The following is a 63,833-nucleotide window of genomic DNA, read 5'->3' as shown; positions in this document are numbered from 1 at the left end:
ATTCTTTTCCTTAAGAGGAGCACTGTGCTTTTTCTCGAACAAAGCTTCTGGCAAAAAGAAACAGTCAGGACATGCACACCCAGACCTTGTGACATGTGTCTGTTCTCCTTGAATATCAATCTTCGGCTGAAGGGTGGAAAAATGGGAGGTTATAGTGCTTTCGGCACACTGGTTCCTCTCGTGTGTGTGTGTGTGTGTGTGTCAGGCACACGGAGCCCTGTTCTGGTGGGGTGGGAGCAGATGCAGGACTGTATGGAGAGCAGGTGCACTCCGCTCTGCAACAGTGGCCACCAGAGAAACCCAGCGGCTGTTGCTGTTGCTGCTGCAGTAAAAAAGGCAGCCCCAGGAGGAGAGCTTTTTATAGCAGATATCCAGCCTGAGATCAGAGAAAACTCAGAAGATACTAACGTGGGGATGGGAACCATAAGGAATGTAATCATTATGTCTCTGATTATGATTCAACGTAATGATTCATTGTCCTTTATGATTCTATAACAAATCACTTCTAATTTTTAAGGGAGAAAAATCTGCATTTACTTATTTCCTTTGTTGCCAAATGAGATCATTTCAGATTTCAACAGTTAGTTATAAGAAATCAGAAATAAACTCACAATTCTTGCAAAAAACGTCCTGAACGTTATTTACTGAAATACAGCTCTGATTAAGCCTTGTTTGATACTGTGGAGTTTTGACATTGAGTGTGATAATAGTAATGATGTGTAATGGTACTAAAAGACTGGATAAGCCTTGTTACACCAAATCTTGCAGCCAATTAACTTGTATAATTAAATTATACGATTAAAGAAAAAAATAGATTGGCGATGAAACCTGAAAAATATACTGATTTGGTATGTTTTGTCAAATTAATGAATGAATGATTTAATTAATTAATTAATTAATAAACAAACAATTAAATACATTCTGTACACAACCATTAATTTTTAAATGTTTTTTTAAAACAATTTTCTTATGCTCACAAAGGCTGCATTTATTTGAGCAAAAAGAGAGCAAACCCAGTAATATCATGATATATTATTAATGTAACTGTTTTCTATTTGAATATGTTTTAATAAATGTCATTTATTCCTGTGAGGACAAAACTGAAATTTCAGCATCATTACTCCAGTCTTCAGTGTCACATGATCCTTCAGAAATCATTCCAATATGCTGATTTGGTGCTCATTAAACATTTCTTATTATCAGTGTAATTCCCTTTTCTTAACCTCATTCTCTATTCTTTTCCCCCTACATTTCCTTTTGAAACAGAAGATAGGGGCAGGAGAGCCAATTGGCTTTAATTATAGTCAAAAACCGTGATTTGCAAGTTATTTTTAGGGGGTATGCGGAAGGGCATTGTCCTTCTAGAGATCATTCGACTGGACAACAATATGCGAATGGGTGCAATATGAGTCATCAATAGGCCTATTCTGTAGTTTCCTTGGAATAAAAAGACAGTCCATTTAGTTACGTTAGAGGACAGAGTATAATTTATGCTACAATTTATATCCATGCTCAAGAGTGTCAGAAGCCTACAGTCCATCTATATCAGGTTCTATACCAGCAGAATGAGAAACAAGGTAAATATTGGCTCAGTAGTGGTTTGCGGTCCAATAATTTGTGTCTCAGCGGTACTCTGCTTGAACTGCACATGTTCGTACTGTGTGTTCAGGAATACTGTATCATTTTCCCTACAGGCTATGAAACTGTAGCCTAAAACGAGATTTGCTGACCCAGTAAAATAAAAGCAACATATATGGGGGAAAAAAAGAGTCATTCTTACTGCCTCACACTTCAGGTTTTAATTCACAATGAATTTTTCTCTACTAAATGGACCAGTGCAACCTTGCCACGGCACTCAACCGATATTTGAATGGAAAAATGGTTCCATTATTGCCATCGATTAGGGATCCACTCAAGTTCATTGGCCCTGAAGTGTCGTCTCCTGAAAGAGCTTGGTTTGACATCCGGACTATCATCAGAAACAGTATGGTTGCGATAAATGCTTGGCTTTTCGAGACTGTCGGCATCATTCACTTGAAGTGGCCTTGAGTTTGTGTGTCTAAAGTGCTCGTGGGAAAATTAATTTGCATATTTAGAATTCTGGAACATCAAGAATGTTCGTGTTTGCGTGGTTATGAATAAACATGACCAATGCTCTTGCCTATCTGTTTTGGCAAAAGTACTCAATGGAGATGTGAGAAGTCAATCTTAATCAAAGGGTTGTAGACAGAATGGGTTGGCGGTCGACTGGCGACCCTTCACAGTAATAAAAATAAAAAGACTGACATTTTAGAATATACTCAGCTACAGAGTTGGTAACCAGAGATATATTTTTTATAGACTCACACTCACACATATATAATTTGTGGCTGTAAACTAGCCCGAAGCTATTCACAAACTGTCTCAAATAATTTGACCTATATTTATACCCAAAAGTCCAAGGGGCCAAAGGCATTTTTGAGTTCTCGTTTTTGACATAATCTAGAGCTGATTCTGATTCTGGAAGAGCCTTTAACCCTCTTAATTTGTGGAGTTGCGGAATATATAGGCTATATATAGCACACAATTACATGCTTTGACTTTTACTGATGGATGAATGCACTCGGAGAGAAATGTAGAGGGCAAAAAACTCTGCCTAAAAAATATACTTCTTGGAGGGATAGTAATTGAGTCTTTGGGGGGAAACAGTGGATACATTTTGCTATAACAATGTCTTGTTTATTTTTGCCAGTATAAGCTAATCGTCAAATAGAAATTTGAGGTGTGGAAAGCACAGGTTATGAGTGTGCAAATATTAGGATAATGGACACGTTGCTGTGGCAACTTTTATACTGTATTACAATAATATTCCTCTTGTTACATTCTCACCTCAGTTCTGAGGATTCAGAATATTATTGCAAAAATGTTTATATTAAATATAATATACATAATATATATAATATAATATATATAATATAAGTACAACCTTATAGTATACTCTACCGTTCAAAAGTATGTCTGTAAGATGTTTTTTGTTTGTTTTTCAATAAAGTCTCTTATGCTAACCATGCAGGTTGCATTTATTTGATCAAAAATAAAGATAAATTGTGAAAATTTATAACAATTTAAAGTAACTGTTTTCTATTTGAATATATTTTTGAATGTCATTTATTCCAGTGAAGGCAAAGCTGAATTTTCAGCATCATTACTCCAGTCTTCAATATCAAATGATCCTTCATAAATCATTTTAATATGCTGATTTGTTGCAGAAACATTTCTTATTATTATCAATGTTGAAAACAGTTGCAGTTACTGCTTAATAGTTTTATATGATTCCCCCAGAATTATTTGATGTATACAACATTCAAAAGAACATCATTTATTTTATTTTTATTTTTTTGATCAAAATAATGTGTTAAATAAAGGTATCAATTTCTTTAAAAAAAAAAAAAATCATAGTGACCCCAAACTTTTGTTATTAACCTTTATTACAAAAATGACTGCGGTATTACCACCGTACACTGATCGTATCCCATGATAATGTCAAGTCACTTTGATACTGAAATTTTTGTATCATATGGTATTTATATGGTACTCCTACGTATTCTCAAGTACATGTCCAAAAAACATGATAGTGCCATAGTATTTTTGATGTCATAAGTCATATATGATGTCATACAAACCACTTTTGACACTTTTACTATTTCTGGCATCTGACAAAAAAAATCTGTGTACACTGTCATACCAACAAATGGTCATTCTGAAAGAAAGAAAAAAAGTGCATGTCTTGGATGTTAGTTTTGGAATGACATGGCAGATTTTTCTTGGGTCCCAAAAAGGCTTTAGGTGAAAATTCAGTTTCACTTTATTTGGATGGCCCCTTTAACACGTTCTGTTGTCTATAAGTAACATTGCACCAACATCTACTAACTCTTATTAAAGTGTTGGTAGAGTATTAGTAGACTGGTAGGGTTAAGGTTAGAATAAGTTGACATGTAGATGCAAAATTGCTTATAGTCAGTAAATGTCTGTTGGGGGAGCATCACAATAAAGAGTTAGCCGATATTAAGCAGACAGTCTAATACTCTGATGAGAGTTAGTTGACAGGTAGTTGCAATGTCACTTATACTCAACATAGGAACCGTCAAAATAAAGTGTTACCAAATATTCATCCAAAATTAGGCCTAGTTGAATATTGCACAAGAGTTACATTTAAGTGACACTGGACAAAAGTTGAGAGGTGTGTATTAGAAGGTGTCTCCTTGGCTTCACATGTCCAGGTGTGTGTCCTTCTGTGGCTTGATTCTGCGGTTGTTCTCCTGTCCTTCCTCACACTGACAGAGCTGATAAATGGCAGGTGCAGCTGGATTATCTGTGAATGTGCTGAAACCCATCAGGGAGACAAGAGGGCTTCATTTCTGAGCATAGCTTGAGGGTCCCCGCATGAGTCCTCACCTTTTACAACCCGATGCACAATGAATTCAGTTTATTGCCCCTATACAGTAGATACGCTTTTTGTAAGTTAAGAGAAATGTTCAAAGTAGTAGGCCTACACTATTCACGCAGAGCAGTGTAAACATGGCCAAACTAAAATTTTGGATGAAATTTTGGATGTAATGTATTGTATTCAGTACCATATGTTTTTATAGCATGGTTGTTTGGTAGTAACATGGTATAGCCAACTTAAAGGACAAGTTCGGTATTTTACACTTAAAGCCCTGTTTACAGACCGTATCTGATGAAATAGAACGGTTAAGATTAAAATTTGGACACATGCTCCTGTCCCGAGAATTTTAGGTTTATTTAGCTTTTGTGGACCTATTTTGCCAAACGCGTCACACCCAGATTCTTCCGTTGAGAGCTTGAATAATAGACACCAGTTGGTGGCGATAATGCACCTTTGCCAATTGCAAGCAAACCGCTGGCATTTCATTGAATACACAGAAGAAGCAATGGAGTCAATGGAGGTGGACAAACACTACGATAAAACCTGTTGGAATGCATCTTTTTCAGCGATTTTTTTTGGGATCATATCAGTGAACACCCCTGACCACTCGGTGAGTTTCACGTCTTTGTAAACGAAAGTTTAATGTGTTTTAGGAAGGAATCTGCCAGTGCACATAGACAACCATTGTGGGGGTGGGGGGGGGGGGGGGGAAGCTAAATAAACCTTAAATTCTCTGGACAGGAGCATGTGTCCAAAGTTTAATCTTAACCGTTCTATTTCATCAGATACGATCTGTAAACAGGGCTTTAAGTGTAAAATACCGAACTTGTCCTTTAAAAAAAAAAAAAAAAAATTCAGAGCCAAATACCATTCTGCTGAAGCATTGTGCTGCCTCAGTACTTGTTTGTAAGGGTAATAATGGATCTTTTCAGGAACTGTTGCAGTTTGGTGTGCATGGGGAAAAGGAGAAAGGGAGAGTTTGAGGTTCATGTCAAATGAAAACTTGTATTTTAATTGAATAGTTCTGGAGACTCTAATGCACCAGAGCTTGTAAAGATGCATCTTCCAAGATGAAGCCTTTGAAAAGTTAATGCCAAAGCTAAATAATTTTAGCTGGATGACAGCATGTTTATTTTTGACGATGACTGAACAGCACTACCAGACGGTGAGGTGGGTTTTCCGGGAAAACCCATGATCCTCTGATGATTATTTTCAGACACACTCTTCCTCTTACATGATGCATAAGAATGCAAGTGACCCAAACATTATCTCATCAGCTCATCTACCTTGAGTACAGAATGTTTTACTGTTTGTGTTGCCATTAAGGCTAAATGTTAGGAACTTTTAATTTGATAGAGACTTTTATTTTGATATTATGTAGACCCGTAGTTTGGGGTTAGAGGTTATTTCCTGTACAGAAGTAAGGAAGCTGACAGTATGTGAGCACATGTAATTCATCTGATGTTAGCGCTAGAAGCAATGTCGTAAGTACGAAATTCATTGTTATTGTAATAAGTTAATGATACAATACTGTTTAAAAAGAAAAGACTACACACAGTTACATTATTTATTTACATGTATATTTCATTAGACAAGATTTATGTTAAAACAGTCAAACTTTATTTCTTTGTTACAGTTTTCACTCTGTCATGTAAGATGATGTTAAAGCCACAGTAAACAGCAAGAAATCGCTCACTACGACTTGTCGTCATTTTGCATCAGAGTTAGCTGGTTGTATAGCTACAGTTGCTACACTGCAGTGAGGACAACACAGTGAAAAGACATTGAAAGTTAGTGTTGAACATCGTGGCAAGATGGAAGGAAAACGTACTAAGTCTTCTGTGGCAAGTGGAAGTTCTTCTCACTCATCTGCTTCAGCAAGGAGTGCAGTAATCCGTGCACGGGCTAAAGCAGCAGCTGCTAAAGTACGTGCTGAATATGCAGAAAAAGAGGCTAAAGCTAAAATAGAAAAGGCAGCTAAGGAAGCTGAATCACAGTTGGAGAAAGTAAAAAGAGAGACTGAGCTTGAAACACTCGCCATGTGTCGTGAAGCAGCGGCTGCTGAAGCTGAAGCTGCCGTATGGGAATCGGCTGACTCAATTGCAAAGTGTATTCTGTTGGATGAAACTGGCTCATCAGGAGAAGATAAAATGGAGCGCACAAGCGAATACGTCCAAACTCATTTTGGCCCAACTAGCTCCCCAAAGCGAGAAGCTACGAATACTAGCCCTCAGGCTTTTCAGCTTGCTACAGATGGCACTGTCATTTTCAGTCCGAACAATCCCTTCTCTTCATACCAGCAGGTTCCTGTTTCTTCAAATGAGCCACGACAGGCTAATAGCATGGGAAATGTAAATTTATCAGAGGATGGTCTAGACGATGCTTATGTTCCACCGCCAGTCAAACTCTCATATGGTCAGACTTTATATGACAGAGAGGATGCTCAAGTCGATTCAAAGAAGTTTCAAACTGACTTGAATATTTCTGCTCCGTGCTATTACCCCCAGCTAAAAACTGAACAGGGCGTGTCTGCAACTGAACATCTTGCGCAATATTTAGCGCGACGGGACCTGGTGAGTGCAAGCTTGTATGAGTTCGATGATAAACCAGAAAATTATCGTGCTTGGCATTCTTCATATAAAAATGCAACACAAGGGCTGGGTCTCACTGCTACTGAGGAGTTAGACTTAATGACTCGATGGCTTGGCAAAGAATCCAGCAACCAAGTGAAACGCTTGCGTTCAGTGCACGTAACAAGGCCAGACATAGCACTCAGGAAAGCCTGGGAACGTCTTCAGGAATGTTACGCAGCACCAGAGGTAGTTGAAAAGGCCCTCTTCACTCGACTTGACATGTTCCCCAAGGTTTCGGTTAAAGAAAATCTGAAGCTAAGGGAGCTAGCAGATTTGCTGATGGAAGTGCAGTGTGCTAAGGAAGACGGCTACCTTCCAGGTTTGTCCTACCTGGATAATGCACGAGGTATTGAACCTATAATAGCCAAGCTGCCTTATGGACTTCAAGAAAAATGGATTTCTGCGGGTTCAAAGTACAAAGAGGAAAATGGAGGACGATTTCCACCATTTGAGTTCTTTACAAGATTCATTTGCTATGAAGCAAAGAAAAGGAATGATCCCAGTTTTGCCCTTTTAAATGCTAGCGGATCTGCTGTAAAGTCTGAAAGTCCCCAATTTAAAAGCACCAAGTACCCCATTGCAGTTCATAATACCAATGTCTCCCCAGCAGAGTCAAGCACTTCCAGTGATCCAAATAAGAGCTGCCCAATACATGCAAAGCCACATCCACTGAAGAAGTGCAAAGCCTTTAGAGCCAAAGATCTTCAAGATAGGAAAGCCTTTCTGAGGGAGAGAGGATTCTGCTTTAAATGCTGTGGCTCAGATAGTCATGTGGCAAAGGACTGCACTGCAGTAGTGAAATGTTCTGAGTGTGACAGCACCAAACATGTCTCAGCTATGCATCCGGGCCCTACACCACAGACTATGGCTCCTGGTATCTCGTCACAGAATGGCAGGGAGGGAGAAGAGGGTAACGACAACAGCGAAGTCGTTAGCTCAAGCTGTACTGAAGTATGCGGTGCAGGACAAGTTGGGAGGTCGTGTTCCAAGATATGCCTAGGAAAGGTGTATCACAAGGGCTGTCCAGAAAAAGCCATCAAGGCATATATTGTTTTAGATGACCAAAGCAACCGTTCATTGGCGAGGTCCAGTTTCTTTGATCTTTTTAACATTCAGAGTAAGCCATATCCTTACCTACTGAGAACGTGCTCCGGCACAGAGGAAACGTTTGGCAGAAGGGCCGAAGATTTTATGGTCAAGGCTCTTGATGGGAAAGTGACAATACCTCTCCCCCCGCTTATTGAATGTAACGACTTACCTGACAACCGGGATGAAATTCCCACGCCGAACGCCGCTCTTCATCAACCTCACCTCGTCAAGGTAGCAGAACACATTCCCGAGTTGGACCCTACTGCGGAGATCCTCCTGCTGCTTGGTAGAGACACAATTAGAGTGCACAAAGTAAGGGAACAAGTAAATGGCCCTCCCAATGCCCCCTTTGCTCAACGTCTTGACCTAGGTTGGGTGGTGGTTGGAGAGGTCTGCCTAGGGAAGACGCACAAGCCAAATGTCAGCACTTACAGGACAACAGTGCTTGATTGTCAACGGCCCTCGCTTCTCCAACCGTGCACAAGTTTTATGCATGTCAGGGATAAACTTCATGGCAAAGAGCCCAGGAAGAGTGTCTTAGTGCCCAGCATGGCTAAAGAAGACAGGCTGGGTAAAAATGTATTTGATCGCACCGAACAGGACAACAAGCTGGCACCATCAATTGAAGATGAGACTTTCTTGAACATAATGGACAAAGAAGTCTACAGAAATGATTCACATAGTTGGGTTGCTCCACTACCGTTCCGACAGCCTAGAGAACATTTGCCTAATAACCGCAACCAAGCACTCAAACGTTTTGAATCACTTCGACGCAACTTGAGGAGAAAGCCAGAGATGGAACAGCAATATGTGGCATTCATGGGCAAACTGCTGGAAAATGATCACGCTGAGGTGGCACCAGAACTAAGGGACGATGAAGAGTGTTGGTACTTACCAAGCTTCGCAGTGTTTCACCCACAAAAACCAGGTCAAATCAGGGTGGTGTTTGATTCGAGCGCCCAACACTCCGGAATCTCCTTAAATAATGTGCTATTGACTGGCCCTGATCTTAACAACTCCCTTCTGGGAGTACTCATGCGGTTCCGAAAGGAAAAGGTGGCTGTTATGGCAGACATACAGCAGATGTTTTACTGCTTCCTTGTAGACGAAAAACATAGGAACTATTTGAGATTCTTATGGTTCAAGAACAATGATGTGGCAAGTGAACTCATAGACTACAGGATGAAGGTCCATGTGTTTGGGAACAGCCCGTCTCCAGCAGTGGCAACTTATGGGCTTAGGAAAGCTGTCAGGAAGGGTGCCCAAAGATATGGACAAGACACTGTCAACTTTGTCGAGCGTCACTTTTATGTTGATGACGGTCTTTGTTCTGTCCCTACTGAGGCTGAAGCCATTGACTTGCTGCGTAGGACTCAGGCTTCTCTGGCTGAGTCCAACCTTAGGCTCCACAAGTTTGCATCGAATAGTCCGACTGTCTTGGCAGCCTTTCCAAGTGAGGACTGTGTGGCAGCTGTAAAAGAGGTAGACCTCTGTGGGAAGGAGTCGCCCATCCAACGCAGCCTAGGCCTATTGTGGGAGGTAGCTAGGGACACATTCACCTTCTCTGTGTCAACTGACATAAAACCATTTACCCGCCGTGGAGTTCTCTCAATAGTGAACAGTGTTTTTGATCCCTTGGGTTTTTTGGCTCCTGTCGTAATCAAAGGAAGAGCCTTTCTCAGAGAACTGAATTCTGAGCCTTCAGAATGGGACACTCCATTACCTGAAGATAAACTAGGCAAGTGGGAGGCTTGGCGAAACTCACTGCAAGAGTTGAAGCACTTCCATATATCAAGGAGGTACACAGGCTTCTCTTTAACCAAGGCCAAACAGGTGGAACTCTGTGTGTTCTGTGATGCTTCGACTATGGCCATTGGGGCTGTAGCCTATTTAAGGACCATTCAAGAAGACAGTGTTGACATTGGATTTGTCATGGGGAAGTCTAAACTTGCTCCTCAATCAGAGCCAACCATACCGAGACTTGAGCTATGTGCTGCGGTTTTGGCTGTGGAAATGGCCGAATTGATTCAGGAAGAATTGGACTTAAAGCTAGATTCCACTAAGTTCTACACGGATAGCAGAGTGGTCCTTGGATACATTCAAAACCAATCCAGACGGTTTTATGTATATGTCCACAATCGAGTCCAGCGTATTCGTCAGACCACAAATCCTGAACAGTGGCACTATGTACGCACAGAGGACAATCCGGCTGATATTGCGTCAAGGTCTGTTCCAGCATCATGTCTCACACAAACAATGTGGTTCAGCGGACCTACCTTTTTGCGCAAGCCTTCCTTTCAACCGGAGCCTATCCAGTCATTCAGCTTAGTTTCACCAGAGTTGGATGCAGAAATTCGTCCAGATGTGAAGAGTTATGCCACCCAGCTACACGAGAAAAGTCTCCGCATAGAGCGTTTTGAGAGGTTCTCTACCTTTGACACACTCCAGCGAGCTGTGGCACTCTTAATTCACATTGCAAGATCTTTCAAGTCCCCTAACATCATGGACAAGTGTAGAGGATGGCATAAATGTGAGTTGCCTCGCTCTCCAGATGAGCTTTCCCAAGCCAGAGATGTCATCATTAGAGCCGTTCAGAGGAAAGCATTTGGGAAGGAATTTGAAGCTCTAGAAAGAGACAAGCCAATTCCTCTAAACAGCTGTCTTCGTCGTCTCAACCCTTTCTTGCAGAATGACCTCGTCTGCATCGGTGGCCGCCTGAAAAACGCAGACATAGAGATTGAGCAAAAGAACCCTGTAGTTCTCCCAAAAGACGATCATGTTTCCTTGCTGCTCATCAGACATCATCATACTCAAGTAAAACATCAGGGCCGCCATTTAACAGAAGGCGCTGTGAGAGCTGCAGGACTCTGGATCCTGGGAGGTAAAAGGCTCATTAACTCAACTCTTCACAAATGTGTGACCTGTCGTAGACTCAGAGGGCGGATGCAGGAGCAACTAATGGCGGATTTGCCACCCGAGCGTCTCAAGGCCTGCCCTCCCTTCACGTATGTGGGGCTAGATGTCTTTGGACCATGGCACATCACCACCAGACGCACAAGAGGAGTTCAGCCTGATAGCAAGCGGTGGGCCATATTATTCTGTTGTATGAGCTCCAGGGCGGTTCACATTGAGGTGATTGCCTCAATGGACACTTCAAGCTGTGTCAATGCCTTAAGGCGTTTCTTCGCCATAAGAGGACCAGCTAAACAACTACGGTCAGATTGTGGCACGAATTTCATTGGGGCCTGCAGAGAACTTGGGATGAGCGCAGAACAACCAGACACCACTGTGCAGAAGTACCTACACCAGCAAGGATGTTCCTGGGTGTTTAACCCACCACATGCTTCGCACATGGGTGGTTCATGGGAGCGCCTCATTGGAGTGGCTCGAAGGATCCTGGAATCAATGCTTCTTGAACATGGCACTCGACTCACTCATGAAGTCTTGTGCACTCTAATGGCAGAGGTGACAGCAATTATGAATGCAAGGCCTCTGGTTCCCCTTTCAAATGATCCAGAGGATCCATTCATTCTCACACCATCTATGCTGTTAACTCAGAAAATCGACACCCCACCTCCTCCAGGAGACTTTACGGACAGAGACCTACTAACCAAACAGTGGAGACAAGTACAAGCCCTGTCCAACATGTTCTGGCGCCGTTGGAGACAAGTGTACTTGTCAACTTTGCAAGGCCGGAAGAAATGGACCAAGTCTCACCAAAATCTGCAAGAAGGAGATGTCGTCCTCCTCAAGGACAACCAAGTTGTACGCAACAACTGGCCTAGGGCGATAGTCACAAAGGCTATCCCTGGAGAAGACGGGAAAGTCCGTAAGGTGGAATTGAAGACCACAGATCAAGGACATTCAAAAAAGTTCCTTAGACCAGTGACAGAACTTGTTTTGCTTCTGAGTAAAGAGTGATGTTTTTATGTTAGTAAAAACTTGATGAGTAGTGACCTCACAGATGTCAGGCGGGGAGTGTGTTGCCATTAAGGCTAAATGTTAGGAACTTTTAATTTGATAGAGACTTTTATTTTGATATTATGTAGACCCGTAGTTTGGGGTTAGAGGTTATTTCCTGTACAGAAGTAAGGAAGCTGACAGTATGTGAGCACATGTAATTCATCTGATGTTAGCGCTAGAAGCAATGTCGTAAGTACGAAATTCATTGTTATTGTAATAAGTTAATGATACAATACTGTTTAAAAAGAAAAGACTACACACAGTTACATTATTTATTTACATGTATATTTCATTAGACAAGATTTATGTTAAAACAGTCAAACTTTATTTCTTTGTTACAGTTTTCACTCTGTCATGTAAGATGATGTTAAAGCCACAGTAAACAGCAAGAAATCGCTCACTACGACTTGTCGTCATTTTGCATCAGAGTTAGCTGGTTGTATAGCTACAGTTGCTACACTGCAGTGAGGACAACACACTGTTTCTTTTTAGCTGTCAGGGTAAAGGCAATAAGTTTTACTGCCAGTATACACTCATATAAATAAAGGTCTATAGATTTTACAGTCTAAACAAGAAGAACATCAAAAACTGTTTAATCTTCAAAGACTTAAGGAACCTCATTCAGTGAAAATATGTCTTGATCAGAGCCCAAGATACTGCAAAGGACAACTGAAGATTTATTTTTAAAAGTGAAATATTGGCCAACTTAAATGAATTATCATTTAAACAGTATTTTACGGAGTTACTCAAGTTTTTGTATAAATAAATTAAAAAAAGATACAATATCAAAGGAAACGGGGCTCTGAGCAACTGAATGCAAACAACCATCTGCTTATCTCAAGAAATTTGAGCTCACTGATGTCTTCAACCAAACTATGAGTTATTTAATTTATTTCAATCCTTTGTAGTGTTTTGATGTCTTTTGAGGTTGATTTAAAATGTGAGATGTTAATTGTTTTGTTTAAATAAGATTATTTAACTTATTTCAAGTTGAAAGTTCAGAAAAAATAAAAGAGAAACTAAACCGAGAAAAAAGAATACAATCGTAAAAATGTTAATTAATTTGTGACCATTATTCATCCTTGAAAATTAAACTACTGAGATATATATTAAAAAACAATGATAGCATACTTCTAAACATATCATGTTACACAAAATGTGTGTGTTGCATCAGTGCTCTGCTTCAGTCTTAAAGGGATAGTCCACCGAAAAATCAGTTATTAACACTCATGTTGTTCCAAACCTGACTTTCTCTATTCTTTAAAAGATAAAAAGAAACTGAGAGACATTGATAAATGTCGCATTTTTCTCCCATTCCATAGAAGTCAATGGTAACCAAACAGTTTACAGAATTAAACATTTTTGGTGAACTATCACTTTAGGAAAAGGCTTCACTGGTGCTGAGACTCAGCAAACAAAATATGTTGCGTTAAGTTTTAGGAGTTTGTTCATTAAGTAAAAAAACAAACAAAACAAAAAAATTAAATGTTGATTAATACAAGAGTGTATGAAGTAAACAGGTAAACATATTCTAATGAGGAAATTATCCATAGATCACTTTACAAACAAAATGATTGTTAAAGAATACAAACACATGTGCAACAACACATTTGTTCACATAACAGGCACATGCATTTATCTTGGTCCGCCTCCTTCACACTCACACACACACACACACACACACACACAGACACACACAGACACACACACACACACACACACACACACACACACACACACACACACACACACACACACACACACACACACACACGCAACGAGCACGTGCGCGCACACATACACACACAAATGGTGGTGTGTTCTGGGTGGCAGTTGGCTGCAGTGAAGGGTGAACACACAGATAATGGGAGCACACAAGGCCATAAATAATGCAACAGCGACAGCATTCAGTGAAAACTCTGCCCTCTCAGCACACCTCCCGTACCTCCACAGGGACGGTAAAAAAAAACTGTTTTAATCTCCTTCCCTCTGCACCTTCATCCCTCACTCACATCACAAAAAAGGGAGGGAGAGGGAAAAGGAGAAATCATCTTCAGAGGGAATAAATAAGTCACACTTTCACCACAGCTCCCACAAAGGACACATCCGACTGAATTAGTGTTAGACTTTTCCTCACAGCGCATTTGTGCATGCTGGTGTGATTCTGTATCCGTGTGAAGGTGTGTCTGGCCCATAATTCATTTCTGCAATACAGGCAGAATAAAACAATCGCTTATAGATGAGATCGCAAGACAGGGGAGGTGCAATGCTGAAAAGTTAAGAGAAGATAAGCAGTTTTTACAGTTAATGGCAATCTTTTAAAGTTAGCAATCAAGTGTCATATAAAGAACGGTTCGATCAAAAAACTTTTAACTTTAGGCCAGCATAGTCTGAAGATGAACCAAGACATCAGAAGAACGCTCAAAGTGTTTTAAAACAGGAAAGTTCCATTCAAAAAATTGGGATCAGGAAGATTTCTTTGAAAGAAATGAATACTGTACTTTTATTCAGCAATGATGCGTTAAATTGATCAAAAGTGACCGTAAAGATACTGTCAAAATATTTATATTTCAAATAAATGTTGCTCTGCAGTTTCTATTCATCAAATAATTCTAAAAAAAATTAACAGTGTGGTTTCCAGAAAACAATCAAGCAGCACATTGATAATAATAATAATGTTTCTTGAGCACCAAGCTTTGTCATTACATGAATAAATTATACATTTTAAAATAGAAAAAAAGCTATTTTCAATTGTAATAATATTTTACAATATTACTGTTTTTACAGTATTTTTGAAAATACAGCCTGGGTGAGCATAGATAATTTTGTCAAAGAATCTTACCAACCTCAAACCTTTGAACAGGTTGTTTTAAAAAAGATTAAAATGACAGAAAATTACCTCTAGCCTAAATTCCAGATAAAATCAAGTGCTGTTTTGAATATCATTTCAGTTAGGAAATATCTAGAATATTAATTAGGTAAGATAATAGGCACTAATCATAGGAGTACTTGCACGTTTGTTTCAAGAAGTTTAGTCAACTGGATGCTGGAAGTGTCTTGTAGTTGTTGTTTTATGTGGCCAGCTAACATTTTTGATCCACAAATTTCAATGACTATCTCCCACAAAGTGTGGGATGAACCTTCTAAAGGTAGATGGACAGATGCTACACCAACCCTAGCAGATTGTATCCTATTAAAACCATATCATTAGAGCAAGGCAAAGCTGTGATAAACCTTTCAACAGTGTTTGTTTGTGCATAACATAAACCCCAATTTCCTAAGCGAATGCAACCCAGAAAAAGAAAAAAACTTTTTGAAATAGTTTCCCTGCAGCACTAAATAACATAACAAATATGCGTGTAAACTTCTAACATTTGCCTCGTGATGCATGCCTGAGAGCAATGGGTCCTTTGCGTTATGCTTACGAAGCAATAACGCGGCTTGCAATTTCATTCAGCACAGGGTAAAGGTGAGAGTCACCAATCCCTGCTCTTTCTCTCCTTCAGTCTGACCCGACTATAGAGACCGAGTTATGCCGGCCACAGTTGCCTGTTTCTCTTGATAAGCCACTCACTCAAACACCTTTCACACAGCCTGGGTTCCAGAGAGCAGGGGAAGAGAAAGAACTCAGTGCCAGATTAATCTGCAGAGATATATTTAGAGATGCAAACCTTTGACAGCCAAGCTTCACTTTCACGTGTGTTCAATAGATTTCTGTAGAATGGCTGCACATTCAGCATCGTGGAAAAAGGCCAAGAAAGACACGATTTTCTTGGGGGAGTTTTCAGAGGCCTGGGCTTCGTGCTGCCTCATTTATCTTTCTCATCTAACTTTGATCAAATCACACCACGCCTTTTCATCACGTCTGTACTTATTCTGCAATTTTATGCACCAATTCATCTTCCAAAGAGGGAACTGGACCCCATTCATAATTATTTTTGTTGAAAAATGTTACAGTGCTGAATTGCACTACAATCCTTTTAAAGCGTATTTACGCTTGTTCCATTGACGATAAAGAGGCCGGAAAGCCAAACTAAAGACGACGAATGCCCTGAAAGGATCACGTATTTGTGATTCAGGATATTTTCGAAAACTAAAAGCAAATTATTCATTCACTCACAAGAAGTAGAGTATTTCCTGCCCGACAGGAAGGCAATTACTGCAAAACTGCTGGTCTCTGCATATAAAGAACGACTGGAAGTACAGGGCCTCTAATGCAATCTTTAAGACGCCATGGACCAATAATGATCAATGACCCAATTTATAAAAAATATTATTTGGAAAATGTTTATGTTATATTACACTTTTTTATTTTATTTTTTACCTGTAGTTCTCTAATATTAAATGTAGCCTATTATTTATATAAAAAAATATTTTTTATTTTGGACAGAAAGTATTGTCTGTAATAGGGAATAAATATTGGAATAGAAGACAAAGCTCTACTTATCACACTTTTAAAGATCATTTTTAAAAATAGGCTTATGATTTGAAATAATGTGTTGGGGCATTTCGTCTTTTATGTAGGCTATATTTATTTGATATGTATGTTTATCTGCCTGGACTGCAGATGTAAATGAACAATGTTGCTATAACCCGGCTTGTTTACGTTTTCTATTTTAATGTTCATTAACATGCATTGACCCTATCAAATAAATAAACAAATACAGAAATGCATGGATGAGTTACGTCAAGGCAGGGATGAGGTGAGGTGAGAGAATCCAGTTGCAGCAATATTTATTGAAACAATGATAATCCAAACAGGGGGTTAAAGGTCCCGTTTTTCCTGTGTTTTGAAGCTTTGATTGTGTTTACAGTGTGCAATATAACATGTGTTCATGTTTCGTGTGTAAAAAAAAACAGTATTTTTCACAAAATGTTCTTATCTGTACACCGCTGTTTTCACTGTCCTAAAAACGGGCTGATGACTTCCTTGTTCTATGAAGTCCCTCCTTCAGAAATACGTAATGAGTTCTGATTGTGCTTGCGGTTCCTGTATTGTGATTCGACAGCAGCTTAGCGCACGTTGCCCGGAAAGGTCACGCCTCTTACTAAAACGTGGAGATGCATGCGCTGCGCTCAGTGTTATTGTAAGGTGATTTGACTCCGGGATGAAAATAACAGCGTCTCGACGACATGGCGACAAATACACTCTACAAACGCAACTCTTCCTCTTTTCTGTAGGAGCGCAACAAGACCACGCCCCCTTTTTTGGTGTATTCCTGTGTGCGGAGGTTAGTCAAAAAACTGTTCTAGTGATGTCATTAAAGCAGGAAGCAGAGGGATGTAGTCCAAACCAGCCGTTCGGTTTAGGCTTTGAAAGGGGACTTCTGTTAAATAAAATATCTTGCTTGGCATTGAACTTTATTTTACAGGTATTATTTACGCTCTAACAGCAACATTACACACTAGCTAAAGTTAAAAAAATGGGATCACGAAGAACAGGACCTTTAAAACCAAGAACATGAGCAAAACAAGAGCATAATCCAAAGTGCAGGCATGTGACATGACAACATGCAAAGACAACAACTGACAAACCAAGACTGAAACACTGGGGAACACAGGATAACAAGAGGTTAAGGCACACCTGAAACTGATTAATCACTATGGTAACAAATAAGACAAAGGCAAACAGGAACTAAACAGGAAAGGGCTGTTATGATATAAGGATAATTGAAAATACATTTCAAAATAAGAGTCCACAACAAGGAATCATGATACAGGGTTTGTGACAGAATGAATGAAAAAATAAACAAAGTATTGCTATTTGTGAAACAAAGCTATCATATGACGACAGAAGACTTGAAATAAAAGTTGTATAGAGTCTGAAGTACTTCTCCAAAAAATCTTCCTTTAGGTTTCATGGGTAGAAATAATAGAAATCCCAAATGCAGAAAGAATGTTAATTTTGGGGGGGAAACTTCATTTGAAAATTCATTTCAATTGACAGTTTATGACAATATCAGAAGGCTGGTATGTTAAAGGTTGGCGAAAAATGTTTGTTTACTACCAGTTTTATTCCATTTTCAGTCAAATGAAAGACAATAATGTCTAACAGGGCCATTTGCATAGCCTTGGGGGGGGGAGAGCATTTTCCTTAAGAACACACAAAAATTGTGCCAAAAAATGATAAATACATTGTTCATTCTTATGTATGAGAATCACGGAGGAATGTGGTTTCACAAAATAGCAAAAAGAGACCTTCTTCATCATTCAGTCAAATGGAGTTGTTGCGTTGTAATAAAGAGGAACGACTGCAGAGGAATACGAGTTAAATCATGAATTCAAAATGAGAAACAGCAAATCAGAGTTTTCTGTCAGCCAAATGTTTTATCTGACAATGACCTTCAATATTTGTTAGTTTTGTGGCTTGCAGTTATAATAAAGGGGGAGGTGACGTGTTTTTTGGAGATGTTTTGATGAAGTATGGACATCAGTGATGTTTCCTTGTGTAATTAAATGTCGCTGCCACTTTTACTGTCTCTCATCATTCACAAGAGCTGAAATGAGCAGACGGGTTCAGAGCGCAATTCATCATGGTTAATCATTCAGGCCAGGCTGCACGGAAATCACTGCTGCATACTTGTTCAACAGATTAATTAAAAACAGCACAAAGTCTGGTCAAGTGGGGACTACTTCAGTTGTTTAGAAATATAATTTGATTTCAGCATTGTCATTAACTAATTACAATCAGCATAAAATATGCAAATTCGCAATCTATTGTGATGATTCAAAGTGAGAGTTTCTTGACCTTATACTCTGGCCTGGCTGCTCAAATTATACAGACTATACAGAAAATACTTTTCACGGCCCTTGAAAAAAGGGATGATGGTTATTGTGGTCATCGTGATATGTTAGTGCTGGAACACTGAGCTAGAGCGCACAATGACCCAACAAACAATCCTCAAGAGGCCTTTGTCAAAATTTCAAAATAAAACAATGAGCACACAAACACTCTATGAGAGTTCAGGCATATTTACATTTGCAAACACCTTCATTCAGCAGACTAAATCAATCCGACCTTCTCCATCAGAGAAAAATAAAGCAATAAACTATTTATGAGTTATGATTTTAACATAAGTTCTAGGTATTCTACAAGGCACATCATACAGTGAGTAAAATAACAATAATATCTACATTTATACAGAGAGTGAAATAGCATAGGGGATGTCTAATGCTATTTCATGCATTCTGAAACACTGTTAAAGCGTTGTATTCTCATGCTTAACATGGCCACAGTTTCAAAAAATTAGTTTTACGTATGTGCCAAATATACACTCTTTCAGGATTCGTTTAAGTTTTTTTTCGAGTATGGCCCTGTATGATGTCATAAAGGGCGAAATTGGGAAGTTCGGATAATTTTACTGACTCTTGATCGATCTCATTCATCAAAATGAACAAATCTTTTTTCGAGTCGTTTAGTTCAAGGGGCTTTAAATGTTATACTTGTAACAGGCAAATTCCCCGATTACATCCACCTACGCAACCTTGATCATATTCTGAATTAAGACATCATTATAATGCAGTCGAAAATAATTTACAGGGAACATAAATAATGACTTTACCTTTCGAGTCTTTCGTTCATTTGTCACGTGACAGACGCGATGAACGGATCCTTCATGAACGACTCATTTCCGGGGCAGCAGCGGAGTGTGTTTGTTTGTTCACAGCATTTTGGTGACGAATGTTTTATAAACAAGGCCCAGTTCGACGCTGGTTTTGCAGATAGTTTGAAACTGAAAAATGGGCCGGTCCCAGCGCTAAAAGAGTCGGAATTGCAGGCAGTAAGTAACATCAAATGTCTTTGTTTTGTTGGCAATTGGCACATAAAAGTTAAGTGCTAATGTAAACAACACAAACGTATAGTTTGTTTTTACTTGAATACTATTATGATGTTATCATATTTATATAGGCCTACACTGAATATATTGATATTATTGCATTCTGTTTTTATAATCTGTAGATTGCCACTTAAATAGCATCTATTTGTACTTAGTGGTGCCACCAATAAAAACAGTTTGAAGACAGTCATTATGTTTGCAATTCTTTTTGATGATTGAAGTGGGTGGAGATATGACCCATGCACTTCAGCTGTTTTTTTTTCTTTCTCTGTGCATTCTTCACAAAGCAGACAGCAGAAAATAAACCCTTAAAAAATTGCAATCTAAGCCACAGTTCAGAGCAACTTTTTAGCCCTCAGGGAAACCGTATACACAAAATATATATAGCACCCCTTGAGAACAGCATGCTTATATTACCACCTTGCTATCACATTTATTAATGTGAAGAGAGCAGGCCTGATGCTTGGCATCATAAAGATTAGAGTTTCCACCCTCTATGCATCCCAGAGTAACCAGGCTACATTAATAATTAAAGCCAAAACAGACCAGTGTTATTAGCTTTTTTAAACACTGAAGGGAATCACAAGAACATCCAGAAACAAAGGACAGAAGAAATTTCCCCAGTGCAAAACAAAAGGCAACAAAAGCTCAATAGTCAAGTATTGCAATCGCATTCTGCAATTTAAGATATTGATTTGCTTTATTAAGACAGCCTGCAAAAATAAATTCAATTCCCATGTAATTATCATGAAAAATGCAAACCAGAAACGCATCAACATTTAATCCCATTTCAAATTGCACTCTGCTTTATTGCAGTGGCTCATTTCGAACACGACATTGTCATGAAGCTGATAAGCATTCCCCTGCCGAAGTCCTTGTGCAAACACCAGAAAAAACAAATCATCACGCAAATATATTTTAAAATATTTTATTTTTTATATCTACAACAGCCATCATTTATCCAGCTTGCATCTGCAATGTATTTTCCTGATGGCATGGCTAACAATTAGAGCCAGTCCACTTTTCCTTTGTTTTGTACAGAAAGGTGGATTAGTTCTATAGGCGATCGGCTCACTGGTCTGCCCGGCACAGTGGTGACAGTGCGCTGATTGCTTTCTGAGTTCATCTGTTTCAAACGTTCCCTCCACTGCCCGACATGCGCCATCCGATTGGAAAGGTGGGAGCGATCAATCTGAAAAGCCTGTGAGATGTGCTGGACAGCTTCCTTCTTAAATCTGTTTGTGCTGGCCACGAGCACATGGGGGAATGCTGTTTTATAAGGCCCCTTTCCTTCTCATGTTAAAGTGGGCAGTTTGATGTTGTGGCGATGGAAAGGTGGTATTACCAGTAGAAACAGTTTGCGACTACGCCACCCGGGGAATTTCGCCCCGGGAGATATGGACAACACTCAAATTATTATCATTAGGTCACTCAGGTTCACTTTCTCTAAATAAGGTAGGCAGAGACGTGGATATAGACAAAATGTACAAAAATTTTATTACAAATTTGATTTAAAACGGTAAGATACTCACATAAAAAGACTAACAACCAGGAGCCACACTGGCAAGGGGTTTGGGTTACCACACCACACTCAAATAGACAAAACACACATTTAACTAACCAAACACACACTTTTCTGTATCAATACACCTAATCACAAAAACACAGTAAAAAGACACAGACACAGCAAAGAAAAAAACACAACTAACAGGGCTGAGGTTAACCACGGGAGGAGGGATCACTAAATTAATTCACAGAAAAACACTCACACCATCAAACAGCCTCATAGGTGTCACAGCAAACGTTCAAAGAAAACCCCACCACCAAAAGAGATCCTCCCTCCGTGGACCCCAGCACCTGAAAGAAACAAATCACAAAAAGAATAATTAATCACAAATAGTATACAATTGTATGCAAAAAGGTAAACACTAACACATAAATAACTCGATCCCTACAATGGGCTCACTGGCAGATGGTTTGATGCTCTGGCTTTAACTGCTAACAAACGTGAGCCTCAGAAAGTCAATCACACGTAACATTAAATTGTCAATAAAACCAGACAGCAACGATCTTCATGCGTGGAGTGACACGATATTCTCAAACGGCAACAGGTTGTCTGGTAAACTGGAGCACCGCAGAGAAATAGGCTCTCTTAATCTTGCAGCAAGAGGTTTCAGGGCTATAACAGCTGTTTATAGCACCAGCCGGACAAACAATTTGCCTGGACGAGAGGGAGAATCCTAAATCAGATACACAAAGACACTACTAAGATGCATGGCTCAACTGCTACATTTTCAGCTCGTAGTTAAAATTAAATACATCACAACGCTTACCGGAAAGGGACGATGGATCCACACAATGTGTTCGTTCACACACAAACTATTTGTGTGTTGGTCAGGCACTGATACTTAAAATCATGAAATCGGCGGTTCAGCTGGACTTCAGGAACACTGCACATAACTCAAAGCAATCAGCCGATCCCAAAACCCCCCTGAATAAAAACAACCAATACGCCTTCCACCAACAGTTAACACATACCTGAAAGTGAGCGCACAGACCAAGACGAGCCGAGGGAAACCAGAGAAGACAGGCTAAACACAACACCATACATTAGTCCCGTACGCACAAGAAACCAGAAAAACAACATTGCTATATGCTAACGCACCCTTACAGTCGCTGTAAACACGGAAGGAGGCGGAGTCGGACGTGACACATCCCAAGCTACAGCCAACCAGCTCTTAAATAGGGAGGGCTCCCTGCTGATAGGTGCTCACTGATGTCACTCATCTCATTCACTCGGTTACAATGTCATTAAGATTTCACAATAGGCTACATATGGAAAGCAGTATTCTGTTATCAGCCAGAGTTCACTCCCCCCCCTGAACAATATGCAAAAAGTTTGCTTACGAGACCGTTGTACCATATGCTCATATTATTATGTCCAAAATGTGCTCGATAAGCTGGGTAGAGACTGGTGACAGAAAGCCCATTAATTAAGGATTTATAAAAACATCCATTCCTTGTGATCTGCACTATAGCAGATTACACAGATGAAAGTACATGTGGTGAGAAAACACGAGACCTTCATGCTTCGGCTTACTGGGAACATTAAACATGATGACAGCAGCAGAGCGTTTCTGAAGAGGCGGTCTGCTTTTATTAATAGCATTTCACATCCAGAATAAAGCAATCTGAGGAGATACATCGACAAATGTCAAACATGGATAAATGGATTAATAATATCCTTAACTATCCCCTCTTAATGCCTCCTTTCTTCTTCTTTTTTTTTCCCACCTCCACTCCCTCTCTTTCTTATATTCTCTCCTCGTAACGTCGGAGCAGAGCTGGGTGATAAGAACCAATCTCCCGGACAAAAAAACTCTCCGTAGAATTTAATCTCTTTCTGATTTTTCTGTCTTCTCAGACAGCCTGCTGCCGCTGCAGTGGCGGAGGCCTTCATTACTGCAGTCTCAGAACACAATCAGCACAAAATTATGGACTATATTGGTTTTCTGTATCCTCAGACTGCCGTACAGTGAGATGGCTTAAATGCTAACGATTCTCTGGCAGGTTTTTTCATTAGGCTATCTCTTGCGATTTTTCATGAAAACGTTCCTTATTTGTGAAGTCTGAGATCACACTGAAAATCTGGGATAATTTTTTACTTAAATCTGGAAATAAACCGAATCATTAAATTAAGTATTATGATTTAATTAAAACGTCTTAAGTAATGGAGTGATGAGTGACTGGAGGGTAAATTTCTTAATAAAAGTATTAGGATTTAGTTTTATTAACAAATTTACCCTCCAGTCACTCATCTCTCCATTACTTAAGACGTTTTAATAAAATAAATGTGGTGAAAAGTCTAGTGAAGGCTTCAGAGTTATTATTTTGTTTAATTAGTAGCCTACCAGGTATGGTTTAAACGTGGTTATATTTGTGTATAAAGAGCGAGAGATGTGACAGTGCAACTATCATAATTTCACGGCAATTCGTACGAATTTTACGAGGTGGCTAATTCGTACCAATTCATACGACCTCACTCGTACGAATTTGTACGTTTTTTGCTAAATCGTACATATTTTACGATTTGCCAAAATCGTATGAATTCATACGAATGACCTACCCCTGACCCCGCCCCTAAACCCAACCGTCACGTGGGTTTAGACAAATCGTACAAATTCGTACGAGTGAGGTCGTACAAATTCGTACGAATTAGCCACCTTTTAATCACTCGTACAAATTCGTACGAATTGGTCGTGAGATAGCGTTGCAACAATAAGATAAAAAAGCCACATCTATATAACCAAGTTATTTTTATTATAAACATCGCAACAGACACTTGTTATAAGTAATTATATTGACAAATTATGAAATAAAGATTATTGGGGTACATTTTACAGGAAAATATATTTTAGTTTTTCTACTTAAAATTTCATGTTTAATTGAATGTGTTACTCTCTGTTTTGGAGAAAAACATACCAGAATTTTTCTCCATCTAATGCAAGTGAATGGTGCCCAACGTAGACCATTTCTGACGATCCAAAATCCATATTAGGGCAGCTTCAAAGGGCATCGCATGACCCCAGGCGTTGAATATGGGGCTTGTATTGGAAAATATTCAGATATTTTCTGGAAAAAAATAATAATAATTTACCTAAGCCCCTTGTTGACTGGGGTCTTGTTGAGCCATTTGAAGCTGCCTAAATGGGTGTGCAAATAATCAGGATTTTTATTTATTTATTATATTTACTTAAGTAGCCTATATCATTATACCTCAAAATCCTCTAATATGCACAATTCAAGAGTCATCTGTGTTTAATGATGTTGCAGGGTGATCCGAATGAACACATTTTGTCAGGTTATTTATGCTTTTTTTTAATAGAAATTTTGTCTAAAAAAAAATTCAAGTCAAATGAACTTCAACTGATTTATATCATGTACTCAGTGTCAGTGAATAGAGAGAGACCCAATTAGATTACAACTCAAATTAATATTTTATATCCACATATTTTTAGTTGGTGATTAGCCGTGTAATAAGCGAGAACATGTACAGTGAGTTGGTCATTATCCATTGCATACTATATTTTGTAATGAAAATGTTTTTGATTAGATTAATTAGAAAAATGTAAAATGCAGACTTTTTGAACACACTGTTTGTCAACAGTGGGTTTCAAGCTGTCCAGCAATGCCGAATTTGAGACATAAATCAAATAAGTGGTAAATCTGCATATTGTGCCAGTAGCGCTGAAGAAAAAGATTCCTTCTCCCATGTGTGCTCAGAGAAAGATTTAATTGTGCCCACTGGTGGATCTAATTAAATTAATACTACCATATACAGTGTGACAGTTCGGTCATTGCCAAGAGGGTCTTACCCGAAGGGGAAAATGTAGAGAGGAAAAAGCCGGGATTGTACAATGTCATGCAGCTGTATCTTTATTAGCTGGAGCCTGCTTACTCATGTTAACCATTTCAAGTTGAAAAACTCTGGAGGCAGTGAGTCTTCCAATGAGTAACATCTTAAATGCATTTTGTGCTTTTAGACAATCCAAAAAAGGGTCTGCTCAAGGATGTAGAAAATATACTTGTGAATATTTCTTTGAATATCCTTAACCACATACTATAACCAAGTATAAAGAGGCATTTACCTCCAAAGGTCACAGTTCCCTCTTTATTTCCTGGTGAAAACATAAATAAATGGGGCTTTGTCTCTTAAGATTTTATGGTCCGGTTTAACAGACAGGGCTTAGATTAAGCCAGGATTAGGCCTTTTAAGGCCTGCATTTTAAGATGTGTCATTGCAAGTTACTTTCAGTTAAAACAGCTCAAACATGCATGTTTAGGCAGGGACTAGGCTTAAACCAGGGATTAGGCTTAATTCTGGGACTAGATTTAAGCCTGGTGTGTGAAACTGGGGGTATAACCAAAAAATAGGCTATATACCGAAGTCTGATTTTGCAACATATGATTTAATACAAACTTTGCAAGGCTGAATCAACTTATTCATGAAACTATCCATTCTCTCTTTCTCTCTCACTCTCTGTAAATGTATGATTGAAGTGTGCCTTTGTATTCTTGCCATTCCCACCTTTTTTTGTGGGCAGTCAGAGCCTTCCGGCAACATGTGAGAAGTCCCGAACTTCGAGCACTGCTGATACTGCAGAACTGACAAAGACAGAATTCAACAGCGCTTGACTCTTGTTTGTCTTATTATGTTTGAGGGCTCAAATATACCTAAGGGGGCATGTGGTTCAATGTTATTGTTTGCTTTCTCTTGTTAGGCATGGCTAATGAAGAAAGATGGTTGTGCTTGTCTAGTAATGGTAGTTGTTACCCGACCGTTATTGTTGTCTGAATTGGACTCATCTAATGAGAATAAATGGCCACTGAGCCCACCAGGTGTAGTTAAACCTTATGAAGGAGAGACAAGAAATTCACTTTCACTTTTTTAAAAGTTTCAAACCAGGACATGCAGGGGGTGAAGTGTATCCCTGTGAAATTTCATTGGAGGTGCGACCACCCTAGCCTGGTAATACCAGACTCTGCTACTTCACTTTGCTTCGTAGACAGAGTCTGGAATGGCATAATAGAGAAGTGTTTTCTCTCTCGCTAGGGGGCGCTTGTCTGAAGTTTAAAATCATTGGTTACCCGTAAGCCAATCAGATAAGTTTAGTTAGGACGTATGTTATGCGCCTGTGCAGCCGCATCGAACCACAGACATCATGCATCGAACTCAAATCTATGATCGAACTTACACTGTAAACACATGATGATGCGAGCGAAATACCGGAGTGAACATGGCTGTAAACGACTTTTGCAGATTATGCGTCGTTAATCTACGCATCTACGGTACAATCACGGCCTCTAAACTTATGTGAAACAAGAAAATATTTGTAGCCAACTCTCAAATTTAGGATTAGATATTTTAAACACAGCCAGTGCCGCTGCTAGCCAATTCGGTGCCCTAAGCATAATTCCTTTATGATGCCCTCTACCCCGAGAAGCTTCATGAGGCACACACGCCTCTCTTGCTCTCTCTCCCTCTATGCCGTGCACGCACTACGCGGTTTGGAGCACAGTCTCTGTCTCGCGGGCGCGCTCGCTCTAGATTCCGGAGATTTTAACTAATTCGCGGGCATCAGTGAGCCGCTATCAATATGCGGGAGACTCCTGGAACGCTATTTTTTTGGTGCCTCCTCAGCTCTTGTTCCCTACGCACAGCGCGTGGTGGGAGCGGCGGCACTGGTTCTCCATAACAGAGCGAATTGCATCCCGTGTCTCGTTTCGGTTTTCGATTTCTCTGACCTACAATGTGCTTAGCATCTACGTCACGGCTCTCAGCCCGCCCTCTGTTCGTTGATTGGCCCGGCCGTCCGAAGGTCGGTGGAAAACTGAAAGATAGACCGCTATCTCAGACTGAATACAGGAGCGAAATGAAATTAGCGGAAGTAGGAAGTCTGACGTATAGGCTCATAGACATGTATAGAAAGGCTAGATGGCTCAAGGCGGAGTCAGTGTCGTCACTTGGCGGCCATCTTAGGTCAGGAGACTGCGCTGCTGCTCCCTGCTGCTGTGGATGGAAGGTGAGTGACATACGCCAACTAAAATGCTCGTAACTTGCTGAATTCTTGACGGATTTACAAACGGTTTGGTTTATTACAAACCTTATTAACGTGGCTAGGATTTGTACTGATGCCGATGTTTAATAAACTCCGTGGCTATAATTTTTCACAAGTATGCAGTTAAATAGCCGCATCCCTGACGTTTATGACACACCAAGCCGTTTGAAAATCGGTTGAAAATTGAGCAAAATATAGTTATTTCAGCACTACATGCACAATAGACTTTAATGTTATAACTGGACGAGCGGTCCTGTCCTAAGATGGCCGCCGTGTGACGTCGTCGGGTCCCATTGGCTCTCAGCGCCGGTAAGCCATCTAGCCTTTCTATACATGTCTATGGTCAGGCTACCACCACCCACCCTTTACTAAAATAATTATATAAATACCGGTTCCAAAAGTTTGTCAAATTATCATATTTCATCAAAACAAGAGAAAATGTTTTGTTTTTTTACAGTATGGTGCATATCACATTTTTTTTTTTTTTTACTTCAGGTCACTTTTGAATCATCTTATAACAAATGTATAAATAATGTGTTATATTATTCTACTTCTATTTATTCTACTTAAAGAATAAAAAAAAATCTATAAAAAAAATAAATATATATATATATATATATATATATATATGACATCTACGTTACTTCTATTTATTCTACTTAAAGAACCCGGTGTATAAATAAATAAATATATATATATATAAATTAGAATTTATTACATGTACAATTATTACAATTAGTATTGAATTTGTGACACTTTCAAGAATATATACAACTTAAATAAAAATTATTATTTTTTTTTTTTACATATATAAACCGTTGTGTGTTTTTACAGCCTAACTTGTGCCATATTTGACGACCTCCTTGTGGCCTTTGACCTTTTGACTTGTGGTCGTTGACCATGTTTCTTAAAAAATAGGAAAAAGTAAAAACTGTTCCCTGCAAAGTGTGCTTCACTAAACCTCTCAGAAACCCATTGAAGCAGCATTACACCTCTGACTTCACTTTATATCTCTTTATCAGTATGTAGCTATCAGCTGAGTTTGCTGAACGTGATATGCAATGTCCGATTTAGTTCTGTGGCTTATGAAAAATGCATTTACAGTGACAGCACATTTTCACATATTGTGAAAAAAAAAAAAGGAATTATCTTGTTTAGCTTGTGGTTGAAATGGCATTTTAGTTATCTAGCTTACTTGACAAGCTGCTTGCACAGACAGAATGCAGACAACAGCAAGTGTACGAAGTTGTATTGGCAATTACATTACAGGCCACCGAACAACACCGTTATAGAAATATGAAAACACGTGGTGCAGTTTAACCTTGATGCTTGAATTTTCTCTCAAACAAGACGATAAATACCCAAGAGCGTCCATAAGCATCTGCTTACCGCGGCTCTCGATAGAATTCCAGGTTAAAACTAAGTGGGATTAAGTGGGAGGAGGTCACACGAGTGTAAAGAGATCATAAACTGGCGAAGATATTCAAATGGGTACTAAACGCTATAATTGGCTTGAATTACAGCCACTGGAAATAATGAGGAGTATAGTCTCAAGGTCAGATAAAGCGCGCAAACTGGGCTACACTTTTTCAAAGAGCCATATGACTCTTGGAGTGAGAGTTATGTAAATGCTACCCTGTTTAAACCCTCCCCTTTCAAAGGTCAGCGCATTCCCCTCCGGGTGAGCTGATTTCTGGAGATCAGTCTTGGAACAGGCAACACGGTGCACTTGCTGGAGTTCAGATTTCCCCTGCCAAGGTCACCATGGTAACCGAAGGGGGAAAGTGACAATTAAAAGAGTGAGAAAAACATAAAAGGTTAACAGTTTCTGTATGCCAAGTGGTCGTAAGAGCATCATTAACTGCGACAAACTGCTTGACCCGGTCAGGTCTAACCTTAGACTAATGACTTGGAGGCACCTGATAATGCAACATACAACCTTCCAATTAGATATGCATAAGGTTTAGACCAGCACGTCTGCTTTTTATGCTGTCATGTCTTGAGCATTAAAAATGCACATAGCGTGAAGCAAAGTTGGAAATGTCAATTTAATCCAGATACACGCGGTGCAATGGTATCGGTCACAATTACATAAACCTATTTGGTTTGTATGCGGCCCATGCCAGTGGAGCATCAATATTCTATCACCGCGCTCACCCTTCTCTGCAGGCTCAGATGTACAAGATGGAGTTTGTCAGCGGCTTGCAGCTGCAGATATGCCTCCTTGAAAGTTAAAGTTTTAAAATTCTGAGCCATGTGTTGTTTGGAGCACATATTTGCAGTGCTCTGCACAAAGAAAGAGAGAACAGATGACGTTTAAAGAGATAGTTCACATAATTTTTTTTAAATTTGTCATGCTCATTCTCATGTCATTGCAGACTGACTTTCTGGTCACTGTTTTTCCATATTGTTACAATGAATGGGGATTGAAGCAAGCGTAAAAGAAGGACACAATCTATAAAAAAAATAAAAATAAAGTTAATTAGATGTTGAAATCAATTCCACCATATCTAACATAATTTTACTGAAAATTTAGACAATATGAACATTGCCTTATGACAATGGAAAAATTGCTGTGTTGCCATTATGGCAACTGTGTACTACAAAGCAATTACACTAAAGCATTGTCTCATGGTGAATGTTATATGGAATTGTTATATTATTACATTTATGTTGAATCATTTTTTAGTAACATTAGGGAAAACAAAAGCAATTAGCAAAACAGCTTGTGACTGGGACAGTAGCCTCAAAAGGACATCTCTGTTCCTTATAGCCTAAAAGTTTCATAGCACCATAAGGGTCCATTTGACCATAAGGCTGTTTCCCAACCCTTGTCTCTCTTATCTGGTCTACACACCCATCTGAGGTCTTGAAGCAGAGATGGGCTTATTATTGGGAGATACGAGGGTCCGTTGGAGAATCGCTTTACAGCCTTGACGTCATTAAATTTTGTTCAGAGTTGTGCAACAGTCAATCACTGTTTTTGGGTACAATAGAAATTAAAAGTGCTGTGAACTGTTGTACAATTGCCCGTGACTTCTCTTTTAAAAAAAGGAAGACACCTGTTGAAGTGCTCCAGAAAGTGCTCTATTAAACTAATTTCTAAAAACCTCTTCTTAAAGGGGATTTTTTTGCAGCATCTTTGTAAATTGATAAGTAAATTAGATATTTTTATTCACAAATCAACTTTGTCTATCATAGTTTTACTGTAAAATGAGAAAATATCAATGTTGCCGTAAGGCAACGCTGTACCACTATGGAAAAATGTTGCTGTGATTTCAGTAATATATTTCCAGTTAGCTCTTCCATGTGATTAGAGTGAGGACGAGTTAGTCAAATGATTGGGGATGATAAGGATTTAATAATAGGGATCTACTTTTTTTTAGTTTGCTTGAGTTTCAAGTATATAAATCTATCAATTTCTAAAATTAATGTGCAATTAAATTAAAAATAAAATATATATATATTTTTATAGAAAAGCTACTTTTTTTGACAATTTTCCATTGTGGTAGTTTCCCTATTTGCATGATTGAAGCTATTTCATGTAATAACTTATTTGAAAAAAATATTTCATGGTTACGAATATAATGCATAGAGAGTTAAACATAAAAATGACACACATCACTTTAAAAATAACAAAATAGGCTGCAAACATTGGTGCATTACTTATTTATTTGGAAAATACCTGGTCAAATTGTGGTAGAACATTGTAGAAACTGTATGCCACAAGCTTGAAACATGTTTTTTCACCTGTCAAACACACAGTGTGACATTGACAGGAGCAGAAATGTTATTTCATTCAGAGTTGTCAGAGTCATTTCAGCGTCAGGAACGAGCTACAGCAGAAGTGTGAACCCCTGCAGATGGTCTATACAGAACACTTATTGACATGGAGCGTATTGGCTGCTGAAGATGTTTATTTTCTCCTCTTGTTAATGTTCACCTTGATCAAGCAGGCTGAAAGTCAAAGGCCACAATTCGGCGAATGCAACTCTACCGGCTGAATGACAGTAATTGAGGTACTTCTCAGCTCGCTGTGGTGACAGTCAGAATTGGGAGTGTTCTTCTTTTTTTCAGCAGTTCCTGTGATTCATGGGAGGTAATTTCACATCTCATAGCCACACCAGTACCAACACAGCAGGTGAAAAACAAACGTGATAAGAGCATTAATTAAATTTCATCATGTTTGCCTCTCCTCCTCCGCACTCCACCCCTCCTGCTTACCTCACAAGTAATAAATCAGATAGTTCATTTCTCTTTGCTCGAAGTGCATCAAAGTTGGAGTGCGCAGCAATTCCCTCCAGAGTTCAATGACAAGCACAAAACAAAAGACCTAAATGAAATCTACCTCCTTTTCTTTGCAGCAGATACCTCCATGATGAAAAGAAATGACTCCTGGAGCTCGTTCTACACCCCCCACCCATCAACATTCTCTTTTATTATTTCTGCCTGAGTCTCTCTCTCCAGTGTTACAATGCTTTATTGGTTATAACCTCCATCCATTAAATTGGTTGTTGGCACATAATTATTATTTTTTTCCCACCTGGATGTTTCTTTCCAATCCAAGGTGGTGAGAATTATATTGCTTTCTCAGGTTCCTCATGCAACCTCCATCAAGAAAGCTCTTAGTCGCCATCCTCGCATCTGGCGAAGCTGGATTTAGTGGACCGATGCCTGGCCGACAGAAAAGAGCTGCTTTTCTGGCATCTTCTTTGTTACTTCTTCAGTGAGCATTGAGTATTCCACACACAGATGGCAATAATAGTTTTTTTTATCCAGATTACAAAAAGAAGGGAATACAACTAAAACTGAAAATGTAAAAATAAAAGCTAATTTAAAATACTAATAATAATATTAACTGTTCATATATATATATATATATCATTTGTGTCATTTGAATCGGTCTACACTGTCCTGCTGTGACTGCAGATGTTCAAGAACTAAATCAAACATTATGAAAATAATTCACTTCCAGTATTTCCTAATGAGCCGGTTCTCGATTCTCAAACTAATGACTAGCTTGTTATTTCATCAGCTGAAAAAGATAACCTTAAACAAACTAGACTCCTAGACTCCTAGACTCATCCTGTCTGACACGGCCAATCTATCCGAAATCTCGCCTTTTTTATGGTGTGAAAGGCATCAGCTGGAAGCCAACTTTAAAACAATGTTCATTACCATAATCCTAATTACAGCGACGACGAAAAGAGCAATCGTATGCGGCGAGATTTAAAATTTAATGCAGAGTGAAGCCGTTTAGCAGACAGCGACACTTGTCTCCCGCCCGATCGGGCAGGGCATAAACGATCCATTTCCCAAATCAGGCAATAATTTTGATGAATAATAAAAGAGGAGAGGCTATTTAAAGCACGCACATCTCACAATCACCCCGAGGCCTCAGCAGAGACGAAGATAGAGCCAGTGATTATTGAAGAGCGGATCATATAAGGCTGGAACCAAAAGCCCTGTCATTCCTTCAAAACAGCCGCTGTGGTTGTTCTCGGCTCACAGCTCGTCCTTGCACTACAGCATGTGATGTTATCCTCAAAGGAACTCTTTTTTTTGTTCTAATTGGGCTACATTTCCCCAAACAACTTCTACTATTTGCACTCTGTGAAACTCTCCAATTCTGTCTTTTGTTATGGAGCCCAAATCCCAATTATTCTTTCAGAGGATCGTTCTTAATGACAACCCATAGAGAAGCCCAGGTCCCCTCCTGCACCCCCCCCCCCCTCTCCCGCATTACTCACACCCAAATCTCCCCTCACCCTCCGAGATAAAATGATAGTGAAAGTATTATCTCACCCGCTCCACTGACTGTGATTGGTTTTGGCAGTTCACAGGGTATTAATATGGGCTTCTCTTTTGGAAGGCAGAGGAAGCTCTGGAAACTAATGAGGGAAGAGGAGTTTAGGGATTCAATAGGTGAAGAGATGTGGGCAATCAAAGCTGACAACACCCCTTCAGCAGAATGAAGACGAGATCCGAGACGAGGGCCGTGGCGGAGGTGCCAGAACAGTTAAACGAGACAGCACTGGATTTTGAGGTGCTTCATGTGGACGAATCCTTTATTATTCGGGGCATGTGTGCGCTGGCTCGGATTTTACACTGTATACTTTGCAATGCCTTTGGATGTGCACTAGGACTGAACTACAAGCTATCAGATTGCTCAATCATTCTTAGCATCAGCATTTCCTAATGTGAATCAGGGTATCAGCCTGTCAATTTAGTGTGATTAATTATTTACAAACAATGAGACAATAGAAAATTCCTTGCAATTAAATTGACACATTACAAAACAATGACACAGCGGACAAAGATATCTGTTTGCATAGACTAGACAGTTAACAGATATTGCAGATGGAATACTAAAACTCTTCCTGCGTGAACTGTCTACCTCATTACTCGATTGCTAATTGGATTGCAGTGGGCTGTAACCCAATGATAGGCTCATGTTCAATTAGATGGATATATAAAAAAAACAATATATTGGATACCAAAGACAATTTTTGTGACTTCAATTCATTGGTTTTGTCTGCCATAATAATGTCATTATCTTCATTCGGAGGAAAACTTGGAAAAACTGGTTTGTTTTGGAGCAGTGGCACAGACGGTAGTGTTCATGCTCACGAGACCCGGGGTTTAACCTGGCTTGGGTCATGTCATGAACCAAAACATAGGCTCATTGGAAAAGCATTTTGCCAAACTCCAAAAACGTTGAGTATTAAACATTAAACCACCAACAACTAATGCACCAACCACTTTTATTCCTCTCACACAAATTATGATTAAGGGACAGATTATTGATAAAAAAATGACTTGTTTTCACAAAGTTCCCTGCCCAATATATGTTATGACTAGTGCATGATTTATAAACTAGTATATTTTTATGTTTGCATCACATAACCAGCTCCATATATATGGCTTTTCTGATGTAGTAAACTCGGTCGGTCGCTCTGGTACAGCATTGTACGCTAAAAGTGTTCAAAGACTTGTAGAAACAAGCTAAAATGGCATGAGCAAATGTGTTTTTATCTTGCGATTGCTTTTGTTAACATTAACGGCTAGGTCATGTTACATTCAAACGTGAATTAACCATTTGGCGCCTCTCACCAGACATTTCTTTTCCAAACTGCTGTGATATGTACCAACGTAATAAAACAATGCCAGATTCACTTTCATCTGTTTTGGATAAAACTGAACTGAAATTTGACTTTGAAAGTTTCGCAAGAAGGATTGTAATATTTTGAAATAAAACACTCACCACAGGCACAGTTTTTTTTTTTTGCATGAACCAGTCCCCCCTTCTCTCCATCTGCTTTCCTGTCAAAGTCGTACATGTTGTTCTTTGCAGGTTTGTTTCAATAAATGCTATTTTTTGGGTTCAGAAGAAGCATTATTATGTTTCCACAGAACATTTAGCTTGTTTATCTAAAAAGATAAATATTTAAAAGGGTCTTGAAGGAATGACCATCCATATCTAGATATAACTATTTTATTTAAAATATTTTTTTGAGCCCTTTACATGGTGCTATATTTTATTTGGTGCAATGCTGGTAGGAACATTTATTAGCAGCACTGACAAACAAAGGTTGAGTTGAATCATTTGGCCATTATTAAATGTCTGATAAACAGTAATCTGAATGTTATTGCTGTGTTTTTGAATGTAAAGTGTAAGAGTCGTTTCCAGTGGTTCTCGCTGAGAGAGGGAAGGCACAGCGGGGAGGCTTGATTCTTCACCCTTCCTGTAATTGCAGTCCTCTCTAACTTTCATCAAGGAGAACAAGCCCCTTTATTTTTAGCTTTGGCCAGCAGTTGGGGGTGAAAGGATGGAGGGCCGTGAGTTTAGTGGCCTTCTGAGTAAACTCAAGGGTGAGCTAATTAGCACCATCTACACGTGGAGGAAACCGAGTGCCTTTTCAACTGGTGATGAAAAGACAGCTAGAGTTTCATTTTCTTGCCGCCTCACTGGCAAATTGCCTGCTAAATGAAAGCAGGGAGCGCAATGCCGCTGCCTATCCAAGCCTTCCTTGAACCCTGATACTCTAAAGCGCACAGCAAGACGACACAAAAAATCTCAAACAAAGCGCTTTTTGAAAAGTTTTTTACTCTTCAGTAGTGTTCACCTCATTCTAGGGCACATTTCATAACAAAAAGAGAAGGGAGCTTTGAAAAGGAAAGCTTTGAAAAGTCAGGGCAAGGTGATTTATACTATAAAAAGTGCAATAAGACTGACCATATATGAGGGAAAATGAAAGAAATTATTAAATGGGAAGAAAATAGAAAAGCATAAAGCATCGAATTTTGACCTGTAGCATAAAGTTCACAGCATATTAACCAAGTACGACGCACTTAGACAAGAGACTTTAACATGTAAAGTGACCAGCCGGGGGGACACTATAAATGATAAAACTATGAGGATTTATATAAAAACAGAAGACATTTTTTTATCCAAACACGATCAGCATGATCTCACAAATCCGAGAAAAAAGTCAGAATTGCAAGATATAAACATGCAATCCTGAGAAAAAAAAGGTCTGAATTGTGTGGTATGAACCTGCAATTTCAAGGAAAATTGGCAGAATTGTGAGATAAAAGTTTGCGATCACCATTTTTATTTCATGATGGAATTTTTTTTTTTGCAAGATGTAAACTCAGAATTCTGAGGAAAAAAAAGCCAGAAATGCGAGATATGAATTCATAATTCGGAGATGTAAGCTATTATCAAAACACAACCTTAAATAACCTTTAAATGACAAAAAAAAAAAAAAAAAATTGATAACTCCAGATTAAAATGAAATATAGATGACAAGGTTGTCTCAAAGGGCATTTTAATGCAACCGCTACACAAATAAACTCACTCAAGAGAGCCGGTCTCCGTCTTTAATTGCTCCATATTGTAATTTTCATTTGTTGAGAATGATGTCATTGATTGTTGGGAGTGCTGATGTCACACCAGGGAGAATTTAGATGAGTTACTGAACAATATCACAGACTTGGGACCTTTATAATGATACCAATTTCAGTGAACCAATTCATGGCCACTCTTAATGGTTTAATAAGACCCCAGATTTAATGATTTCACTCGATAAGAGAAAGACCATGAGATATTATATTATATTATATTATATTATATTATATTATATTATATTATATTATATTATATTATATATATTAGTCAAATTGATTCCTTAACTTGTGTAAGTTTCACAATAGAAACGTGAGAAAACAGGTGTTTATGTCCTGGGGTGTAAAACAACACTTTGATTCACATTATAATGGAACTGTGTGCATCGAATGCTGCATTTATATTTTAGATGCATAGTGTATATTCTCATACATATAAGCTTTACAGTTTTGAATCAGATCACACCTTTACATTTCAAGCAACATATGTGAAAAACAACAGCAACAATGACTTATGTGTTCAAGAGAGGAGAGTGAAAAGCTGCCGTGTGTAATTGAACAGTTATGGTGTCTCCCGCTGCAGAGGCAAATTTCATTTCTCTCTCTAAATGTGATTACAGGGTGTCAGTGAGCAGAAGAAAAGCCTCTGCCCTTGTCTTTCACCCACACAAGATGTCTCCTATTATTCCAGTTACAGATGAGCAGCAGACAGCATTCATGCAGAGGCTAAAAGCTAACCGTATCTTTTTGGCCAACAGCACTTGCACAGAAAACAATAACATCAGCCAACATAATGAGGGAAAAGAATGATAAAAAAAGACAATCCCTTCCTCTCAGACAGCGTTTTCTTGGAATTGCTCAGTTACCAGTGCCCTGTGAGACAAACAAACTCAAAGCACATTAGCAGATAAGCTTAAGTAATCTGTGCTCAACACATGTTTTATTTATGTGCTGTCATCAAAACCTTTGACAAGGAGAAGTGTAAAAGGAGAGAATCTAGTAAGGAATGGCAGGATATTTTAAGTGTGAACTGTGGTGTCGTGGAGGTGCATATTTTACTGCCGTCTCCGCATAACAGGACAACAACCTGGCATTGGTTGGTCAGACAAAACAAAGGGAAGAAGGAGGCGGGAACCAGCAAAGGATCAACGTAACTTTAATATTAATAATCATAAACGACAAAACGAACGTAAAGTGGAAGCCCCTTACAGACGACTTCCGCATTAAAACAAGTCCAGGCCTGTTCATCTGGTCATCACTCCTGATTCAGAGTTTCAACTACTTTTTTTATTCTTACATGCTCTCAATCTTTTTTGAAATCTCTCAAAGAGATTTTCAGCACCAATAAAATGATAGATAGAATAATTTGGCACCAATGTTTCTTCTGAGTTGCACACATACATGGCAAAAGAAAAAGAAAAAAAATGCAGAAACCAGACTCAAAAATGTGTGAGGGAAAAAAAGATTTCTTGAATAACTAAACTTGAATTTCAACTGGAGTCCATCCACATTTCCACTGATTTTCAGAATGGAACGAAAGCTGTGTGCAATCTTGTGCAAACATACACAGCATGGAGGCAGCATTGGTCTAACAAATTCTTATTGTCCTTTCATCAGTTTCATGTAATTAAGAGGAATGATCTGACTATGATGTGAGCAAAAAATTATAAAGTGAACATGGCAGTTAACTAACCACAAAATTCAACCTGTATCTCTTGAGAATGAGGCAAGAGAGATGATGTTTTTATAATTACCTTAATGACCCTGAACTTTATTTAAAAGACTGTAATAATTATGATCTTAAAATCAGAGTGTTTTCCCTTTTGCTAATGAAAACCAAATCTAAATGCATGACTAATGTTAGTGTGCAATGCTCAAAAATCATTTATTTTCTGATTTAGGCTTATTTGTCAATTCTTCTTCGGCCACATTTTTTATAATATGATCCTATAATGGATGCATTGACAGATTCCAGAGAGACCTTTTAGCTAAGCTTAAAAAAAGTTTCTAAACAGTGTCTGTGTTTTGTCCGCCTAACAAGTATGCACTATTAATAGAAATCATGAGGTGACGGTAATAACAATGTACTAGTCTCTTCTGAGGAAGGAGAACATGAAAGTCAGGGGGGGGGCAAATGTGTATCACTGTCCCATCCATGAATAATTCATCTCCTGTCTAAAGAATGACTTGTGTGGATAAGTTGAGCCTGTTTGAAACGATACCACACAAAGTGTAGATAGAAAAGGCCCCTTTCCTTGTCTGATATGAAATATTGATGGGGAATTATTGATCCATGGAACACACTTGGAATGCAGGGAAAGAGCAGCTTCTGAGAGCAGCCGAACTGCATCTTGAACATACAAACTGTTTTTCAGAGACAGTATGGCACTGTATGAAACATTCAGAGAGAACAGATGTGTTCAGCATTGCACACTATTGCTGCAGTATATAGTACAGTAGCCTAGTATTCAATATATAGTATGAACAGTGCACATTTGACTGGTTAGTAAACAAGTTGGCTCTTGTTAGTAAATCAAACACATATAGCATAACCAGTGTCTGATTTAAAAATATATATATATATATTTAGTATATAATAGTAGATACTTCGTAGTATTCTATTCCAAACATACCCATGGAGAATTTAACAAAAACAGGTAAAGACATTACAAGACAAGTGTGAAAAACGCATTTTGGAGGACTCCGTGGTCTTGTCCATCATTGTGGGCATTGTGGGTAAAATTCCTGCAGTCTGTTTACTGGCTTGTCACAACTCCAAAAGCAAACAAATCTTCCTTCATTTATAGACAAGAGGCAGCATCTCTGAGTGAGCAGTGTGAGTAAACAAAGCCAGAAAAAGGGCAGGGAGGACACAAAAGCACTGCAGACAGAAAGCAACAGAGAAGGAGATGAAAAAAGCCTGACAGACTAAACCACACAAACCATCATGGAGCACTTAAAGAATGCCAGTCTCTCCAGTGCCTCTTAGAGGGGGGGAAGTACAGGGTAGGGGTGAGCAGGAGAGGGGAGGTGGGGCATGAGATAAAAGAGAAAAGATTTGCTCGGGGAGACGTGCAAGGCCATGTTTGTGGCTTGGGAATGTGCGTTGCATGTACACCAGATCTTCCTGGGTGCCGCTGTGAGGGTCAGTGCTACTGTGATCTGAATGGGGCCATCAATATTTCAGGATGGTGGCCGGTGGGAGGAGATGTGAATGATTTATAGGAGCTCTGCAGCTCCCAGGCTGAAACAATACCCACAGCCTAATCTCCCACCACACTTGGCTCTTTCTCTCCCTTTGCTATTTTTTCTTGCTAGAATCCAGCGCTGCAGTGCCCTCCCTCCGCTATGTCCCTGCTGTCATCTCTCTGTCTCTTGCTGCTTTCAAAGCAATATTTTCTTCATTTTCTACCACTCTTCTATATCTTTCTCTCTCCATGCTATAATTCAAGCCACATGATGTTGACTTAGAGTGCATATTGGTGTTTATCTAGCTTTATTTACAATACTTATGCACCGTTAAAGCTGCAGTCCGTAACTTTTTGGGGTTAAAAATTATCCTAAATATATTGCGTGCGAGGATGTTGGAGGTGGAGATTTATAGCCTTTTCTCACAGCACTTGATAATTAAACTTATCAATTTGATGGCGGATCCAGAAAGGTTCAAATGACAATCACCAGTGACAACTAGAGATAACTCGTTGTAAAATGCAAAAGACTTCGTTCGGACTTCGGAGTGACGACAGAAAAAAAGAGACTGCAATCGGGCCCATGTGAAAACAAGGATAAATATCGGGGCATTAAATGTAGTCACGCAATGCTGATGTTGTTAATATTAACAATTTGAGAACAAAGAATAATTTGCATGGTTTGACGTGATATGATAAGCAATTGTTATTTTTAATCAGCGTGATTTACTGCAATGCTTTTCCCGTTATTAAAAGTGGATGTTACTTGTTCAGATGATATTTTCCGGTGAAAATTCTTATGTTGGTCATACTTCCAAAAAGTAGAATCTGTGATTCCAAATGACAGTATCCACTCCGCGAGGTGACCGAGGCACGTAAAGTTGATAATAGCGTAAATAACTGCAATTGCAGATTTCGAACAGAGATGGCGACAAAGATGAAAAACTACGGACTGCAGCTTTAAATTGTTAAAATTAGTGCTGTCAAATTTATTAATTGCAATTAACCGCACCTAACATAAACGTTTTTGTTTACATAATATATGTGTGTGCATATATATTATATTATATTTATATATATTATACACGTGTCTACACACACACACACACACACACACACACACACACACACACACACACACACACACACACACACACACACACACACACACACACACCATCTACCATTTACTAACATAAAAAAAGAAGTACTATGTACTTATTGTGTTTATATGATGATACGGGTAAATTTAGGGACAGGTTTGGTTGTATGGTTCAGTTTAAGGGTGGGTAAAGGGTTAAGGAAAAGTCAACAGTGTAATTGTAATTACAGAAATTACCTATGTAATTATATGCAGGTATTTTTTTTAAATAAAAGTACAATGTAAAAACATATGTATATTGTTTTGTTTATGAGAAGAATCGTACATTGTTGATTACTATTTTTAAATTGAATGACTTAATGTTTGTGAGAACAGAAGTGAAATAGTAAAAAAGATGGATGAACTTCACTATGTCTCGTGTTTCTTTGCTTACTAACTCCTGACAGACACCACATATAATAGTAGCATTGTATCAAATGATTAACTTAAATGTTATAGTTAAGGACACCTAAAATAAATGAGACCCTTTCAATATATTCCTCTGTTTTTTGAGTCTCTCAAACAGCAAAAAAATTACGAATTGTCTTGTCTTTAGTGCATATTTTCATATGTCAATAATAATTTGAAGCGTATTGTATATTTTATACAGCTAAAATAGCCTGTATTTGACCAAAATTCCAAAATCTAAACAGCACGGTGTGTATATGAAAGTCAATGAATGGCACGCTAAATATAATTTTGGAAAATGAATAAACATATTTTGGAAAGTATAATTCTGCAAAGTTCATCTTCAAACCTGATCAAACACAACTGAGCCAGCTAATTAAGATCTATAGACACAGACAGGTGTGTTGGATCAGAACAGGATTTAGAACATTGGTTCCCAACCCTGGACCTGGAATACCCCCAGCACTGCACATTTTAGATGTCTCCCTAATCAAACACACATGATTCAACTCATCAGCTTGTTTTAAAGACTCCAACACATCATATGTGTGTCAGATAAGAGAGACATCAACAATAGCTGCGTCCCAATTCAGAGGCTGCATCATTTGAACGGCGCATTCGAAAGGCCGATTGCGCCATCGCGGCGAGACGAAGGCTGTCCCAATTTAAATGCAGCCTCCAATGCATCCTTCATTAACTTTTGCGGCCTTGCCTACCCCAGAATTCAATGTGCGCCAGTGACAACAGGATTTTTTGAGAGAAATTACCAAATTACACTTTTTTTGAACGCAAGTATTGGGTTTTAACTTTGGGTAAAAAAAACAACCTTTAAAGCAATCCAAATCTTAAGCTGAGTGCACACTGTACAATTTATAATAGTAATTTACGACTGTTGCTTGTCAGATTGTACGAACATGATCCTCACTGTTGTTTTTAACAAGATGCGATAAAAACGTACGCATTTTTACATCATCAATCACTTCGTTTAGTCACAGTGAGCAGCATTACACGCGGGACTGAAATTAACTTACAAAGAAATCACTAACATTAATTTTGGTCATGGCTTGTCTTGAAAAATTACATTCAAGATGTCGGTGAACATGTCAAACTAACGATCAAAGACTTCAGAGATTTGCCTAGAAATCTTTTAGTATTTGCAAAATTTGTCTCAAACGGCCAAGTCGTGGCCAAAATCGTACAGTGTGCACCCTGGCTTTACTAATATGTGATTATATATAGTTTATACTCTTTATTATATACAGAAATGAACCATGGTGAACATATTTAGACAGTTTGTGAACACTGCTTTGTTTTCAGACAGTTTAATATAACTTAAGAAAAAAAAAAGTCCAGTACAAACGTTACTGTCACTCATCAACGGCAGCTGTCATAGTTGCTAGGCGACAAGAACAATCCTCCGTAGCCTAGACCGCCCCATTTAACAATGTTCATTCTGACCTTCGTGGACTTTGACTGTGTGGCCTTCGAAGGCCTCTGAATTGAGCGTTCGCAAAGACCCGCCCCCTTTAGTTACTGTCGGACAAGCTACGCCACTCTCACGCCCCACCATGTTCTCACGCAGTGAAAAATACATCGCGGAGCAGAGAGGACACTGACAACGCGCTGACAGACACGACCGACCAGGTTACCTTTAAGAAATACGGCCAAAAGCACCGAGGGGGAGGGGTTAACAACCATCCAATATTTTTAAGGTGGAACGAATAGTTCGACGAATAAGGAGCTGGCGAAAAAGGAGCTGGAGTCAGCCTCGTCAGGTTACCTTTGATATGAAATAAAGTCTCAACTTTCAAATTTGGTCATTTTTTAAATAAATTTGAACAATAAATACTGTTTTGTGGCTCTTTAGTGTGTCTGAGAGATCGCTGCAAGCCTCAGTTAAAGCTGCTCATGAACCGATCATCTCTTCCTTTTAGTTAATTTATAGCATCAAATAAACATGAATGAACATCAGAAGGAATGTTGTTTTAACCGCGGAAAGATCCTCAAATTCAAAATCCTCCAATGTTAATCTACTAACTCACCTGACTGCTTTGTCGGACAAAAATGCCGGATTCAGCGGATGGCGGATTATGATTGGTCAGATCACCTGTCAATCAAACTCCCTGCGAAGGGTCAATTGGGACGCAGCTAATGTGAAGTGTTGGGACCATAGACAGTATATAAGATGGACACAGCGACCCCATAGACTTCAACGGAGAAAAGTGAAGCCCATTTGAAGCACTCACTTCCTGATCGCCAGGCGAACTGCGCAGGCTCAAACTGAGCTTGAACACGTGAGCAACGTGCCTGACAGCTGTCAGTCTTCTAGTAGCTGTGCGGAGAGAAATCTGAATGATTCCCTTCCGAATCTCGCAGAGACGGAGAGCGTGAGCATTAGCTGTCCATGAGCTAGCAGCAGGATCAACTTTATCACTCTCTGTGGGCTACTCCCTTCACTTTATCGGACTTAATGCCTCCACGTTCCCCCGATTGCCTGCGAGCTTCTACGCCGGTCTATACGGTAATTTCTCTACAGTGCGACAGAGAGTCGCGTGAGTTATGACGCAATCGTTAGCCTATTTTTACAAAAACGGCTTCTACGGGGCCATAACGTAAGGTACAAGGTAATGGAGCCTTTTATACATTGTCGAGTTTCTTTAGAAATAAATAATGGACAAATGGAGTCTTTGGACGCCTCAGATGTAAAGTTATTCGCTGTCAAAGTGACGCAAAAATGAACGGGAGTCAATGGAATGCTAACAACAGGTGAAGTTCTGCTACAATGGCGGCGCCCGCGGAGGCTTCAGTTTCCGGCGGATGGATTACCCCCTTGGTTGGGACCAGGGGTGCTTCTCAATTCTTATTTGTGCATCCTCGTTTCCTTTCCTCGCTTCCTTTCCTCGCGTCTCAGCTCCACCCCCTGGAGGACGCGGGGGAAGGCTGCAAGGAAAGGAAATGAGGACGGAGGAATCGAATGAAAGCTTTTTTATACAATGGAATACTTGATCACTCGAGCGTCACTTTACAGCGTCATCAGCAGCGCTAAAAAGATCTGCCCTTATGTTGTTGAAGTTTGGTTATTTAAGAAATTCATAATAAATAATAATAAAGCAAGATACCCTGTTGAAATATGTGACGTGTGGTTTATATAAACTGCAATAAAATTATATAGCTATAAAATTATTGTGACCGATGTGAAGGGGGAGGAGAATTTACACGTGCGTCACGTTAAGTCAATAAAACACTTCCGCATAGGATACACCTGTGTATCCTCGCTCATAGCTCCTCTGGAAGCCTCCTCACTCCTCGATCCTCGCCTCCTCGCGGTGCAATTAGAGAATTGAGATGTCCTTCAAGATGGCTGAGCTCGATCGGTTTCCGGGTCATAGGATGGAGGACGGAGGAGTGAGGAGACGAGGAGGGATATTGAGAAGCACCCCAGGTTTAGGAACCACTGCTTTACAATGTAGAAAGCAGAGGGTTATTCCAATGAAAGTCCTATTTAAGGGTCATATGAATGCAATATTCTATGCAATAGCAGATTATTCCCATTATGATGCAGTAACTAAAAATTAATAAATAGAAAAATTATAATCATTTTAAGGACTTCCAAATGCTATTCATGTCAACCAGCCAAATCATAAATCCCTGGGTTATTCAAATGAAAGTCATTTTTAGGGATCATTTTAATGCAGTATTCAATGCAACATAATAAGATTTCCATTGTGACGCAGTAATTAAAAATAAATAAATAGAAAAATAACTTATACAATTTTAAGGATTTCCAAATGAGGTTTTTATGTTTAGTAAGGTTTCATTTTCACATATTTCTGTATTGAAGTCATGTTACAATCAATCCCAAAGTATTGTGATGAATGAGTCTCTTTATCAAATCATCTCAGAATGTTTGAGCAGTGAAGAATGACTTGTATTCATAATGAAGCTGACAACATTACATCAATGCCACTTTCAATGACATCGGCACGAGCCATTTACAGCCTCTTGCTAATTCAAAAGCGGTAGATCCAATCAAGGGAGGCGTCTGTTTACAGAAAATGGAGAAGATGTGCTCACAAAAAGAATATTAGTGCTAGTCATTAGATGCCATAAAGAACGAAAGTACAATTCTCTCAGTCTCATCATGATTATTTTTGCCTCATATTTTCTCGATATGACTTGCTCACGTTGCTCCGAATACATTTCGATGATTGAAAAGCCATGACAAGCTGTTGTGAGACTGGAGTCTGAAATCATTATGTATTCACACGAGCTCTGTCTCTGTGCAAATACCTTGACAGTGTATCGTCAGGGGGAAGGAGCGAAAGTCACTAGGAGGCCAGACCTCATCCCTGGGGCAAAATACATCAACGCACCAGGAGTTTAATCCAAAACTGCGATGACAATGCTGTCCCTGCCTGGCTTTATAAATGGCTGAATCCCAAAGCATTTTAATGGCGTAATCTTCCCCTCATCTTGTCAACTTAATGGCGCCTGCCTGTTTACTGTAAGCGAGATGCATGACGCGCGAGGTGCGAACTGGCAGCCGTCGCCGGCCTGATGGAGATGGATATATATGCTCACAAAGAGCCACAGACGCTGTCATTTAAAGCACAGGGAGGGGGAACTCAGACTGCGGTCATATTCATAACTCTCTAATGCCACATTTTATCGCTCATAAAGCTCAGCAATATACATTAGGTTCATTTATTCTTGGCCGACCGAGGAATAGTGGTCCCGTGTGACGTTTACATTTCAAGTAATTGTTACAAAATGTCTGAGAGAGCCCTCCCTTAATATCTCACCGAAAAATCAGCAGCTGTCCTCCTGTGATGGATTGATGTAAATGTGAGAAAGATCAGCACTTTGAAAGAGGGAGAATCAATTGTGTTTTCTAAGTGACCAAGTGAAAACTGAACGGAGGCAGAAATATTCAGGCATCAGCAAGAGGTGGACTCCCTGGAGGCAGGATGTTACTGACTCTGGAAAAGGCCGGATATTGCCATAAAGATTAATATTTCATTGATGAGTCAGAGGGAAAGCGCCATGATACTTTTTTTTTTACTGAGCTCTGCTCGTTATTTTCAAGCCTCTAGGAAGTTAGAAATCGTTTTTAGTTTCAGATAACTAAATAATGATGCTGGGATGTTGTGGTATTTTTAAAATAATATAAAAATGTACTTTTTTTTTTTTACTTAGTGTTTCCAAATGTTTCACAACATATTTTCACTTGGTGGTAAACGGACTAATGTTGCCATGGTTACCTTATCAGGTGTTCAGTAAAACAGCAGTAGTGTTCACCTGAGGAGGTAACCATAGCAACCGTTGCTCAAGCACTTTACACAAGGATCAGTTTCGGATTGTACTTTGACATTTTACACAAATATGTCACGTGAGAATTAGTATTTAAGGTACACTTCCATTCAGTAGTCTGGGGTCATTATACGATTTTTTTTTTTTTTTTAAGAAACTAATAAATTTATTCAGCAAGGTCACATTAAATCGATCTAAAAAAAGTGATGACATTCTGTTTTAACTTTCGATTCATCGAAAAATTCAGAAAAAAGATTTCCACAAAAATATTAATCTGCTTTTGTGTTCCACAGATTAAAGAGGTTTAGAGTGACTTGAATGTGAGTAAATGACTCAATTGAACCTTCTTGAACTTCTGATTCTGATTAAAGGTAATATTTCAGACCAAAACTTCAGAATCACAAAGATAAGTTCTGAAAAGAGGTATCCAAGAGGTCAACACTTTTTTTTTCAGAGATTTTAATGGTCTGACCACATAGCAAATCTGTGTCTAGTAAATCACATTTAACTACTGACTGCAGTCTTGTATGGACGATATTAAAATGGCTTTTTTTTTGCAAACCGCAGCTTTTTGTTCTCTGTTCTTGCTCAAGAATTGTTACTGTCTCTGGTTGGTGTGCTGAAATTGAACCTCATTACAGCTAAATGCCCCTTAAACCTGTGAAAGGACACTCCACCATCCATCCTCCTGGCTGTGAGCTCCCTACGGAGTGAAAACACACAGCCTATAATGTATTTAATATAAGAGCAAGCAGGAACATAAATCACAGGCAGGATTGTATTGAGTAGATGACACTGGCTTACATACAGTATGTGTGTGCTAGTGTTTATTAGCGTATTGAGAGTGCAGATAGGCTCCTTTCTGTGGTTAACGAGGAATCTAATTGGCTTTCTTTTAAATGCCCCACCCGCTCTCCTACACTTTCAGATGGCTGTATTGGGGACTCGCTGAGAGAGAGACTTATGCCATATGGTTCAATGAAGTTTCTCCTGCAAGCTCTTCCTATGGAGAAAAAGTCATTTATTCTCTATAATGAGGCAGATAGCGAGGTTTAGTACCAACTAACTGGAGCGTCTGCATCTGCTCTGTGTACACTGCCAAGCACACCCAACACAGTCAAATATGCGTAAAGAGCTTGGCAATTTCATTTACTCACCCTCATGCCATTCCAATCCTGTATGATGTTCTTTCTTCTGTGAAACACAAAATATTTTACGAAATGTACAGAAGACTTTAAAATTGAAAGTTGGATTCATGTCTCTTAAAGGGACAGTTCATCTAAAAATGACAATTCCGTCATGACTTTCTTCTGTGAAACAAGAAAAAGTATTTTTTCAAGTTTTTTTTGTTGTGAAATGTCAAAGTAGCTTTTAAAATGGAAAATGATTCTGATTCAAGAACAGATGACTCTTAAAGAGATAGTTCACCTAAAAATGAAAATTCTGTCATCATTTACTCACCCTCAAGTTGTTCCAAACCTGGATGAATTTCTTCTGCTAAACACGAGATATTTTTTTCGGAATGTCAGCAACCAAACAATTGACGAGACCACATTGACTTCCATGGTCATTTTCAATGGAAGTCATTGGGGTCCATTGACTGTCTGGTTACCCATGTTCTTCAAAATATATATATTTGTGTTCAGCAGAAGAAATTCATACAGGTTTGGAACAACTTGAGGGAGAGTAAATGATGCCGGGGGGTGTATGAGGGACGTACAGTTATTAGTAACCAATTCACCAAAACGTAGCATAGGGGTGTGTCTAAACTTTACAGGTTAAAAAAGCTCATTCTCACAGTCAGACGTAGTTGTGGAAGGAAACTCCAATTTTTGTATACCATTGTTTTGAGAAGAGTATGATATGTTTATTATTCACAGTAATCCAGCTGTCATGCAGTCATGATGATCCTTAGATGCAGTGAGTTTTCATAGAGTTGTTTATATATGCAGATGTAAGATTAAACCTTGGATGATGATGAGGCTGTTTACCGCCAAGTTCCAGCTGCTGTTTTCTCCTAATGAGAAGTGGCATATGTGGGATGTAATGTACTACATAAATCTCTCCCCGTTGCACCAAAGGCACCTTTCGGTAATTTATTTCATTCCAGTTTTTTTGTCCAAGTTTGAAGGAAACTTTTCCCTTCAGAAATTCTTCATAAAGGTGCAGTCTGTAGGGATTTAGCCAACCCAGAAATCTCTAATCTCATGATAGGCTCTCATGAAGCACCCAAAGTTACTTTAGGGGATTTAGTGCTTTATATGGCAGTCTATATCAAATGGAGCTGTGGACTGCATGGAGAATCTCTCTCTTACCTTTCCAATATGGGGGTTGTGCCTTGGGTTGCGTGGTCCTAACATGCCTGAAGACCACTTCCAACATTTTGTGCAGTGATATATATATAATACTGTGAAATATTTAAAGTTTAAACTAATTGTTTTGTATTTGAATATATATATTTTAAAAAATTATCTAACTGGCAAAGCTGAATTTTCAGCATCATTAAAACATTCTTCAGTGTCACATGATTCTTCAGAAATTATTATAAAATGCTGAGTTGGTGCTCAAGAAACATGATCAATGTTAAAAACATTTGTGCTGCTTGATATTTTTTTGTGGATTCTTTGATGAACTCTTAATCATTTATTTGAAATAGAAATCGTCATAAACAAAAAATGTGCTTGCTGCTTGCCTTGCTGAATAAAACTTTTAATGTCTTTAAAAAAAAACTTTCTGCCCCCAAACTTTTGAATTTCAATATAATACTGTAGCCTATATAGGCCTACATACTTTATAAATATCGGCACAGTGATGTTTTAATGTTTTTTTTTTCTGGTGGAGAGTTTCCAGTATAAGTGTCCTGGATAATATGCCGAAAAAGGAAAGGTGTTTAAACACTAAAGCTTTGTGTGAAAAGTATATTTTACATTGTATATCACATCTCGCAGCAGTCTCAAAGGAGAGCTATCACACAATGGCCATGCAGCGCTCAGAATAAAATGGGACATACATCAGAGAGAGGACAAAAACAGAAAGGGGGAATGTGAGAGAATGAAACAGTGCACATTAGCTCTGTTAGTGTCGTATAGCAAGTCTTCACACTGTGCCATAGTCTCAGAAAACACAATTAATCAGCAGGGGGTTTAATTACGGGTGACAACACCGGCAATAAATCACTAAAGTCGCATAACGTCTGTTTTTACTATAAATTATCATATTCATCTCACGGGAGGAGCGGTTGTGTTTGATGAGGGTGTGTGAGCTCGTACGCGTTTAGGTAATGCTTACAAAAGGTTGCAGGTGACACAAATGATCTCCAGCAGCAAGCACCTGTGAGATGCATTCACAGCGTGTGTTAGGCGCTAAGCATTAGCACAGCGGTGCCAGGGATCTGGAGGTTTTCATGCCTGTGTAAATGTGTTATTGGCCACAAAAGTTGTGTTTGAAGATTTCTGGAGTGCCACTGAACAAAAGTGAGCTGCGCTGAAGGAATCTTCTGACTTATCTTGTTAGGGGGAGTAAGGGCTGATTTATTATAAACAAATAAAAAAGTCATTTTAATGAAACATATCAACATTTCTCACAGTTAAGTTTTGATTGCTATAAGAAGTTGAATGTTTGGAGGCAGCACTTGGAGAAACAGATGAGAAATTGAACATTAAAGGGTTAGTTCACCCAAAAGGGAAAATGATCCCATAATTTATGCACCCTCAAGCCAACCTAGGTGTATATGACTTTCTTCTTTCAGCCAAACATAATCGGAGTTTTATAAAAAAATATATATCCTGGCTCTTCCAAGCTTTAAAATGGGAGTGAGTAGCACCTGAGATTTTGAAGTCCAAAAAAATCACACCCATCCATCATAAAAGTAATCCATACAGCACCAGGCGGTTAATAAAGTCCTTCTGAAGTGAAGCAATGCTTTTTTGTAAGAAAGAAAAATATATAATATATGGTATATGTATAGTTTATAACGTTATAACTCTATACTGGCTTCCGGTAACGTCTGTACGCAAATCAAGTTCCGGCGGAAGAGTGACCTCTGACCCGACGCATGACGTAGGATGTAGGAGTATATAGCGTAAGCTTAGGTGAGAGTATAGACGCCTCTCGCGGTTCAAACTAATAGGGCTGGGCAGCAAACACATGCTCCTCTTCTCCTATGTTGAAATCCTTCAACGTTTCTCATATGGATTACTTTTATGATGCTGGATGCGCTTTTTTTGGACTTCAAAATCTAGGGTACCATTCACTCCCATTATAAGGCTTATACACCATGGCTTGAGGGTGCGTAAATTATGGTATAATTTTCATTTTTGGGTGAACCAAATGCTGGTACTACGCTGCGAGCCAAAAGGATCTGTTGAGGAGGGGAGACCGGGATCAGTTGAGCCACGCTCATTTTGAAAAACCAAATAGATTTTGTCTAGGCACCAAATTTGTTTTGTGGGTCAATATCAACCTGCTCCATGTAAAAAAAAAAGCTTTTATTTGTCAAAAGCACTATTCATTTCTTTTTGTGTAAAGGTTTTTTCATGAGGTTAAAAAACGGCTGTGTTCACCTTTAAATCATTATTTGGCAATCAATCCCTTTTAAAAAGATAACTGGAAATGCATGTCTGCCTCTGGCCTGAGGCAAGAGGAACAAATGTGTGGGGTAAGTTGAGCCAGTTGAGTTACATGAAATTCTGTTCAATTGGTGACCATCAAAATATGAACTATAATAAAATACAATAAAATAAAACTAAAAGTTTGGAATGAGTAAAATGCTTTAGGAAAGAAGTCGGCGATACTCGACAAGCCTGCATTTATTTGATAAAAAAATTAGTTCAAACGGTATTATTGGGATTTCCCCCCCGCAGACTCTAATCTTCAGTGTCACATGATCCTTCATTAATCATACTAATATGCTGATTTATTATTATTTTCAGTGTTTGAAAACAGTTTTGTGGAAACCTTTTCAGGATTCTGTGATGAATAGAATAGCATTTATTTGAAATATAGATATTTTGTAACATTATAAATGTCTTTATGGTCTACTGAAGGCTACTACTGGCTACTTGACACACACCTACAAAAATCTATTTTTTTTTTGTATTTATGTGCCAGAGACCTGGTCCCATTTGGTAAATACAATCGCTTGGAAAGTGGAAAAATGTCAGAAAGGCACAAATAATGCATCATGTTGGCTGCGCTCCCAATGAAGAATGCTGAGCAAGGAAGGAAAACTACCGTGAACACGCTCTGTGTTTTGTTTTGGCAACGTTAAAGCCTCCACAGGATATCCAGCCCTGACTGCTGTGATGAAGATCTTTTTCTCCTTCCCTGATCTCCTTTCCATCAAACCCACCTGTTTTGCTTAGAACTTGTCTCTCTTCTTTTCCTTCTGCTCTGGCTGTCTTTGCCCCAGTCTCTTCAGCTTTCTTTTTTTTCCCTCTCACAAATAATTCCTGTTTCCCCATCCCTCTGATACTAAGATATTTACAATGACAGCACTGTTTAGTCAACGCAGAGAAAGCACATGAATTTTACATGGCCCTCGTTCAATTCCAACAACTTGTCCCAGAAGGCTGTGCAATTTCATTTCAAAATGGCTGAATCCAAAAGCCCTTTGGGCAACAGCTTATGCAGGACCATTTGGGATGTGTTTTGCTGTTGTGACAAGACTTTAAAGATGGGGGAAATGGTTTACTTTAAGCTCTTGGCAAAAAACATATGCTTCAATCAAAACAAAAGAGCACAGCCAGTGAGGTATAGTGCAAGTTTTTTTTTTTTGACAGACAATCAGAACATGCGCTTCACAGTCTTTAGTGTGTTGGAGCCACATTTATACTGTGATCTGACCACAGGAATGAAATATGTTGTGATCCTCCGGTGTAGACTGCAGGTTGTATCATGAATAGACTGAATGAACAGGACGCACAGGGATTTTGTTCAAACCTGCTAGTGTATCGATACACACCTCCCTCAAAGCTTAAAAGGTTTATAGTAAGTTACCAAACTATTATGTCTTTGTTATATACTGTATTAAAGGGATATACACTTAAAAAAATACAATTCCGCCATCAGTTACTCATGCTACTGGTAATGACTGACAGGGCCAGTCTGAACATTTTGTCAAGCATCTTCTTGATGTTGTTTCAAACCAGATAGTAATACTGATTTGAAACAACATGATAGTGAGTAGGCCTAGATGATGACAGAATTTCAACATAGGCTCATTGGGAAAAAACGTGCCTCTACCCACATTTTTGCAAAACAACTTTTATTCATTTTCATACAAATTATGATTACAGAGGCAGATTATTGACTAATAAAGACTTCTTGCACAATACTACTACATGTAATGACTGCAAAACACTTACCATAGTGCATGATTTGTAAACTTTGTATCACATAATCTCCATATATGTTTTTTCTGATGTAGAACATTTGCTCAGTAGCTCACCTGGTTATAGCATTGCACTTGCGATGCCAAGCACTCGGATGAAACACGAGTCTTAAAAGAAGTCAAAGACTTCTAGAAGCAAGCTAAAATTAGATGGTTGCTTCGTTAATTATGTTTTTATCTCAGGTTTAGGGTCGGGTTTAGTGAAGGTGGTACGTCATTTTCAAATGTGATCGCACATTAACCCTTTAATTATTCACCTGATGCAATTCACCTGATATTAACATATTCTCTTAAACATTTTAAACATATTCTCAAAACTATCATTGCCACTTTTTGGAATAAAGGTGAACTGCACTTATTCAATCATCAAAGATTCAATTACACTGTTACACACCTCAGGTCATTAGCGGCCTTGTACATTTTTTTTTTACAAAAAATGAATGGGAAAACAGGCATTCTTTTATATTTTTTTCTTGTTATATTGTTTATAATGAATTGACTGAGGAATACTAAGAAGGTTGATGTCTAACATTATAAAATGAATGAGGGGGAAGGTAGTGAATGACGTCCCAGGTCACTTAAAACCCAAGGTGTGTGTTTAATGGCAAAATTACTATTATTTTTGTTGATAGAATCAGAATCTTGAATCTTATAGAATCACAAAATGAATCATGCTTAATTAATTTAATATATCAACACTTCAGTTTTCCATTTTCAGTTTAAAGGGCACCTATTATGACATTTAAAAATGTTCCTAATGTTGTTGTGGGAGTCCCCAACAACAGTTTTACATGCATGCATGTCGTATAATATGCATTTATTTTTACCTGATTTGCTCACCGACTCCCAAATGATTCGTTCAACGACTCATTTTTCCAAACCCCTCCTTTGCGCGACGCTAATCTGCGTTGATTGGTCAGATGACCCAGCAGTGTTTACAGAGATAATACTTATTGTTTAACACGGAGTACAATGATGCTTTTATCAATTAAATTGTGTTATAATAATGATTATAGTCCACTGCTTTGTAGTTTGTAGTTAAAAACTAAAAATAAGATGAAGAATGTAATGTTATGTTAGCGAGCATAGCCCAGAGTTCTTATTGTAAAAGCACAATCAGTCTTTGTTTGCATTAGCCCGATTAAGCATAACGTTTGTAAAAAAAAAAAAAAAAATGCAGTTACGTTACTACGAGGTATTATTCTATTCTATAAGACAACTCCGAAAACAACGACAAACACTTCACATATCTCAATACAATTGTCATTGAAGACCTAGAAGCTAAACGGTGCTTATCAACAAACAAAATAATTATTAAGCATGCTACATAAAACATAAAAGCAACAATTATTAATAACACTTACAGGTTGTGATACGGAGGAGGAAGCTGATGCAAATAAACTTGGAACTGAACCTTCCTTCAATATCATCCGGCTCGCGAATCCAAGTTTGATTGCATTTAAGTTGGTAAAGCAATCGTCTTCAAAATGGCGCGAACAAAGCACAAGGCTCGGACTATACTTCTGTGGTATAGTTGTATATATGAATTGTATCCACTTAGTCTTCAAATGCTCCTCCTTGGGCAGATGAAAAAAGTTGTCTTTTGAGTCGCACTTCAGGACGCACTTCCCTGGCCTTGGAGCGCAATAAGTGGGCGTATCGTATTCAAATAACTTGACAAGTTGACGTTATCTAGTCAAAGAAAAAGCTTCGGTCTTCTAACGATTCATAAAAATGACTCCGAGTCGACTCTTACTTTTGAAAGACAATGGGCCCTATTTTAACGATCTGAAACGCAAGTGTCAAAGCGCAAAGTGCAAGTAACTTTGTGGGCGGATCCCGGCGCTGTTGCTATTTTCCCAGCGCGATAAATGACTCTTGCGCCCGACGCAAATCTAAAAGGGGTTGGTCTGAAGTAGCTTCATTATTCATAGGTGTGGTTTGGGCGTAACGTGAAATAAACCAATCAGAGCGTCCTCTCACATTCCCTTTAAGAGCCGGCGCGCTTGTTCCGTGGCGGATCGCTATTATAACGGCGGATTTGCCGGCGCACGCCAGGAGCGGTTCACAGCCGAGGAAACCGACGTTCTCGTCAGGGCTGTAAAACACAGAGAAGTGACATTGGGGATGATGGGAGAAACCCGCTTCGGTTAAACAGGCGTATAATTTGGGTAGTAAATGTGTAGCCTAATCTAGATTTTTTTTTTTTTTTTTTTTAATCTAGATAGATCTTTTTCACATCTTCACGGACACAACAATGATTTCCCTCGTGTGTTAATATTTTTCCTTGTAATAATGTATGATTTGCAAAAATGAAAACTGCTGCATCTTTTTATATTAGAGAATCAAAGTGGATGCGCGTTAACATTATGGCCAAGCACGCGCCCTTAAAATACCATATCACTAACGCGCAACGCGCCACTGTCTTTAGACTGTTTTTTTCCTGGTCAATGGCGCAATTGCTTTCTAAAACTGGAAAATAGCACCATGGAAGTTTTGCGCCGGAACACGCCTTCTCTTTGCGCTGAACCGCCCCCGCGAGAGCAAGTTCATTTCCTAATTTACCGACGTGCGTCTGTGGAGGGAAAAGTCCGCTGTGCGCGGGTGCAAAATAGGAATGATACATGCGTCGGTGTACAAAGTCAATTGCGCTGGGTGCAAGATAGGGCCCCATAACTTTATATACGGTGCACTTTCATATTTCAAACTTTGCAGGATGTTTTTGTTCACTTAGATCTATGTTACACACTACATGAAATGTACATTTCAAAATTCCATAATAGGTGCCCTTTAAAAGATTTGCAAGCAGAATTGTCAAAATTACAGCAGAAACACCAGACAAAATATCTACTGAATATTTCTAATTCTGATTTAGAATTTTAACACATTTTAGATGCAATCGCATGGATTCAAAGATATAGATAGTGAAAATAGTGGTGTGGACTACTTTTATGAGCGTTTTGAAGCTGGACTTTAAACTACTGGAAAAGAGAAGATTTCAAAAATTCTGCTTCTGTGTTCCATGGAATAAATGACATCATACAGGTTTGAAACCACATGAGGGTGAGTAAATGATGACACAATTTTCATTTGAGTGTGAACTATTCCTTTAAATGAAAATTGTGTCGAGGATGAGTAAATGATGACACAATTTTCATTTGAGTGTGAACTATTCCTTTAAATGATGAAAGCAGGTCAGCCAAGCGTCCTCACCTTTCAGAATAGTGATATTGCCCCACACACACACAGAGCTCAATGCAGCTCAGCGCATCCCAGAGCTATTAAACCCTGACAGAACACAACACTGTATGCTGTCCATCTTCACCGTACAGGAAGAACTCATGGGGCTGGTTCAGAGAGATGAGCGGGACAGAGTTTTAATAGCTCTCCATGCCAAACCCTAGGCGCCTACCACTGAGAGCAGCAGTCACTTTGTATTGATTGACCCAGGGTAATGGCTGGGGAAACGGGAAAACATGAGGATGCTTTTGAATCGCACACCCACAAGCACTTTATCAGGGACCCCGAGTCTAATATCTAATGAGTGAGCGGAAGTCGAAATGCATTGTCTTATGTCATTAAGCTGGAAGAGAACACGAATGTGTACATTCAGGGGCCCGTGACCAGGCGCGTGTTTAATAAAAGTGCCATCACTTCACACTGAGTGGATTTGACATTTCATCATCACTTAGACTGAAATCAGAGTCCTCAGGGACCAAGAACCATAGGAGGGGAGAGAAAGAAAAAACAGAAATTAGATTCTGTCAGATTATTTATTTATTTCAGATGCACAACTGAGAGGCTTATATTCTTGTTTTAGAACTTCCTTTCTTCTATCGCATATGCATTTTTTCTCAAGGTCACTCCTGCAGGGGGCGAAAGGGGCATGCTGGTATTTTGGTTGAGAGTTTTTTGAAGTAAGAGGTGAAGAGAGAGAGGGGTGGAGAGCAAGAATGAAAGGGGGTGATGATGAAAGGACAAAAATGCAGCAATGAAATGGAGAGGAAACGTCTCAGGTTACAACTGTAACCTATGTTCCCTGAGAACAGGGAACGAGACAATACGTCATCGACGCTATGGGGAACGCCTCAGGCGTGACAGGTGTCTGAAATCACAATCAAATCACGGCAATCACATTGACCGGCGACAGCCCGTGAATCATTAACGTGAATGATTAACGTGCGACCTGGAAGTATATAAGGGCGCCTTGCAAACATGACAAATCATCCTTCGTCTGAAGGGACTGTTTGGTAGGCAGGCCCCGAGGCATGGCAGGGAGACGTATTGTCTCGTTCCCTGTTCTCAGGGAACATAGGTTACAGTTGTAACCTGAGACGTTCCCTTTCGAAGGGAACTCAACAATACGTCATCGACGCTATGGGGAACGATATACCCACTCCGCCATGCTGAGGGGAGTGCATGCCAGGAGGCAGTGACAACTGTCAGAACCAGCAAATTCAAATGAAATGCAAGAACCACTCACCCTCAGGTCACACTGGGCTGTCAGTGACAGCATTCCCTACGGTCATAGCCCAAGCTATAAGCCTAACAGGAGGAACTCCAAATATGTAATCCGAAGGCCTACCTGGGCCTGCTCAAAGGCCTAGGACCACAACTTCAATTTAGAAGGGGTCCCTTCTAGGGAATGTGGCTAGGGAACCCGAGGGAACCCCAGCCAGTCACTATTCGGGGGAATATACCACCCGAAATGCCACCAGGACGGCCTGACCTGGTGTCACTACGTCGGACACTTCAGTCTGGCCAAATTCCTGTCTGTCTGGAGACAGAGCCTCTGGACATTTGCCTTAGGTAAGGCATCCAACCCGAGGGACTGCGAAGCTGGCAGTGAACCCTCAGCCCGGATCTCAGAGACGGGATATCCCGGAGAGTATGACTCAGCATAGTGCTTTACAACCCTTGCTAGAGAGGGGAGTTTCTCTACTCGATCCATGGATCTACCCAGTGTTTGTGTTAGAAACACTGAGGAGGCCTGTGAAGGCCTAGGGGCTGATCTAACTGGGAGGCCTCACGAGAGGCCTACGACCGTCTGACCAGACTCAGGAGTCCAAACACTCATAGAGACCCTTAGTGAGGGGAGCAATGGACCGACTGGTAGGAACCAGGCTGTAGGCAGAGTAAGAAGTTCCCGGAGGGAACCAGAAGCAGAGGATGAACACTTTAGTTGAGCCAGGGCACGAGCTCGCTTTTAGCAACGGCCTAATAAGGCCAGCTGAACTGATAGCAGGCGGCCACTAGCTTCCAGAACCCAGCATGGTTGGGGAACCACTCACAGGGAGGCCTGGAGGCCTACTACCTGATAACCACAGTATGTGGGAGCTCATAACCAGGAAGGCCTGGTGAGGCCTGTAACCTGATAACCACAGTATGTGGGAGCTCATAACCAGGAAGGCCTGGTGAGGCCTGTAACCTAGCGACCACAGTGTGTGGGAGCTCAAAACCAGGAAGGCCGGATGAGGCCTGTAACCTAATAACCACAATATGTGGGAGCCCACATTCAGGAAGGCCGGGTGAGGCCCGTAACCTGACATGTGGAGACTCATAACCAGGAAGGCCTGGTGAGGCCTGTAACCTGATAACCACAGTATGAGGGAACTCACCTTCAGGGAGGCCTGGTGAGGCCTACTACCTGATAACCCCAGCATGTGGGAGCTCATGACCAGGAAGGCCTGGTGAGGCCTGTAACCTGATAACCACAGTATGTGGGAACTACCTTCAGGGAGGCCTGGTGAGGCCTACTACCTGACAGCCACAATACTTGGGAGCTCACATTCAGGGAGGCCCGGTTAGCGGCCTACCACCTGATAATCACATTACGTGAGAACATGCCTTCAGGGAGGCCCGGTGAGGCCTACTACCTGATAGTAGGTCAGGCTAGCTGTCCAGTTGCCTGTCCTTTGGGCTTGCCTACAGGGAGGCCTGGTAAGGCCTACTACCTGATAGCCACCGTAAGTGGGAATTCACCTTCAGGGAGGCCTGAGGAGGCCTACTACCTGAAAGTAATCTTAAACAACTGGTAGCTATGAGCCCTGAATCTGGGTGACGGTTCGAAGGCGGCCTGCTAAGGCCAGCCCACTGGGGACTCGCCTATCAGGGAGGCCTGGTTGGGCCTACTAGCTGACAGCAAGTCAATCTGCTCCAAAGGTACACTGTTGGGAATCATACCACACCAACAAGTAAGTCCCACAATGTTGGGACTCACTTCCGAGGAGGCCTGTTTAGGGCCTACTACCCATCAGTGAGTCAACTGCCCGAACCACCAAGGCCAGCAACACTTTTTTGAAGTGAGCTGGCCTACAGCGCCCACTTGGGGGCTGCCCATACAGGAGGCCTGCTGAGGCCTACTACCTAATGGCGCAGCCTTCGTTGGCAGATAAGCTGTTTACACAGCGCCTACAGCATTCTGGTACCTAATCACATTGCCCATGGCAGTGTACTCAGCAAAAGCGCTAGCACCCTTTGAGCAAGGGGAGTACAACATACGCCACTCTGCCTCAATGGAGGCCCCAGAGCCAGGGGCCTACCATCTGTAAGCATGGGCGTCAGCTCATGGCAATGCTCTGGCTTCAGGGGAGCGTACTTCGACCAAAAAAGAAGTGAAGGCTAGAACTTTCCGCTCAACCCGAGCCATAGTGGTGCGAGGTAGGATAATACAGAACTGAAAGTGAAGGACTCAGACCTGCCCTGTATCACAGGGGAATACTCTCCACCTCACCCTGAGGTTTACCAGGGTGCGGGCCCGCCAGTGGCTCTAGGGGTGACAGAAAAAGTATCTGTGCCCAACCTAGGGGAGTGGGGCTTGTTTGTGAGCCAACCACCTACAACCCGACGCTTGAGCAGTAGCTCAGCGAGGTGAGTAAAGCCTATACTGGCAGCCCATATCCGTATGCTAGTTCTGCACGGCAGGGTCGGGCAGACAGACCCAGCCTCTTCGTGAGGCGAAAGGCGGCCTAACCCTGCTCAATAAAGACACATTGTACCGGGGAGGCCTATTTGAGGCCTAACCCAGGATCTTTATAAACCATGCCTCTGCACCACGCTGCATTACACTTGTCGCCCCAGAATGCAGAGAAGGGGGCGGGCCTTGGCCTAACGACTCCCATTGGAGGAGGCTGTCATACAGGGATGCTAGGAACCTATATTCACACAGTGAAGGTTCAGAGGCAGAAATGCTTAAGCAGAGCGCCTCCACTATCCCTGGCACAGCCTAGGCCAGCTACAGAGGCGGCCCTGGTGAGGGCCAGCCTGCAAGCATAGATCTACCTGAGGGCTCGGAGGAGCCACAGCCTTACTAGAAAAATAGTTATTATTTCATACAACTGGCTGCAGAATCGCTCAGCCCACTGAAAAACCCAAACAGAGCTCAAGGGGGCGATGTACTCAGGAAGGAAGTCAGACGGTCCCATGGACCGGACATAAGATCTATCTGAAGCACTAGCGTCAGTCTATACTCCAAGATGAAAATCCTAGGGGAGGGAGACCAACTACTCTACCCTGAGGTGGCTAACAGCCCGAGGGCTAAGATAGTCGTTCTAGCCACCTAAAGGGGGACTTCAGGGCCCTAATAATCCAAAAATGTACCTTACATGACCCCATAGCTCTATACAGGGAACGAGGTCTGTAGAGAGATAAATTTTAGTGTTAGTTGCACACAAAATTACTCTTAAAGAAGACCACTCAGCTCACCTGCGGCGTGCGAAGTGAAGACTTACCAGACAGTTCTTTATGAACATGGGGTCTACCACCTTTACATGCCTGAAAGAGGCACTCTCCTAACCAAGCAGAGGCAGGCCAACAGAACATTGTTCTAACCATGAGCCCAGCCTCAGGCCTGATGTAGAAAGCGTCTGGGGAGTCGGGGAAGAGAGGAGAGGGCTAAGATATAATCACGCCCTCAGGGGGAGGTGATCCATGCCGATGCTGTGTGCAATCGTGCTGGATCACCTCCCTCAGATCACTCTTCTTGCGGGAGTTGCACCTCTACAGCGATCTACTCCTCCACGGAGGAGGCGCACGAGAGGCGACACTGGCTCTCTGGCCCTGTCTAAGGTCCCCGGACCATGATGGGCCAGGCCCTCCCGTCTGTCTGGGTGTGGATACGGATCTCAGCGGTATGTATTTGTCCTAATACAGCTGAGCGCGCCCTCGCCTCTCTGAACTTTCCAGCCACCGCCTACACGGAGGTGCCAAAAAGCTCAGAGGGCGAAAGCAGCGAATCGAGGAGAAAGACTTTCTCTCTTCTCCCCGATGTCGGCCAGGTTCACTCCGTGGCGCAGCTCAGTAACCGCCTCAGGGGCCCCACCCCCTGGACGAGATCCCCCAGCAGATTGGCCTGGTGTACCTGCAACACCGCCATGATGTGCAGGGTAGCACCGTCCTGACCCGCTGGCGTGTATGCTCTGCCGTTCAACTGGCAGGGTTTGAGCTCTCAGTGTAGACGCCTGTCCAGACACGAGATAGTTGCAAACGTCTCGTCAATGGGCGGCATCGACACATACCCATGCTCTCCTATCACCTCAACATCAGTGAGACTAGCCCGCTGATGTCGGTGGACACGGGCAGAGTATGGGTTCTTCCATGTCCTCTTGATCTCAGTATGAGATCGGGAAGAAATGAAAGGCTCACCTGAGCTAGTGGTTTTATGACTGGGGAAAAAACGCTCTCATAGTGAGCGATTTTTCCCCTAACGTTACCATAAAACCACCAGTTCAGCATACACGGGGCAGGGTGGCTGAGAAGATTGATTATCACCACCCTCATCAGCCATCTCCTGTTTGTCCGGAAAAGCACTCACTGCTTAATCTCGTCAGCCGCCACATCGTCTGAGAGGATTATACCCCTCTCAAGGCGATCGGCGGGCTTCATCTGGGATCCCCTTTTTTTTTTTTTTTTACACCCAGACGCTGAGCCCTCTTCTCTCAAGGAGAGGGTCAGACGAGATAGGAGCGTTCTCAAAGAAAAACGCTCGCAATTGTACAGGCAGTTCCCTCAAGAACTGCCTGTGCGCGCTCTTCCTTCCCAGACAGAAAAAGCACAGTTGAAAACACTCAGCCTTCTCAGTGCATTTCATAAATACCTGATTTCAAAAGCGGTTACAGACAAAACAGTCCCTGAAGACGAAAAGATGATTTGTCATGTTTGCAAGGCGCCCTTATATACTTCCAGGTCGCACGTTAATCATTCACGTTAATGATTCACGGGCTGTCGCCGGTCAATGTGATTGCCGTGATTTGATTGTGATTTCAGACACCTGTCACGCCTGAGGCGTTCCCCATAGCGTCGATGACGTATTGTTGAGTTCCCTTCGAAAGGGAACGAAATTTGCACAAATATAAGATTGCTGATGCAAGTGCTGGACTAAAGTATTTATTTTTTAGAGAGTTAACTATTTAGCAGACAACAAAGTTAAAGGGAAAGCTCGCCCAAAAAATGAAAAATCTGTAATAATTGACACACAGTCACAGAATTTACAACAGGAGGAAATTTGAGTAATGTTCTTGCTGTTCATATCCGCCATGCAACATAGTGACAACATGTGACAAGCTCCAGAAAAAAAACAACAACAAAAAAAACAGAACTACATCATAAAACAACTTGTTTGTTACAGTATATTACAAGTCAAATCTGCTGTAGTGCAACAATGTGTCATATTTGAATCACAATGTTTTTTTTTTTTTGTTTGTTGTCTAAATTGACTTAAATAAACTTACTCAAGTATGAGAAAAATGTAAAAAGTGTATCAAAAGTACCAATATATTTTGTCAATATAATTAATGTCACAGATGATTGTACTGGTGCTTTATATATCCATATTTACAGTACACTTACTGTGTATATGATATATATATGTGTGTGTGTGACCCTGTATCACAAAACCAGTCATAAGTCGCACAGGTATATTTGTGGCAATAGCCAACAATACATTGTATGAGACAAAATTATCGATTTTTCTTTTATGCCAAAAATCATTCGAATATTAAGTAAAGATCATGTTCCATGAAGATATTTTGTAAATTTCCTACCGTAAATATACAAAACATTTATTGAGTGAATGTAGCACAATCGCGAATATACATGGACAACTTTAAAGGTGATTTTCTCAATGTTTCGATTTGTTGGCACCCTCAGATTCCAGATTTTCAAATATCTCGACCAAATATAGTCCTATCCTAACAAACCATACATCAATGGAAAGCATATTTATTCAACTTTCAGATGATATATAAATATCAATTTAAAAATAATTTACCCTTGTGACTGGTTTTGTGATCCAGGGTCACATAAAAGAAAAAAATTATACATGTGTAATGATGAACGTTTTAACTTCATGTAAAATATATTAAATGTAATATTAAATAACACTACAGTTATAATTCTATTAAAGTACTTATTATAAAGTACTTTACATGTGCTTTAGTGTGTTAGTCAACACCTCAAAATAAGTGTGCTTCTTAACAGCGTGACAAAAGATTAGTTTGACAGGTTTGTACTGAAGTATGTTAAGAAACATAATTATGGAAGTCTCTTTATGTACACTCAAGTGACCTTTTGTTTCATTAATATGATATTATCTAAAAGTGCAGTTTTTGAAAATGATACTTTTAACTTAAGATATGTAGTACACTACAAGTGCACATTCAATACAACTGCTTTCACATATATTAAAAATAACCAAACTGATCAAAAGATGAATTCACATGTTCACTATTTTTGGAGATTTGCAGTTTCAAATGCAACAAAATGGTCAGTTTCTGTTTCTGGTCAAAATGTAGTCAAGTCAACAGAAACATTAAACATTAGTAAAAAAAAATGTAGACACACAATACTGACATTTCTTCTTTTGTGTTCCCTGGAGAGAAAAATTAGTTACCATGCTGTGATCCAATAATACTGATTTACCCT

General features: G+C 39.9%; 1 protein-coding gene and 1 long non-coding RNA gene across 3 annotated transcripts; one reads left to right on the top strand and one right to left on the bottom strand.

The window, feature by feature from the left end:
- Positions 1–5,840: 5,840 nt before the first annotated feature.
- On the top strand, positions 5,841–12,577 carry LOC306986781 (uncharacterized protein). Its single transcript, XM_079590415.1, has 2 exons — positions 5,841–5,910; positions 6,063–12,577. Exon 2 carries the CDS (start codon positions 6,241–6,243, stop codon positions 12,067–12,069), a length of 5,829 nt encoding a protein of 1,942 aa, XP_079446541.1. The 5' UTR covers positions 5,841–5,910; positions 6,063–6,240; the 3' UTR covers positions 12,070–12,577.
- Positions 12,578–21,421: 8,844 nt separating this feature from the next.
- LOC306987242 lies at positions 21,422–22,734 on the bottom strand. Of its 2 annotated transcripts, none has more exons than XR_013795118.1 (4): positions 22,621–22,734; positions 22,488–22,540; positions 22,283–22,399; positions 21,422–22,189 (listed from the first exon to the last, which is right to left on the bottom strand). It is a non-coding gene; the product is annotated as an uncharacterized lncRNA (long non-coding RNA). The 2 variants fall into 2 exon arrangements; XR_013795119.1 differs by having other exon boundaries at positions 22,615–22,645.
- Between the last annotated feature and the right edge of the window lie 41,099 nt (positions 22,735–63,833).

This window comes from Phoxinus phoxinus, assembly GCF_949152265.1.
Source record: "Phoxinus phoxinus genome assembly, chromosome: 19".
Lineage (NCBI taxonomy): Eukaryota > Metazoa > Chordata > Actinopteri > Cypriniformes > Leuciscidae > Phoxinus > Phoxinus phoxinus.
The sequence above is the reverse complement of the archived record's forward strand: the minus strand, read 5'-3'. Positions and strand labels throughout refer to the sequence as shown.

Coding starts and splice junctions, on each gene's coding strand:
- LOC306986781 (XM_079590415.1), top strand. CDS start 6,241: ATGGAAGGAAAACGTACTAAGTCTTCTGTGGCAAGTGGAAGTTCTTCT.